General features: G+C 37.1%; 2 protein-coding genes and 1 long non-coding RNA gene across 5 annotated transcripts; 2 read left to right on the top strand and 1 right to left on the bottom strand.

Annotated features, from left to right (window-relative positions):
• Positions 1-23,758: 23,758 nt before the first annotated feature.
• On the top strand, positions 23,759-24,949 carry LOC130591939 (uncharacterized). The gene is made up of 2 exons (XR_008969898.1): positions 23,759-23,980; positions 24,594-24,949. It is a non-coding gene; the product is annotated as an uncharacterized LOC130591939 (long non-coding RNA).
• A 4,383-nt stretch (positions 24,950-29,332) lies between these two features.
• Positions 29,333-44,167, top strand: LOC104896638 (origin of replication complex subunit 4). 3 transcript variants are annotated; one of them, XM_048646454.2, is made up of 16 exons: positions 29,333-29,570; positions 29,690-29,780; positions 29,870-29,926; positions 31,064-31,147; positions 38,876-38,926; positions 39,017-39,060; positions 39,187-39,250; positions 39,420-39,506; positions 40,594-40,685; positions 40,777-40,858; positions 41,553-41,638; positions 41,906-42,015; positions 43,090-43,182; positions 43,253-43,317; positions 43,399-43,542; positions 43,680-44,167. In XM_048646454.2, exons 1-16 carry the CDS (start codon positions 29,464-29,466, stop codon positions 43,722-43,724), a joined length of 1,302 nt encoding a protein of 433 aa, XP_048502411.1. In that variant the 5' UTR covers positions 29,333-29,463; the 3' UTR covers positions 43,725-44,167. The 3 variants fall into 3 exon arrangements, with proteins under 3 accessions (XP_048502411.1, XP_048502412.1, XP_010681707.1); XM_048646455.2 differs by having other exon boundaries at positions 41,556-41,638; XM_010683405.4 differs by having other exon boundaries at positions 31,100-31,147.
• Positions 44,168-50,028: 5,861 nt separating this feature from the next.
• Positions 50,029-51,732, bottom strand: LOC104896670 (uncharacterized). The gene is made up of 3 exons (XM_048646932.1): positions 51,190-51,732; positions 50,297-50,702; positions 50,029-50,213 (listed from the first exon to the last, which is right to left on the bottom strand). Exons 1-3 carry the CDS (start codon positions 51,730-51,732, stop codon positions 50,029-50,031), a joined length of 1,134 nt encoding a protein of 377 aa, XP_048502889.1.
• Positions 51,733-57,459: the final 5,727 nt, after the last annotated feature.

A 57,459-nucleotide genomic window follows, 5' to 3' on the forward strand; every position in this document is an offset into this window, starting at 1 on the left:
GGTATAATTTTGTTAGAATGTTATTGTACTTTGCTTTGGATGTGGAATAATTACTTGGTTTTGTACATAAACTTCAAATTGATTTTGGTGTTGGCTTTTCCATTTGTTTATTGTTGTTTGGAGTAGGTTGATAGTTGGAAATTAGGTTGTGTTCAATGGAGACAGCCACATTACGGTTTCATGTTGGGCTCAATGAAAAATGGGTTAGTGTATTTAGGGGGGGAGGGCAAAACATTTGAGGTAGATCCAGATGAACTTTGTTGGTGGTGAATTGAGGAATTCGCCAAACAGTGTGGGAGTTATAGGAAAATTTGTAAAGTGTACAATTTACTTCAATGGGAGACTTTGGAGGAAGTAAAAGAGTTTATGATGATAATGAGGTCAAGGAGATGACTGGAGTAATGTTGGTTAAAAAGAGATTTATTAACATGTATGTGGTTCATGGGCTTGATGAGCCTAATGTGTTACACGAAGCAATTGCGTATAACACACCAATTCATGAAGTGAGTGTCGGTGTACCAATTCCTGAAGTGAGTTCATAAAGGAGGGTAAAGAAGTTAACTCTAAAGAGAGTACCTAAGAAAGTTGAAGGGGGCAGAGAAAAGGTATAGAAAGAAGTTATATTTATAGAAAAATCCTTAGATTTTCCTGAGCATAGTGGGGGGGAAAATGTCTTGCTCTATCAAAAATTATGCCGTGTCAGCAGACGTGGGCCCCCCAAAAGATGACTTCAATACAACACTTACCCTAAAAGAACCTTCCTTTACCAACACTGATAACACATCTAACAACCCATCATCCCCTTTATAGAACATCATTCCCGAGGTTCCCTCATCCATCTCTTTCACAAACCAACATCACTGATCAACCTCCATCTCCTTCACAGACAAACAACACTAATCCACCCCCATTTCCTTCATAGAACAACAAGAGTGATCCACCTGCACAGCGCTAGGTGTAAAAATGTGCCTGAAGGTTATGAATGGGAAGATCCTAGACTAGAAAGTCCACTAGGATGCAAAGAATTGATTGGTGGCGATGACAGTGAAGAAAAGAATACTGAATTCAGATTATGAAGAAGAACCTAGCAGTGATTATGAGGGTGGGTTTGTTGGAGATATGGAAGGTGAGAATGATGGTGAAGCTGATGGTGAATATGAGGATGGAGAGCAGTTAGAGAATGAGGGTGAATTTGATGAGCAAGAGGACATATTTGTAGGTGAGTTTTTGGGGGTTTGAAGGAGATATTGAAGACATTGATGATGAGTGTATAGTAGCTTACAATATGGTAAGGTAGAGTTATGAAAATATATTTAAACTTGCACAAGAACTTCAAAAAGATGCAGCTAAAGGCAGACTATTAGGGGTTCAACAGAGATAGGGAGGTGTATCTACTGCACAAGGTGGGGACCAACAAAGAGATGTGGTATCTGAATATGAAGATTCAGAGAATGACCTATACACTCCACCTGAAAGTGGTGAGGATGATACACCAATTACTAAGAAAGCTAGGAAGATAATGTATGTGGATTCATGCTTCTTGAAGACATTCCTAGGTGGGCTACTTCTCTCAGTAGTGGAGAGAGATAGTAATGATCAAATGTACCCCATTGTCTGGGTTGTGGTAAAAGGAGAGAATAACAGTTCATGGGAGTGGTTCTTCAAGCTTCCGCAGTCATGTTTGACACTTATTAGAGATAGATCAGACTACTCAGTAGTATCAGATGAACATCAGTTAACTTTATTTGCATAACTACCACATTTAGTCAATTTTTCAACATGTTTTGATTTAGATGCATTTATCTAATGTTAATTGTAGGCAATTTTGAATGTTGTTGCTAATGTCATGCCATAAGTTAAACATAGGCACTATGCAAGGCACGTTTATTCTCATTGGAATAAAGATTACAAAGGGGGTGAATTTATTAAATTGCTTTGGAACATAACATTCTCTTATAATATGGCAGATTTCAATGAGAACTTACCTGAATTAGAGAACGTTAGTGAGGCAACAACTTTAGGATTTAAGAGTTATAGCCTTAAGGTGTTTTGTAGGATCTACCAAAAACCTGACACTAAGTCTGATTCAATCACAAATAACATAGCTGAGACCTTTAATGGTTACATCATAAATGCTAGAACAAAACACTTAATTCACATGCTTGAATATATTAGAGCCCAGTTAATGCAAAGGCTAGTTCAAAAGAGGATTGAAATGGAGAAATGCACAATTGTTCTGTGTACAAGGATACAAAAAATTTAAAAAAAAAAAAGAGAAGGAAAAAGCTGTAAGTTGTGATGTACTTCCTTCATACACAACCTTGTTCCAGATCAATCACAACTTGGATAGCTCGATTATTTATTTGGAGAATAAGTCATGCACCTATAGAAAATGGAATATGACTGGAATACCCTGCTGTCATGCCATCTCTGCCATTTTCTTTACTCACATGCATGCTGAGGACTTTGTGGATGCTTTCTATTAAAAGGAAACATGGGCAAAGGCATATGCAGGTTCAATTCCACCTCTAGAAGGTGAGAGGCATTGGCCCAGGGTTGACTTAAACCCACCTCCTATCAAAATTGGGCCTGGTAGGCCAAGAAAGAATAGGATCAAAGCCCCCCGTGAGGATCTTAAAAAACCAGGGACTTTGTCAAGGCAGGGTATAGAGATGACCTGCAGTACTTGTGGAAGAAAGGGGCACAATAAGAGAAGGTGCCCTAATAAAGACTTAGGTACAGTTCAACGCCTCCCCCGAAAAAACATAAGGGAAGACTTAGGGCCATATGGACAACAACCAGGGTCAAGTACCCCCATTGAAGTTACACATCACACCTCTACAGCTGAACCAACCAGATTGGGTAGAGGAAGGAGGGTGATTAGAAGAGGAAGGGGTTCAAGATGTGGCACAAGAGGAGGGGCTATCACTTCAAGGGGCAAAGGTGGGACAAGAGGAGGGGTTAGCACTTCAAGGGGCAGAGGTGACACAAGAGGAGAGGCTAGCACTTCAGGTGGCAAAGGTGACAGAAGAGGAGGAGGGACTAGTACATCTAGGGGTAGAAGTGGCACAAGGGGGAGACGTGGTGGCAGATCTTCAAGTGCAAGGTTAAGAATATTCATTTCTTTTGTTATCCTCGTTTGATGTAATTACTTATAATGCTAATTTCTTCCTCACAGGAACCTCATGGCTTTGGATTATGTTCAATGGTAATGGAACTTCAATGACAAATGTAAGTTCATTTCTAACATGCTTAGTTTTAAGTTGTGTTGGTTTAATTATACTAATTGTGTAAAGTGATTCCAAATTCAGGTGTCTGGCACATCAGGAGGGCCAAGAGTACTTATTCAAAGCTCATTCATTGACACTAGTCACCAACAAGCAAGTCAAGCTTCAACCTCAACCTTCAATCTAACCCTCTAGTTCCTGAGTTAACTATTTTTTAGGACTAGTATGTAATGTCAGTTTACTTTTGTAAAACAATATTTGGGTCAACATTTCTATCATGGCATGTAATGCAAACATATGTGATTTGCTTCAAATTTTAAGTTATGACAATTGCAATCAGATTTGGGCAAAAACACATATTATTACCAATCATGCAAAATAGCAAATTCTCATGAAAATACACCTTAGAAGATAAGTTAATAATGAGCCATATCCAACATACTAATAACTAACCTACACCTTTGTACTAGTTACTTTAATATGTAACCAATGATGTCTAGTAAAATCCAAGATACAACCATTGCCATCGAAATATTCTTATCATTCCCACCTATTCTAGCCATTTTCAACTGCTGCAACTCCACTTTCATGGCCTCTTTTTGTAGCTTTAGTTTCTTCAACTCTTCCCCTAACATCTGCTTCTCAAATTCTAGCTTAGTAATAATTATGTTGTTTTCAAGAAGCTTGAAATGCAAATCTTCAATCTCACTGGAGTGATTATTAGTATTCATAAATTTGGACTCTCACATGAAAAACCGACAATCATCCTCCTACATTAATGCATGAAATGAAATTAACCAAAATAATTACACCACCAAATTTACCCAAAAAATAAAATTAAAGGAACCCTAAAATTACAGCACCAAATTTAACCAAACAAATTTAAACTTATTGGCCAAAAAGAGCAACAGAGGAATTTCTTCCGAGCATTAGAGCCTTTCTTGCATGTTCCAACAACTGCCTCAACTTCATGGCGACATTTCATCTTCGTCTTTGGGTTGGGAATTCCTGAACTTCTCCCTGAATTGTTTGAAGATAAAACTGAAATTGCATCACCACCCGTAACGAATTTTTTGGAGAAAATTTTCAAGGACATAGTAAAAAGGAGAAGAAGGAGATTAAGAAGAGTTGAAGAAAATTAGGGAGAAGAAGGAGATTTCAGTTAATTATAACAAGCAAAAAAAGCCACGTGCATCACATAATTGAGTTAACTTGCAAATGTAGGTCACCAACAAGTGAAGGTCCATTTTAAGAAGATAAGACAAACTGTGGGGGATTTTATTGAGTTAACTCAAAAGTACGAATATTTTAAGAAGACCGCCCAAAAAAGGTGGGATTATTCCCATCAATTTTTCCAAAAACAAAAGATTTTTTTTTTTTTTGAAATATCCAAAAAAAAAAAATCAAATTCCAAGTTTGACTAGCTTGCTCTCAATAAAATCAACTTTATTATGTAAACAAAATAAACAAAAAAAAAAAAAAATCTTGTTTATAGTTGGCTATATAAAGAATTTTCATTACATGTTGTTCAATATGAGGGTAGGGTGATGGTTCGCATTTCTTGAAGTTTACTATCTTTTCTTTTGGTGCATGAAATTAACTATCTTTAATTACCTAATATTAACCAAGTTGAGATCATATATACTTTCTCTATTTCTTTTTAAATGTCATAAATGAAATTTTTCTCTATTCACACTTATCATTTTGACTAAGATTTGTGATTTGTACATGATGAAAAACATAATTAAATGGGATCTTGATAGATTTGTCGCATGACGTACTTTCATAATATATAATTTTTATAATTTTTACGCATATGTAATTATAGATATAAGATATTTGTGGTTACAGTGATGCATCGTGATGCGTAAAAGTGCATTTGTTGCATTTAGAAATAAACGGAGGAACTATATGTCCCTTTGATGCCTCATCTTAGGTCCCAATTTCCTCTCAAAATTAATTATCTTAAATAATTAATAAAAGAGGGTAGAGTGTCAAGATAGGAATAACTTGGGAGTTAGGATGAGACACCAAGTGAGATTGAGGATCTGTACTAGTTTTACCCTCCTCAACCCTATTGTAGAACATTATTTTCTCTCCTCAACCAACACTTATAAGTTTTTTCTTTTCAATAATCTCAAATACGTAACAAAATATAACATTTATTATTACCATATTATCCCTTTATTAAATTGTACTCCCTCCGTTTCCTAAAGATCTTCCCACTTACTGTTCCTACAGATACCAAGGAAAATCAAGTTGTGTGGGGCATGGTGTGAGTAAAGTAGGAGAGAGAAAGGGGTTAAGATAAATAAACAACTAAAAAGGGGTTAAAGTAGGAGAGAGAAAGGGATTAAAATTGAATTAATAATGTAATGGTGGACCATATGATAGTGACATGAGAGGGTAAATAGGGAAATTTGTTTTTCCAAATAAGGAATAAAGCAAAAGAGGGAAGAACTTTTGGAAACACCCTTAAACGAAAAGAGGGAAGATCTTTAGGAAACGGAGGGAGTAGTTCGAAAATCTTTTCCTTTATATAATTTGTTATTAGGAAAATGTTATCTCTAATTAGGTATACTATTAACTCAGTAGTCATTCATAATTAATTAATTATAATAATCATATTTTAAATTTAAACTTTACTAATTGCATGTATACTGAAATTCAACCAAGCTCAACACTATTACATATTCTGTTCTATAAGAAATTAGCTACACTTAAATCTTCTTTCTTCAATTTTGAGCATGGAACTTTCCTAAAGCAAACACTATATAACAAGAATATATACAAGAACACATACATGATGCAAAACAATTTATGTTCGTCATCATCAGACTCTTAAAGTCTATTAAATTGCATCTCTTTTCATTTTCATGTGTTTAACCAAACATACAGTAATAGTTTTCATATATCAAAAAGAAACTTTTATAAGTAGGTAACTGTTATATATCCAAATATCATAATATGAATACAGGAGACAGTTTTGAAATTCTTTCATATTTTTTGATAAGATGAAATCCACCAATCCATTTTGTCTGTTTTACATCTAAAGTTGAACACTTCTGTGAGACAAAAGCACAAATGACATTGACCAAAAATTTCAAACATCACAGTGGGAAAATTTGTCAAAATAGGGTGGGTCACGAAATGCTTTGGATTCCATGTAAGGGTTTCAATTGTCAAAATCCACTGCTATTATGTAGGATAAAGATCATTTCAAGACACAAAAACATGAAAAGTTTATGTACAAAAGGAAAATTGGTCTTTTAACACTTATTAAAAGGGGTATTAAGCAATTGTCATGTATACTATTCTAGTCTTTATAAATAATTGTCTTGTTAACTTGAATGAAAAATTCACTACACCCAACTTACTCAACTCATATGATATGAGTCTCTCCACTAATTTTATATCTCTCATTCTTTCTCTTTGTATATATATAATGCGAGGTCCTCCACTAACGTGATACCTCTCTTAGTAAGTTAACTTTTTATTCTTACTTCTACACTATCCATTCAAAAACTTACACTATCTTAATAATATATGTGTCTAATCCTAAAAGGACAATAAATTAAGAACTCGGGGAGTAATTACATTATGAGAAAAATCTATTAAAAAAAAAATTGTACAAGTAAATATTATGAGATAAGAATCAAGGTTGGCCTATTTGGTTGGAGGCCCTCTTTCCAACCCATTGACAAAAGTTCGATTCTTGCTATTTATAAAACGAGATTCCAAAATCCCCCACTTATTTAAAACACTAGCTTTTTCTGCACGTTATGCGTGCGGTGACATTTTAGGCATAATTATTACTCGGTATTAAAAGAAATGAAAAATAAAAGTATGAAAGTATGTATCGACGTTCACCTTCATTTGGTGAGTAAGAAGTATTTAAATACTTACAAATAGTATCTAAAAATATTTTTAAAGTAACTATAAGTGATAAAATTGCATATTCAAGTAATGAGAAAACTGAGTTTTTTTGGAGTTTGTATTTGTGACGAATTTTGTATACAAGTTGTCTTTGTAATGAGAATGCCATATTTTTTTATTGTCTGTGATATTAATTTTTGGTAAGTTCTTGTTTACTATTTTTTTTAGTTGATTGGATCTAAATTTAATTTGATTGAATTTTTTTTATTGGCAAGTTTATGTGATTGACAATTATATGAGTTGATTGGGTTTAATAGAGATTTGGTTGATTTTTTTTTGGTAAGTTTATGTGTGTAATGGATTTATATTGTGAAGGGGTGAATATGTAAATTCAAAGGGGGACACCATTGCTCCCCCTTGGCTTATATAATAGAGATTTCATCTTACCTTGAAAAAAATTAAAAATAAGTAAACATTAGGATATTCTCTTTTGCACTATGCTACTACCTCCGTTTTCTAAAGATCTTCCTTGTTACTGTTACTAAAGATACCAATGAGAATTAATTTGTGTGGGATGTGGGGTGGGTAAAGTAGGAGAGAGAAAGGGGTTAAGATAAATAAACAAATAAAAAGATGTTAAAGTAGGAGAGAGAAAGGGAGTAAAATTGAATTAATAATGTAATGGTGGACCATATGATAGGGGCATGAAAGGGTAAAAAGGGGAAAAAATTCCAAATAAGGAATAAAGTAAAAGAGGGAAGATATTTTGGAAACGCACTTAAACGGAAAGAGGGAATATCTTTAGGAAACGGATGTAGTATGACGCAACATCCATGCTACAAACATACTCCTTTTATAAATGAAAAGGGATAGTTAGCAAACTGGTCGCAAGTATGAAAAACTCTATTGTGTCCTTAATATCTACCATGGTTAATAATTAATACAAATACCCTTACACTTCATCCATTTTTTTTAAAATTCACCATATATATTGAATATTATATTGGTTAGATTTTAACTTTAACCATTTTTAGCTATTAAATATAAAGGTAAACATTATTATTTTAATTATTAATAAGTTACTCTCGATGTATACATTTAAGTAGTTTTAATAATATATAGTTAAATATATTAATTGTCAAACTTGTGTATTCACAAAAGTGTGTTAGGTCAATATAATACATTTATTAAGAAGTAGATGAAGAATACTTTTTAAAGAGAAAAGCTATCTAGACCCACACATAATATTGAAAAGAGGGAGAGAGAAAAGGATATACTTACACGCGTAGTCAATTTTCTCAGTAATTTTTTAGGGTTCATAAATAGGGTTACTTTACAACATCCTTGTAGGAGAGTTTGAAAAATTCATAAGATAGTAGGCGAGGGCCAGTGAACTCAGAAATTATTGATAAAGCCACACATACTCGAATTCCTTGGCAATTTCGCAAAAATCATGAAGGAGGGAAGGGGCTAATAAAGAATCAAGATAAGTCAATAACGTCAAAATTATAGTTATTAAAGTAAGGAGTGTTCTTATATCTAGAGGCGTGTGGAATTGTGGATGAGTACATATTATAGGCGTGTAAAAATCATGTAACCTACATGATAATAAAGGTGGATTCATTAGTTTCGTTTCTTTGGGTGTTAGTGGGGTTTATCCTTACTCGAATTGAAGATTGATTTGTTGATAAGATTTTGTGCGGAATTGCACTGATAGTCATTACTTCGCGTACAATCGGTTGAATTAATTCTAGTTCTACATCATAACTACATCAGATCGTTAGACCTCCTCGTAAAAGGCTGCATCAAACAACCATATGAAAAAGGGTATTTAGACGGGTTATTTCTGATCAACGTGGTTTTGGCATATTAGAATTAAGTTTCTTTCAATTTGATCTGTAGTTTTCAATTTCTAACTTCATATTGATGAATGATTTTCACTTAAAAGAAAGAGTTGCCAATCCATTTTTGGAAAACTAATAAACTAATAAAAACAAGATATGAGTCCGGGATGAGTATTCTTACTTAATTCAATGAAATACTTAATTTTGAATTAATATATAGACTTAATTTGTTTAAGCGCAAGAAAAAGACAATACTAAATCCATTTTTAAACACACAATATCTAATTTGGATAAGCATTAAGATTATTGGAGCCTAATAGGAAGTTCATTAATTTTATTGTATAGGCTTGATTTAACTATTTGCATGTTTGATCATGCAATTAATCTACAATAATTTAAGTAAATAAAAGTTTGCAAAATTATTTGAGCATGGAAATAAAAAATGGACAACTATACTTAGATTATACAAGTGTATTGCACTTTTAGATCTACACATCATGAAAAGTAAACAATTAGTACAAAAGGAAAAAAAAAATTGCAATTGAAAAAAAAATTCATCAAATGTTATACTCTTCTCGCCTAGGTCTTCAGTTAGGGACTTTTAAAGAATCAATTGCTTAGGCTTGAAAATGTGAGGTGAAGACACAATTCGGTAGAGCTTCGTTTCTTCAAAAGTGTTTGTGAAATAGTGCTTGTAAGATAGTATGTTTCAAAGAGTTTCTTTGGTATATTTTTAGAGTGTGAAACCATGTTGAAAACCGATAAAATGAGGCTATTTATAGAGAAGCATGAAATCAGGAATTCGAGTAATGGTGCAGCCGAGAAATGAGCAGCGCGCAAGCCTATGAGTTAGCACAATAATTTTTTTAGCGCTTTGCTGATATTAGGATCTGTCTTCGGTTGCACAGTGCATAAATGCTCGCTCTTGACTTGAAGTCCCTCTTTTTACACAGCCGAATTTTCATTTTATCCTTTAATAAATGTTTTACTTTATCTTTTAATATGTATAAATCATTGGAATATAAGATTAATCCATAAAATATTATCTATGAAATTAATTTCATAAAAGATTTATTTGAAAATAAATTAAAATTCAATCAATCATTGAGAATAATAATTGGGCTTATGAAATTGATTTTCTTTTCAAATGGGTTTAAGACACATTTTTGGGCCCAAAATGGTGTGACGAGATGTTTAGTTGCTCTTATTTAGTCCGCACCAATTAGGACAATGGTATGTTTCATAATCAAGTAATAAAATGGAGAGAAAAATTTATGTGTATTGCAGATATGGTTTTAATTCCCAAATTTCGCAATGTACTACAAAAATGTGAGATGAAAAACAAAATTAAGTTTCGTAAATATTTGCTCTATCTCTTTTGTGCGATTTTCTTTTTATGGGTAAATATAAAAGTAATAATTTTCACCCAAAATAGTTGCAACACTATTAAAAACTTTTTATCAAGGTTGTACAACATTTTTACTCCTAAAAATATTTATAGAACTACACTGTCTTAGTTGCTTGTCTAAGTAACTTAATAATTTAGATATGGTTGAGAAGTGAAGCTCCTATCCTTACTGAGTACCACACTTAGAATCCCATGCTAGCCTTTGAACCCTTAACCTTGGGAAACAAAGATGAGTTACTTCTAACTCAACACTGTGGTGATAATAGTATTACATATGACAATATTAATATATAAGATTTGAATTATTTTTCCACATATAAATAAATATGGTTGTTATTTTCGCTCAAATTAATCGTGTCTCCGAATTTAGTATCCAATACCTATACATACCATCATTCTAATTGGTTCGGTGCGAAGGAGAGCAATCCAAAGAGTTAAACCCAAAATTGTTTTAATTGAGGATGCAAAGTCTATTTATTAATTGTATATATTTTTAAACCCATTTTCAAAGAGCCTAATTAATTAATTGTAATTTTAATTAAATATTTTCTAAACTAAAGGATATTATGAAAACCAGATCCTATCTTTTAGATAAAAGATTTTTGGTTTTAAATAATACTTAATAAAGCAAAAAAAAAATTAATAACTAACAAACCCGGCCAAATCCGCGGTTGTGGGACGCGCACACCAACAGTGCTCACGCGCTACATCGAGACAATCTTCAAAATCCAAAACTGCTCAGCAGGCTGCGTCTACGCACTGACCATGTGCGCAACACATTGTTGTTGCGTGCCACCCAACCCAAATGTAATAAAAAAGGATGCTTATCATAATGCAATTCATCATGAATGTATGTATCAAGTTACCCAGTTCATATTCGAGAGACGTGATCCAAATCAATTGGCAGATGCTTTAGGAAAGGATTGTAGGAAGAATCTGTTACATGTGAAAGAAATTGACTTTATACCCTTTCCCCCTAGATTCTGTGGACAATTTATAGACAATAAATGTATAAGGCTATTTGTAGCCAAAACTAATTTACTTATGCAATCATTTTCACCAAACAAAAAATAATTTTTTTTTTAGTGAGAAGCAAAGGAAAGTTAGTCCAACTTGCATCATTCAAAAGAGCCGTTAGGACCTAGGGTTTCTCTCTTCCTCCATTGCCAAGCTTGAAGTTACGTATGGTGTAAGCTACCGATTTCTTGCTTGTTATGGGTCGAAAGAAGAAGCAACAAACGCCTAATCCTCCTAAAACTCGTCAAGCACAGTTGTTGGCATCAAAGCATGAAACTTTGAAAGGAAGTAATGAGAGGGTACAATAACCCCAGTGGTTTCTGCTAGACATGAGTCATCGGAAGTAAATAGTGTGTAAGCAATCATGAAATCAACATTTGAGCATGATAAAATAGCTCAAAGACAGGCGTCAATGGTGCAAAGAGTTAATATGGCTAGTTGACCTGGAACTATGGAAGTTATTGCTAATACTGTCGAAAACAAGGGTGTTGGGAGTGAACCTCCTGTAGAAGATATGGTCATACCCACTGAAGTTTCCCTGAACATGTAGCTGCTAAGGAAACTCCAGATGTGCCTACTAAATCCTGGGCCACATTTATTGACAGCAGAGAAGCGTCTCACTGCTAAAGGTATGTCGCTTAAGTTTGTAACTCCATCTATTAAGAATGGTAAATCTGTGGCTCAAATAGATGAGAAGGAAGTTGCACAGCTATCTGAAATCTGGGCAAATGTTGTTGTGTTGTATGTTGTGGGTCAAAGACCTACCCCTGTGGCCATTATCAGGTTTATTGCACTTGAATGGAACAATGTAAGCAAGCCTAACGTATTCCTACATGAAGATGGTTATGTCTTGGTCAAATTTGACAATATGGAAGATAGGATTGAAATCCTTTATGCAGGGCCCTACAATTTGAACAACAGACCAATGATTGTCAAAGCCTGGACCCCTAATTTCAACTTTCATGAAGAAATCATGAGAGTGGTACCTCTCTGGGTACGCTTTCCTAATTTACCACTTAATTGCTGGGGGCCTAAAACTCTCAGTAGGATAAGTAGTATGATAGGAGTACCTTTATTTGCAGATGAGTGCACCACCAAGCAGATGAGGGTATCTTTTGCCAGGGTTCTCATTGAGGTAGATGTGACTGAAGAAGTTCCTAAACTGGTGTATATTGAAGATGCAAATGGTCACACTATTGAACAGAAGGTATCCTATGACTGGATTCCACCCTTCTGTCATAAGTGCCAAACTGCTGGTCATGATTGTGCCAGGAAGAAACACCCACCTAGGGCTAGAATTGAAGCTAAGATTACTCAAAAGTGGGTTGCTAAAGGCCCAGTTCAGGTGGTTGAAGAAGATAAAAGAGAGCAAGAAAATGAAGTAGCACCAGATGCTTCCTTACAGGGGATAGTAGAGAAAGTGGGAATGCTTGCTAATACTACTCCAACTGTGACTCCAGCACAAACTCCAACTCCAGTTGTGTCACCAGCAGTAACTCCATCTGCAACTGTGCCATCAGTTGAAGTCTGAGTAGGAGAAGTAGTCTGGAGCATAGTACCTTCCAAGGGATCTAAATAGAAACAAGTTACCCATGGAGGACCAGGTGTTGTTGTTCACACAGTTGATGAAGGGGGGGCAAGCTCCTTCCATATCCCTACATGATTATTAGTAGTTGGAATGTGAGGGGATTGAATAATCCCTCTTCTATAGTAGAAGTGAAGAAGTATCTAGGTAATAATAAAATTCACTTTATTGGTGTACTTGAAACTAAAGTTAAAAGTAGTAATAAAGATAGAATTAGGAAGAAGGTGGGAGGAAATTGGAGGTGGGAAGATAACTCCACTGATTCTCCTCGAGGAAGAATTTGGATAGGGTGAAATCCTACACTGGTTACCTTCCAAATTGCTCACACACAAGAGCAATGGATCCATGGCTTGCTCACTGATAAGCAAACAGTCGATAGTATGCAAGTTACAGTTGTCTATGGGCTTCATACAATTGAAACAAGAAAGAGTTTATGGGTTGATCTTCTTAGAATGGATAACTCTATGCAGGGAGAATGGTGTGTTCTTGGTGATTTTAATGCACTGCTTGACTATAATGATCGATGCCTGTCACTACATATGAAATACAAGATTTTGCAGCTTGTATTGAGAATAGTGATCTTTCTGAACTTCGAAGTTGTGGTCATTACTACTCTTGGACTAATAAGAGTCAAGGGGATAATAGAATACTTAGCATAACTGATAGATGTGTTATCAATTCTCATTGGCTGAATAAATACTCTGGTGCAATTGTTGATTATCAGAACTCAGGTATGTTTGATCATAGCCCTCTGATGATAGACTTCTCTACTAGTCACTCCTCGGGAGGGAGACCCTTTAAATTCTTTAACTTCATGGCCAGCCATGAACATTTTGATCAAATTATCAATGAGTGCTGGGGCACATTTGAGAATAGATAGTGGATGAAGCAGATTTGGCATAAGCTTAAAGCTATGAAGGGTAAGTTAAAGCAGTTGCACAAGAAAGATTTTGCTAACCTTGATCAAAGAATCACTAAAATGAGAGATCAATTAGACAACATTCAAACAGCCCTTCAAAATAATGTTGCTGACAATGCTCTACAATCACAAGAGCAGGAGTGCATTCAGATGTTAAAGAAATTCTTGGTTATTGAAGAAAGTGCTTATAAACAGAAATCTAGAATCCAATGGATGCAACTAGGAGATGGGAACAATCATTATTTCTTCCACGCCATGAAAGAGAGATATGCTAGGAATAGCATTGATATTTTGTATGATGCTCAAGGTAACAAGCTCACTTTGAACTCATCTATTCAAGCAGAAGTGCTTAGCTTCTATAAAAGTCTACTAGGGTCAGCAGCAAGTACACTACCCGGAGTTGATATTCCAACAGTTAGAGCTGGTAAACAGGTTAGTATGGAAGACTCTCATGCTCTTATAGCTCCTGTTACAACTCTTGAAATTGACCATGCTCTCAACTGTATTGATGATGTCAAGGCTCCTGGTATTGATGGTTTTAATAGTTATTTTTTCAAGAAAATATGGCACACTATTAAACTACAAATATATATGGTTATTTGGGATTTCTTTGAAAATGGAATTATGCCTAAGGAGATCAATGATACTGTGGTTACACTTATTCCTAAAGTTCCTAATCCCACCTATGTGAAAGAACTAAGGCCTATTGCTTGTTGTACTGTTATCTATAAGATAATTGCTAAAATTATCACACTCAGATTATAGAAGGTTATGGGTGATGTAGTTGATCTTGCTCAAGCTGGTTTTATCCCTAATAGGTCCATATATGATAATATACTCTTGGCAACTGAACTCATCAAAGTATATACTATGAAGCATGTTAGCCCAAGGTGTATGGTCAAAATTGACCTAAAGAAGGCTTATGATTCTGTTGAATGGCCATTTTTGCAAGTAATGCTCTCTGAAATTGGGTTTCCGCAGCAATTTATTAACTGGATCATGATGTGTGTCACATCTGTTGATTACACCATTCTTATAAATGGAGTTCCTAGTCCTCCTTTCTCTGCAAAGAAGGGTCTAAGACAAGGAGACCCTATGTCTCCTTTCTTGTTTGCACTCTGTATGGAGTATTTATCCAGGTGTCTAGATTTATTGAAGCACAACCCAGATTTTAACTTTCACCCTAGATGTGAAAGGCTTGGCATCACTCATCTAATGTTTGCTGATGATTTACTCCTCTTTGCAAGAGCTGATCAAAGCTCAATTACGCTTCTTATGCAAGCATTCAACAAGTTCTCTGCTGCCTCAGGACTTGCTGCTAACCTTGATAAGAGCAATGTGTACTTTGCTGGTATCCAGGATGATGAAATTAATACTCTTCAGGAGCTGCTCCAAATGCCAATTGGGAGCTTCCCCTTTAGATATTTAGGAGTTCCACTTCACTCCAGGAAGCTGTTTTATACTGAATGTAAACCTCTCATTGCAAAAGTTGTTGCTAGGGTCAAACATGGACAGCTAGAAAGCTCTCATATGCTTGTAGAACTCAGCTGATCAGATCAGTTCTACAAGGTATCCAAGCTTACTGGTGCCAGATATTCCTACTACCAAAGAAAGTGCTAAGAGAAATTCAAACTACTCTCAGAAGCTTTCTATGGACAGGTATGGATACCACTTCCAGAAAATCTCCTATTTCATGGGATTACATGTGTAATAAGAAGGTATGTGGTGGGTTGAATTTTAAAGAAATCATTACCTGGAACAAAGCTGCCATTGCAAAGCACTTCTAGGCCCTTGCTCTAAAACAGGATAGACTATGGATTAAATGGCTCCATGTCTATTATATCAAGCAAGCTGATATCTGGACAGTTGCTATTCCTAACAGATTATCTTGGGCTATAAAGAAAATTCTTGAAGCAAGGCATCTTCTTATGATATAACTACTTGCAATCAATTTGTGCATCACAGCAAATTTTCTATTAGCAAATTTTCCTCGATAGCTAGGTTGTCAGTGTAATGTAGGGGAGTAGTGAAGATATATCCCTTGGTCCGAGCACTAGTGGTGAAGAGGGGGGAGTCCCAGACCCAGGCCAATGATATTGCGCACTTCTATGTACGGGGGCCCTTCATGTAGCTCATGATTGATAACCTTCGTTTTCTCGAGGGCTCATACTGGATTCGTTATCCCTATGCTTTGTGCATCCCAGAGTTCGACGAGACTGTTTGTACCCCCCCCCCCGACAGGTTGTATAGCCCTTTATAAGGCGTATCTCGAGTTGGGCCTAAGGTTACGTATCCATCCTTTCATCGTTCAAGTCCTCAATGCTTATAACCTTGCCCTTTCCCAATTGATGCCCAACAGTGCTGGTTCAATGGTGGGTTTCCTTGTGATATGCGAGATGATGGATGTGAAACCATCTTTAACCCTTGGCGAAACCCGATGAAACTGGTAGTGATGTCTGCTACGTCTAATGGGGAGAGGTGGTATAGCTTCCAAGTCCGTTTCCAGTAGAAGGTTGTGGGAACCATGCCCTCGAACCCACAATTCTTCCGTACTAAGTTTGTGTATGTGTAATCGAGCGGAACAATGGGATTTTTCAGTTGTCCCTTGCCTCGAAGGGCCGAACATGGCTCTAAATAGGTCAGTACCTCGAATGTCGGAGGACGAGGCCAGGGAGGCCATATCTGCCAGACTATCACCTCGATAGTTAATGGTGATCGAAAGAAATTCCCGCAACATTGGAACCCCAATGCTGAGGACCTGAGCTCTCTGCAATGGAATTGAGTCCTGCTTTTCCCAAGGGTAGGGCCTCTATTATTAGGTGTATAACTGTTTGCTTATGTTTCCATATCTTAATTCTTGTCTTTTATGCAATCATCGCCTGTCGAGAACTTGGTGAAGCCATGCAGAATCGACTAACAGCTAACCGGCAGGTACAAAAGCAGATTCGTCAGAAGATGGCGAGAGGGGAAACTCGAGTTTCTCAACCTCCTAAGGTAGTGCCTGCTTCTCGAGGTATTTTGTTGTTACAACTTTTTCTTGTGGACTAAACCTCTTTCTTACAAGACCCTTCGAAGAACCGACCTTCTCATCCCAAAACCTCGGCTATTCTGGCTCCCTAATTAGTGGAGGATAGGGGAGGAGGGTCACTATAGATCCCCTCTCCTGAATGGGCGCGGAATCTTATGAAGATCGGAAGCTGCAAGAGGCGTCTTCACATATAGAAGAGGAGACCTCAAGCAGGAAGAAGCGGAAGATGGATGAACCTGAGCCGGCCTCGAAACCCTTCATGGAACTTTTAGGGATGAAGAGGGATGGCCGCTTCGATCTTGCCATCAAACGGATTCTCACTCGTGCGGATATCGATGTCTGTCATGATCTTAGCGAGGAACTGGAGGTCGAGGGTCTTCACGCTTCTTGGGTCGAGGTAAATTTCTGATTTATCATGTTGCGTAATGACTTTGCATTCTGTTGTTTTAACTTTGTATCTTGTTGTGTAGTGCTCGATAAGAATGTCGGTCATGAGCCACCGTCACACCGTCGGCTTCAGGAAGCTTCGAGAGGAGCTTGCTGCCCAGAAGGAGTCGACCCTTAATTATGGGATCGAGCTCGAGAGTGCTAGAAAGGATCTTGAGACAAAGAAGAAGGGCTTCGCTGAGAAAGTGGCAGCCCTAAAAGAAGAAAGTTCTTAATGTCCAGAGTCAAAGCGACTCGATCAAGAGACAATTCGACTCTTCCAAGGGGGAGGTCTCTACAGCTCGAGAGCAGATAATCCTTAATTGGCAGAAATCCAAGGTTGGTAAGGATTACGCAGCCGACATGGGGCTCGAGGGTGCGGAGGTTTCGACAAGGGACACTTTATCGAAGATTCGAACTGCCATCTCATAGGTGTCTCCTTCAACTGACTGGGACTTGGTCATGGCTGAGTATGACTCCATAAGTGAGGCGGAACTGGCCGATGCTCCCCTAGAGTCTGATGCCCCTCCCCAAAGGAATGATAATGAGAGTGAGTTGGGGGTTCAAGATGAGAGGGAGGAGGCCGAGGACCAGCCATCTAATGACAAGCTTCAAGTCGACAAGGAGGATGTCAAGGCTGACAACGACCAAGATGTCGAGAGCTCTAGCTCTGTCTCTTCTAGCACTAGGGATTCTTCAAATAACTCGAGCAGCTCCAAATAGTGTAGCTCCTTTGTACTTAGGTGCTTCCGTTTTTAGTTTGTTACATCTACTTAGATTCACCAGTTCACACTGGCCTTAGGATGTACTCGTCTTTATCATGAAATGAAGACTTTTTTTGCTACGTCTTCTCTGTGTATATTTTCGTGTTCGAGCTAAGTTGTCCGTTGAGAGAGGTACCTGATACATGTTCCTTATTGGTTGATTTTTGACATCGGATGGTCGTCGACTTCTGACTTGGGGGGTCCTAGCCGGGAGCCCCTTAAGTGTTAGGCCGCGCGTGTAGTGTGACATCATGGATTCCTTAATCGCGTCGTAGGATAAGGCCCACAGTGGGTGATCATTGCTGCCTCGGGAATTGCGGCCCTATTGTCTTATTAGTACGGCGGTCGGTATTCCACAAAATTCTTAACTCATAATTCTCTCCTCTCTCTCCCCCATTTTTTAACCTCGAGAGTTAGATATCTTCCTAATTTTACATCTCGAGAGTTCGATATCTTCCTACTTTTACATCTCGAGAGCCAACATCTTAATCTCTAATCACCCCCGAAGCACTTTGATCGGCGAAGCATCGCCAGCTGGTGAAGTCCAACTAGAGTTCAGCTCCCATGTCGTCTAGGGGGGCCGGTTGCTTCGATGGTCGAATTTGCTGATTATCCCTCGACGAAGGACGTTGATCCCTCGTCGGATGTTAGGGCCATGCCTTCTGTGACTCCTGCTGCCCTAAAGCAGGAGCTCCCTGTGGTTAATGTCGATGACCATTCGTTGACACTCCCTCCGTCTGAGCGGCAGCAGCCCTCTAAGTGGTCGAAGATGGACCCTCCTCGGACCACCGCCCCTTTTTTCACCCTTTTGAGGACATAATTAGCTAAGAGGTTCGACAGGGACTCCGGCTTCCTGATGACTAATGCTGATGAAGTGGCTTACCTTGCCACGAGGGGTCAAGAGCTCGGGGCCTTCAAGGCCAGTTTGGTCGAGGTAAGATATCTTTGATATTTGTCTCGTAACTTATGCTTAAAATGCTTCTTGTTTTAATCGGGTTCCTTTTCTTTTCAGCTGTCGATCAGGGTGTCGGCTATGGCTAGGCGGTTGATGATCCGAAGATCGAAATATCCTTCGATGAGAGAAGCGCCCTTACCAATAGGATCCAACTCGCTGAGCTCAAAGTGTCCGGGCCTGAGGGGACCATTAAGAAGGACTAGAAGTCCTTTAAAGAGAAGATTGCTAAGTACGAGGACACTATTAAGGTCCTCACGAAGCAGAGAGACTCCGCCAGCAGGCAGCGGCTGGCAACCAAAGAATATAAGGCAGCAATTGCCAAGACGGAGAAAGCCGATTAGCGGGCCATAAAGGTCATTGCCTAGGCCACCACGTGTCGAGCCCTCATCATCGACAATTGGAAGGCCTCGAGTGAAGGGAGGATATTTCTCGAGGATGCCTCTTTGCAGGCTTCCGAGGTCGGTCATGCTGAGGTTCTTTAAAAGGTGCGGGCTGTGCTTGAGAGGGTATCTCCTGACCTTTCTTGGAAGGAGGTAGAAGATGGGATTGAGGCGATTTCTCAAAGTGGAGGTCACTACGCCTCGAGAGGAGGATGTGGAGTCCCCTAAGGTCGAGGACCATGCTCCTGTTGCTGGTGACCTCGAGAGCTGATGCTCTCGCACCCATGATACCGCCTCCCTTCTTCTTCCCCAGGGTGTTGATGTCATCACCCCACTTTTTTTCGGTGTTCATCGTCCTTCTTCCCTCCAATCAGGGTTAATGAAGGCTCCCTTGATGGCTTTTCTGTTATCCAGGTATAATTTCTCTTTTCAGACTTATATCTTAGCTAGAGTTTATCTCTCTTTCGATTAATGAAATAAGATTTGTTTATTTCGACACACTTATATTTTGTTTCACTAAGTTTATGCCTTTCAAACTATCTTATTCATGCTAGTCAAACCCGACAAGAAGTGCGAGATGTAATACTTCGATAAATGCGTTAACATTTGCTAGAAACCAGCTTTACAAAATTTGTCTTAAAACCACGCCATATGACATTTATACATGTATACCCCTGGTTTCAATGGTAGAAACTTAAACATAAAACTTGCGGAGGTTGTCATCATTCCATGGTCGAGGTAATTCACAGCCTTCTTGGTCTTCGAGGCAGTGCTTGGTCGAACGACCTTGGTGACTTTGTAGGGCCCCTCCCAGCTGACTTGTAGCTTACCAAGGCGAGGTTCTCTGCCTGTTGCTTTGACCTTCCTTAGGACCTAATCGCTAACTTGTATCGGTCGATGCTTGATCAGTCGATTGAAGATCGTGTGAGCTTAAGCTTATAGGAGATTAAACTTCCTTAGGACGTCACGAGCATCTCGAGTGCCGTTCCTAAGGGATCGCTCGTTAATACTATGTCGTGCGTCCCCTCGACTGGGAGGAGCACGAATCGGTACCTAGGGAGCTCGGGCGGAGTTCTGAGGGACTCGAGCTGAGACTTGGGGGGGTTGGTTGTTGGGGGGAATATTGCGTCCATTCTGTCCTGGGACTATTTGTAACACCCTCCAAATTTAAATAAGTGAAAAATCCAATAAGTATAGTTTTAAGAAAATCCTTTATTCAAACTTGGAGGATATTACCGCCCATTTACTCTCTACGAGTAAATGAAAGGCAAAAAAAGATAAGTTAACCCAAAAGTCTTAAAAAAAATAGAAATATCATTACAACCAAAGTTAATAAAATTCTTAAATAGAACTCCAAATAAGAAAAACTAAATAAAGTCGTCTAGGTGAAATAACTAAGCCTCCTCACACGAGATCCCGTCACCAAGTCCAACCTGCAAGTAATAGAAAGAAGACAACAAGGGAGACAACTCCCAAAAATCAGAAAAACTGAGTAATTCGACTCCATCCCGTAAAAATAATAATTTTAAAAATAAATTTTTGATTTTAGAAATATAATAAAGTGCTCCACAATTCAACACTAATGTTTGGATTTTCAACGTTTGTAGTACTAACTCCAAATACAGGTCATATATCATAACGTTTAGGCACACCACTTAAAATAATAATTTTAAAATTAAGAGAGGGAAATGTGAACGCCAGTAGGCCGGGACTAATCCCTATTAACCGCCTACTTCAACAAGAGGTCGTCTCCCCAATATATCCATGGCCAAAATCATAGAGTCCCTAGTGTGCACACCCCTTCTACTTGGATCACAACAAATAGAAGGAAGACAACAGTTCGTATCGTATTTATTAATCAACCTATAGATAGTTATACCATCGTATAGGGCAACCTGTTCAACACCCTTTCGGGCTTCATTACCCTCCTTAGTTTTTATTTAAAGGTCACAATAAACATAAATTCTCAAGTTGATAACCATACAATTCCATATGTTTTGTTAACATAAACATACTCTAGTGATAAAGGTTTGCCACAAGAATATTCACATACTAATACTTTAGTTCAAAAGAACACCTGATTATAACGTATTTATACTCTTACCAAGTTATAATAACATACTCCAGTTCATAGTATTATGAGAATCCAACTTTTATAATAGTGATTACTAACTCAGAAATTCATAATATTAGTCTATAAAATATTTGTTACATACATAATCACTTAATCATATAATCACACAGATAGCCGTCTTGCAACGGGAACTAGAGTACGATGAACATCGAAATTACCTCGAGTAGCGCAGATACGAAAAATAAAGTCACCCCTAGAAAGCTCCTTCTACAAAATCTCCGTCTACAATAGTAAGTGAAGGAACTAAATTAGTCACCTATGTAATAATCGAATCTATTAAGTTTATGAATTGAAGGTGGATGAAATAATAAAGTTTTCACAAGATTTGATTGTCAAAAGTAGAAAAAAAAAAGAAAATCTTTGTTTAAAAATTAGAGAATGAAGATAAAGAAAAGATAAAATAAATAATGAGAGAAAGTAAGAAGTTGCATTAAACAACTTTACCGATTCAAGGAATCAGTTAGTAAGAAAAGACAAAAAGTAAAACCAAAGAAAATAAAAGGAAAAGAAACAAAAAGTAACTAAAGAAAATAAAAGGAAAAGAAACATAAGTAAACTAAAGAAGATTTAATCAGTAAAAAAAAATTTGTACGAATGAAAACAAAAAGGCAGGACCAAAACCAGAGGAGAGAGAAAGAAGAAAGAAGAAAGAAGAAAGAAGAAAGAAGGAAGAAGATGAAGATGAAGAAAGAAGGGCCGGCCATCCGCGGCGGTACACGACCCGTTCCCCCCTCTCTGTTTTTTTTTTTTCTTCTTCTTCTTCTCTGATCTTGTTTAACAGAAAAAGGGTTTCTCACCTACTGAATTTTTGAAGCGAAAATTGTGTTTGAATGAGGTGTAGGAGTCCGGTATTTATAGTCTTAGAAGAGGGAGAGAGGAATAATTCAAGAAGGAAGGAAAGATTTGATTGAAACAAAGAAGGAAGGTTAGAGTTGATTTTTTTCGAAATTTTTGGGTGGTAATTGATTGAGAATCAATTTGACAGATTGCTTGGTAAACTGACAAAATTCTGGAATTTTCGTGAGATTTCCTTCAAAACAGAATTTATTTATTTTATTTTTTTCGAATTTCAGATTTCCAAATAATTCAAGTATTTTAGGTAATAAAGGATTTTCGAATTTTTTTAAAATAAAATCATGAATTTTGTAGTTTGGAGAAAAATAATTATTTAGGAGTTTAAGAATTTTGGGATATTACACTATTCGAGGGACAGGAGGTCTGTTGGACGTCCCCTCACCTTCGTTCTGGAGGTTATATATGAGGGTCCTGAGACTCCACTCGAGATTGTCGCTAAGGCGCTCCGCTAACTGCTGGAGATCTTGCTAGGTGACAAGGTTGGGGCTCGGCTGCTCATACCTGGGGGCTTCGACTCGAGGTAGGACTATCCTCTCTCGAGGTTGCCCAGGATTGACAATGCTGGCTGCTTCTCAAGGAACGACCTCCTTTAGAGTGTACGGATGTAGTTTTGAGAGTATGGGGGACCTGCGAGGGTCCCTTGCCGTTTTGTCGGCTATCTCAGGGGGGGAGGTCCTCTTCGAGGGGGTGAGTTTGGGGGTTACTGGCCCTGACAAGTCCTTTTAGTGTTAGCTATAGCTTTTAGTTCGACTTCCCCATAGATGGCGCCAACCTGTTTCGGGTAGAATACTTAGGGTAAGTCAAGATTTGGATTGATGACCGTTGGAGGCGGCCAGATGCTCGAAGGGTGACGCGAGACCTGCAAAAGCAAGAGTTAGACTACCCGGGGGTGTTTCTAGAATCGTCCCTCCGACGCTCAAGTCACTTGTGGCACTTAACAATTTAGTATTAAGTAGTTGGTCTAAAATTTCTTACCCTCATAAATGTAAAACTGTTCCATATTTATAGGTGTTGGGATGTGTGAGAAATGTCTAATCTGGCCGGGGCACTTGGGTTGGGCCTTGCTCCTTGACCTGGGCGGCCCTTTTGAACATAGGAGGGCTTTCTGGTAATTTCGTCAAGGATTGTGGGCCTAGTGAAATATTTGGGCCCAAATAATATTTGTGATTATAATCTAGTACTTGATGTTAATCGTGCGTATGTTGCTCATTTGGGACGGAAATTGTAACACTAGTAAAGTACTAATTCGTGAAGTCGGCGAATTCTTTGTTTCTCGAGAACGCTCTAGAGAGAGAATAGGAAGAGAGAGAAGCTCTCAAGATGGGGTTTACAAACCCCCGACCACCGGAACCACCCAACCTGCCATCCCTCCTCTGCTCTTCTCTAGTCTTCATCCACCCATGGCTCCCAACGTTAAGGCATCCATCGGCACCGCTGTTTTTCGCACAACTCAAGTGGAGAAGATGATGTTCTACCTTCCCCAGCCACCTACCCAGAAAAGATGCCATAGCCGACACCTTCGAATTACCCACCACCGACGAAGGGATTGGTTTTCAATCCAGGTAAGTATTCTATCTCCTTTACTAATTTCATTAATCTTGAGTAAGTATAATTTTGCAACAATCTCACTGAATTACAAAGAAATCAGGCCTAAATTCCAATTGCTCTCTGTTATGATAAATTCCTTTTGGGGGTTGTCTTTTTTCAATATATCTGGCAGTGTATATGATCGTTACTCATGGATTTCGCCTCACTATATCAGCCACCTATGGTGGTTTTGTCAAAATTATTTATTGACCACGTATTTGTATGGAATTCAATTTGACAATGTTGTACTACTTGTATTTGAGACCTGCTATACTAAATGCTGCTGCATTCTTTGCAATTGTATATATCGGATCACCTCACAAGAATTAGTGACTTATAAACCTTTTGTTAGAATTGTATGTCATGAACTCCACAATAAATATATTTTACATTGGTCGAAATGTATTTTCTTAGAGTGGGTTACTGTAATGAAAAAACATGATCGGTTCTTCTATCTGGAAATATTACAAATTAAGCCCTGTGATCTCTTTATCCTAGTGTTTATCTACACCTGCGATGCTACAACATCATTTCTATGTACACCGCTCGGTCGGTGAAAGTACTGAAGGCTATGGTTACATGGTACAGGAGCTTGGTTTATCTTTCAATGAGTCAGATCATCTCTCGCGAAGACACTTCAATTTGGGTGTGCGTTTGGATAAATATATTGCCATGGTTAAGCAATATAACACTTATTGCAATGATATATACTATTAGATTATCGCCCTATGAGTATGTGACCAGTGATTGGTTAATTTTTGTCTTGCAATTACTGAGATGTATACTTCATTTCATGCCATGCCATAGTATAAAGATTGCTCCCTCTTTGCAAATATATAAGCATGGTTGTAATTATATTAATTGCCACAAATCTGTAAATCAATACCACTTTGCTACTATTGTGCCCGACTTTTGGGACTGGCATATAGCCTTGCCCAGCATCATTCGATGCCTGCCTAGACACTTGGTGTCTCTGAAATATTATATGCTCAATCACTATGAAAACTACGGTTGGAGGCAATACAAAGTATTTAGATGGATCATACATTATCACACTATACAACTGATAAATGACTTCCAAATGCACCATAAGTTTATTATCAATCTCTCATGTATTTGCCATGATGCTGACACCAGGCGTACGGCCTCTGTCGACAATCGAATAATAAGTTAACTATATGACAACCATGAAAATTCTTAGTTGGAATATTCAAGGTGCTAAAAAACAAAATGCATTTAGTGAGATACTTTTTCTCACTCGAAAATACAAACCGGATATTGTAATCATACTTGAAACCATGAGCTCAAAAGTAAATCGGCAAAAAATGATTACCACCCTGGGCTTTGATGATATACTCATTATAGATCGCGTGGACATAGTGGTGGAATATGGGTACTATGGAAAAACGACACTTATTCTATAACGCCGCAAACACCATCGTCCCGTTTGGCTCACTTTATAGTTCAAGAAAAATGCTCGTCTTTTGCTTTTTGGTTACTGGTATATATGCTCCTGCTCAAAACATGGATAAAGCTGCATTTTGGACAGACGTAACTGAATTTTTCTCTAGTATTCACCTTCCATGGTGCCTTATTGGAGATTTTAATGAACTCTTGCAAATTAGTGACAAAAGAGGGGGGATTCGTGCTACATTCACGTTGTCAAATTCTTTCAGACTTCATGTTCTCTTGTCAGGCACAAGATGTATGCAGCCATTCAAATGTCTTTTCTTGGAGAAAAAAACATAATGACCAATAATATATGAAAAACTTGATCGTTGTTTAGTCTCTCCCCAATGGGCATCAAAATATCAAAACTCATTTCTCCATTATGATGCTTACACTTGCTCTGATCATGCACCTATAATATTAACTACAAATCAAGAAAGACAATATAAGCCAGCACGATTTCGATTTCAGAATGCATGGACGAATGATCCCAATACAAGAAAAATTATTTGCAAATATTGGTACCAACAACATTCACGTTCGCATTTCTATAATATCACCAGAAAACTTCATTTTATAAAACAAGAATTGAAACTATGGGCAAGGAAAAATTTTGGACATGTACAACAAAAACTGGATCAGAATCATAATAGATTAGTAAATGTCCAACAACAATTAATCCAGTTTCCTAGCAATCCTCATATCGAACAGCACTTTGGACGATTAGTTCGTCAACGAGAACGACTTCTAACATTCACCCAAAAATTTTGGGGGAAGTATTCTCGAAAACAATGGTTGACAAAAGGAGATCGCAACTCTGCATTTTTTCACTCCAAGATTACTGCTAAATTCAAACGTCAACGCATTTTGTGTATTAAAAATCATTTGAATCAATGGGTTGATTCCCCGACTGAAATACAATATGCTTTTTTATCAGAATTTCAAGAACGTTTTAAATCTGCCCACCGATGTCAGCGGCATGTAACCACGCCTTGCATCTCCCTGTAGTCTCCGATACAGATAATTCACATTTAGTAGCTTCTATTTCAGACAAAGAAATTAGAGACGCTATCTTTAGCATTGATCCCTCAAAATCCCCAGGATCAGATGGTTATGGGTCTAAATTCTTCCAACAATATTGGGATATTGTGGGTCCTGACATTCGCAAAGCCATACATGATTTTTTCAATCACGGTCACCTTTTGCGTAGTGTTAATCATACATTAATCACTTTGATACCGAAAACAGCTAATCCTGAAAAGCCAAATCAATTCAGACCTATCAGCTTATGTACCACATTATATAAAATTATCTCAAAAATCTTGGTAGAACGCCTTCGGCCAATTCTGGTTAAAATTATTAGCCCATTTCAAAATGCCTTTACTCCTGGAAGGCTTATACATGATAATGTACTTATTGTTCAAGGGATCCTGAATATCTTTAACAAATCAAAAAGTAGAAAGGGATGGTTTGCCCTGAAATTAGTATGGAAAAAGCATATGACCGTATCGAATGGGATTTTTTAGCCCATGCTCTTAAAAGTTATGGTTTTCACCAACAATGGATCAAATGGATCATGCAATGCATCTCGACTGTTTCCTACTCATCGTCATCAATCAAGACACAACTTCTGTCTTTCACCCCTCTCAAGGCCTTCGCCAGGGTGAGCCTTTATCACCTTATCTTTTCATTTTATGTATGGATGTCCTTTGTCGACAACTGGATTTCGCAGCACAAAACTCAAAATCAGGAATTGGAATCAAACTTGCTCCACATGCTCAGATAATTCCAGGGCTATTCTTTGCTGATGACGGCTTATTATTTTGTAAAGCTAACCTAGATTCTGCTAACCGCCTCAAAAATATTCTAGACTTTTTTTGCATCAATTCAGGGCAGTTAGTGAATTTTCATAAATCATCAATCATGTTTTCTAAACAAATCCCGAATTCTAGACGAAGATCAATTGCTGCAATTTTCAATATGACCCAAAGGATTTTTTGGGAAGGTATTTGGGCGTTATATTCTCCAATTATAAGCCAATGCCTAACGATTTCCACCACTTAATCCAAAAAGTAGACAACAAAATTAACTCTTGGCACAATCATTATCTCTCGAAAGCTGGAAAATCAGTACTTATTCAGAGTCATCTAGAATCTTCCCCAGCCTATCTTATGGCAACGACACAGCTACCCAAGAAAATATGCTCTACAATAAGATAATATCAACCGAAAGTTTTTCTGGCGCTCTTCAACGAACGCTTCAGGACTATCCCTTATTGCATGGTCAAAAATTTGTCGTCCAAAAAAATATGGTGGTTTAAATTTTCGAAAAACTGCCCAAGTAAATGAAGCATACTTAGCTAAAATGGGATGGCGAATCCTTTCTGACCAACACTCGCTCTGGCCAAATCTTATGCGTCAAAAATATCTTAAGAATACTTCTTTCTTTGAATATAAAGCCAAGTCAAAAGACTCTCATATTTGGAAATCAATTCTCCGATCTACAGAGCTATTAAGGAAAGGAATACGTTGGAAAATTGGAACTGGAACAAATGTTTATTTTTGGAGTGATAACTGGTGTGCTAATCAAAGCATTATTGAAATGCTTAATCTTCAAGTCATGTCTATTGCTAATCTGGAACTTACTGTCAGTAATGTTATTCTTCCATCTAGGCAATGGAATGTTTCTATCCTTAATGAATTAGTTCCACCGAATATTACCCACCTAATTTTGGGGATTCCTATCCCTAACTATCCCACCACTGATGTGCCTTGTTGGGGGCTTACAACCTCTGGAGAATCTGGCTCGCTCATGGAATTACTCCTCAGAATATTCCTTGGTCTTTTAACTGGATATGGAAAATTAATATAGCCCCAAAAATACAAATTTTTCTATGGCAATGTTTACAAAATGGTCTGCCGTTAAAATTCAATTTAGCTAACCGTCAAATCAATAATGACGCTCTTTGCCCTCTTTGTAAAACTAATAATGAGACACTTGACCATTTATTTTTCACATGCCCTCTAATCAGTCAATATTGGAAATCAAATTATCTACGACCGAAAATCCGGTATATCATGCCTCAAGAGCTTGAACAATGCCTAACGAGTCTCCGATCCTATCCTCAGGCCTTACAATTGTTCTGCTACAGTTTGTGGAGTATTTGGAAGGAACGCAACTCAATTATCTTTGAGGAAAATGTGCTTAATTTAAATCGAATTTATTATAGAGCCTGGCATTTGTATTTGGAATGGACTACGCGAAATACGATGGATTTTTCCTTCACTATCTCTTCACTTCCTCCTTGCAGGTCCCCTACTTACATCACAGTTAGCTGGCAGCCTCCACCTCCCAATTACTTCAAGCTAAACTTTGATGGCTCAGTCATTGACTCTTCAGCCGCTGCCGGTGTTGCCATTCGCAACTCCGCTGGTCTTCTTGTGGCAGCTCAAGTTTATCGATTTGGCCAAACCTCAGCTCTCGTTGCTGAAGCCTGGGGATTAAGAAATGGATTGATACTTGCCATTCAGCAGCATATACAAGATCTATATATTGAAGGAGATAATCAAGTAGTTATAAGAGTATTGCAAGGGCATTACAATTGCCCCTGGACTATCCAAACCCTAATTGATGACATCCGGCATTTGCTTCGACAGTTTAGATTCTACACCATCAAGCATATTTTCCGGGAAGCTAATCGGGTAGCAGATCTTCTATCAAAAAAAGGTCACAATATTTCTGCTGCTTCGCTAGATGTGGATGTTTCTACGGAACCTTTGTTAAATAAATTAGTTCTTCTTGATTCGTTAGGAATCTCCCTTGAGAGAAGGGTGGCCTAACTTTCTTTATGTACCAAAAAAAAAAAAAAAAAAAAATTCGTGAAGTCGGCAACAGTGCAACACTCGGTCTCCTTCCCTCTACGGTGTCCCTCCACTCAGCTCTCATTTCCCGCCATTGTTAAGGTTTAAGACTTCAACACAACATCTCAATTCTCAAAGTGAAAAAGAAAATGGAAGAGACTCCCGCAGAAGAAGCCCTAATTCTACTGAGAAGCAGACTTTGTGACCCCCATGCTGTTTTCTCTCTCCTCTCCGCCTCTTCCGATAGCAACTACAGGTATAGAGTATATGTGCACTCATCTTGTTGAATCATCACAAAGATTTATTTTGATTTCTGCACTTTTACAGAAGCTTCTTTAATTTGAATATGTTGCGAATTTTTTTTGCATTTTGCAGTAAATTGAAGTTTATAATATCGAGCTCAATCGCCGAGGCTTGCAATAATTCTGTCTTGCTTCTTGGTCCTCGTGGTTGTGGGAAAACCGCGGTGTGTTTGCTGTTCCTTTCAATTGGTTTTGATTTATCGCGGACTTACCTAATTTCATGCTGCTTTGTTTTTTTTTTTTTGGGCATTAGGTTTTGCAGCTGGTTCTTAATAATCTTTTGGCAGAATATCCTGATATGATATCCGTGGTAATGCTCAATTCCTATATTACAATTCAAATATTAATGTTGTACTACTCTAAATAATTTGAATGACTGAGGATATTAACTCTTTTATTCGAAGTTAAATAGCTTATCTATCATAAAAGTATTAATTATAATAGAGGTGATGAATTAAAATTTTGCTATTTATTATTGATCAAAATTAGTAATTGAACTGTTTTTATCTTCACGTCATATTGTAGACCGTTAAAAGATTGTTGTTGTGTATGGATTTTTTTTTCAGTATTTAGTGTTATACTCCTAGTCTGTATCTTTATTTATAAATGCTTGATATTTGTATATTTTGAAATTGCATAATGAATCGAATTAAAGAAAAATGAATGCTTGATATTTGTATACTTTGAAATTGAATAATGAATCGAATTAAAAAAAATGAGAAATTTAATAAGTACTACCTCTATTGTTTTTTGTTCTTCCCACTTTCCTTTTTGGGAGTGTATTTTTTCGTTCTTCCCACTTTAGCTGTAAGTCAAGGGCTAAGTTGAACTAGGTTGTATTTGATATTGTTTTGGTGAAACATGGCATCCAAGTTTTATAATTCATGGTTTTAAATTTCTGATGCTGCTATCGAGATTAGAGGGCTTATGTTGCAATCTGCTTAAGCTTAAAAACCGTTATAATGCATTTGCAATACGGAGATGCAGCCAAGCATGCTTAAGCATGCTGCCAACATGAATAAGAACTTCTTACTTAAGTGGTTGACATCTAAAGAAGTTGGATTTGTCTGTATGTCTGCGTGAATTGGCAACCAGAGTGCCATATCAATCCTGTCCACCTTATATAATACTCCGTTGTCATCTCTTTCTGTATGTGGGATCAATCTGTGAGTTTTTTTTTGAATTTTCTGGTTTATCTTCCGAGCCCTTGGCTACTATTGTAAGTTGAACAATCAGTTGGATCTAAGTACGAATAGAGACCTTTGGGCTTGTTTTTCCGACAACATGCACTAATTCCAAGGTTCACCTTAGGCATTAGGATATCCCCTCTTGCAAGAGGAGTCCTTGGCTTTTGATGTTAATATGGATTCGAAAGGCTTTAATTAAAGGTCTGGGTCCTCGTTAATATAATTCTTATGGTTTCTTTTTCCTTTTGGGTTGAATATAGTGCTGGGCTGAAGTGTCAGCTTCTAATCTTTTGCAGATTAGATTAAATGGGCTTCTGCACAGTGACGATAACTGCGCTTTAAAGGTATATAAAGTCTCTGCCCCTAACCACAAGCTGAAGTTTTATACTTGACATGGCTGTTCTTGTGTATTTTCTTTTATTAATAAATATTATTTTGAGCTGCATATCTATCATGTTCTTGTTCTCAATGTTTGTGAATACCAGTGTGTGAGTGTTTTAGATTGAACTGGATTCGGCAATTTGTTGTCTGTCTTTAGGTTGTTGGGAAGGAGGGGAGTGGGATTCTAGTCACTCATTCATTATAGGGGCGCAGATTCATGCACTTTAATGTTACACGTAGTTTCCCACTATCTATTGTAGGAAGTTGTGTAATATATATTTATATGCATCTGCATAGTAGCCAAAATAAGATAATTTTAAGTATCTGACGTTTAAATGCTTGGAGCTAAGACAATCTAGATGCTGTAAAACCTTTATGACTCAAAAGTTATTTAATTTTAGTGACTCTGCAATGGCATTGCTCACTTTCGGATATGTTCTAGCCTTGTAGTCTTACTAGCTATGAAAAGTAAGCTTGCAGCAGCGGAACATGCTTTGGCAAGCCGTTTTCGAGAAACCAAAAAGCAACAACTTAAGATTTCTTGCTGTCAGATAATCCTTTACAAAGTCCAAGCAGGTATTGAGCTCCATAAACTCACTAACTTAGTATGCCAGCTCTTCATTCTCCCTAAGATAATTTCCACCACATTAGTTTACGTCACAATAATTTTACTAGTGTCAAGAAGCTCCTGAATCCTGAGCAATGCCTACTTTCTGCTTGCAGAGAAAGGAACTAATCTATCCTACTTTCTGCTTCTGAACCAATGTTCCCCTTGCTTTGCTTATTTTTTGAACCTCTCAAAATGTTAGTATGTTGATGCATTTTAACTGAATCCAATAGCTTACTATCCAACTTTGATACAGATTGTCCTCATAAGGTTCCTCTCTGAAATTTTGGAATTATTGGCAATTGCAATGAAGCATATGTTTGTATAGGCTGGATAGATATCTGCCATCAAATCAGCATACTAAAGGATGAGATGAGTTTCTAGATTGTTCTATGGTGGAGTGGAAATACAACTGTTAGAGTGTTAGGTGATTGAATTCTGCCACCAAGGTTCCAGTCTGCTAGATCAAAGCTCATTTGCCAAGTCTGTCCATTAAATTGTTAAAACTTCAATACAAGTAATAGAAAGCTAAAGTGGTGAGCAAGAGGAAGGTTGGAATTTGACAGATGCTGACGTCCAATATCCAAGAACTTTTTTCATTGAAGGTTCTTCTCTGAATATGGAAGATTTTGGAAGTATGGATTTGACGGCAAACGTTCCAAGATATAGTGAAAGATGTTTGAGGATTGTTGAGGAAAAAGTAGGAAGTTTGATTAGCCGCAAAAAATTTAGAGTTCAGTGGGAGAGAGAGAGAGAGATAGGGATTTGGACAAGATGATAGGCTGCTCATTCCCTGTTGTTAGATAATGAAGGAGACTTTTTTCGTGATTATCATCTCCGTTTGAAGAGTCATTCATATACATGTGACTCTCTTATTCTTGCCTAAGCCTTGATTACCCATGTCTATGTGGACTCTATATTGTAAACATTTTGGTCCAAAACCAAATTGGGACTGTTTAGGGATATCCTGGAGTTTCTGTATATTTATCATTAGTTGTTATTAATTGAAACCTTGAAAAAATTATTTAGACAATTGGCTATCAGACAATGCCGACTTCTGAATTTTATGGCAATGCTCTCAATTTTCTATTTATTTGGTGAAAATGCACCTCAATTGGCATGGAGTATATTGTTTCTATAGTTATTAGAATGTCATGCAAATTATTTTTTTGATGGCTAAAATGCTCAGTTTTGTATACACATTATTGTATTAAGGAGCCTTTTGGTTCGAGGGTTTCAGTTTTTCAGGAAAAGGAAAGGGAAATGTTCCTCTTGTTTCCCTTTGATGTGTTTGGTTCTGCATTTTTTTGTTTCCTTTCCCCACTTTTCTTTTATGGAGTTACCCCAAAATCCTTTTTTTTTCGATTCCCTCACCCCTAGATTTGAAATCCCTCATATTCAGTTTCAACTCTTATCCCCTCCAAGTGCCAAAGTCACCATTGCTCAACCGACCACTACCACTGGCAACATCCACTTGCCATTTTGACCCACTAACCCCCACTACCCACCATTACTCGTGCCACTGCTACTCCTGTTACCACTATCATTACACCCGCTGGCATCCCCTAGGGAGGAAACATCCCATCACTACCATTTGTCAAATTGCCACTGACATAGACCATCGCCCATCACCACCAACCAACATTCATCGGACTATATAATCTAAAAGTTTCAAAGTTTTGAGACCACCATGTACATTTAAGTGTTAGGTGGTTGAATTTGAACCCCAGACTCTAAAACCAGCATATGCGAGATGCTATTAAGGACTAATTTACTGTAGAATTAATGGACCAAGATGGAGATGCTAGCAATAGAATTGACAGTGAAGGTGAGGAGGGTGTCGTTGAAGCTTGACAGTGAAGGTGAGGAGAGGTGTCGTTGAAGCTTGATTGTGAAGATGAGAAATGTGGAGATGGGCAATAATGGTGCAAAGTTTCATTTTTTTTTCTTTTCTGGTGAAGCTGCACATGGAGATCAACGATGATTGTGAAAATGGTTTAAATAGAGGGTGGTGGGCAGAGAGGGGAACTTTGTGGTCTGGAGAGAGAGAGTGTCATATCTTGGGTAAAAAAAGTAGTGAACCAAACACATGGTTTAAAAGTTCCCTTTTTTTTTTTTTCCGTTCTTCCTATTTCCCTTTCTTAATTCCTTTCACTTTCCTATGTCTGAACCAAACAGCCCTTAAAAAGTATGAAGCTGAAAGCACAATAAATGTTACTCCTGCTATGGATATTGATCACAATTAAAACATGGTTTAAGGAACATTGTTAGATTCTTGATACCTACCTAAAGTATACGTCTCTTGTCCTCAGAAATTGGGTTAACAGTCTGACTAACTTTCCATGTTACAAGGTCACCCGTCACTCCTGTAAGATAGCATTTTGACTTTTGATATAGCACTTGTAGCTGAAATTACTCTAATTTGTTGATCAAGGCAAGTCATAGAGTGTGAATGCCTATCATTTCAGAAAATGAGCTGTCCTGCCAAGGTTACAGAGACTATGAAGTCATTTTCCAAACTAATATGTGCTTGTACACACTTTAATATACTTTGTCTGTTCGGGAAGTTAGGTCTATGTTGGTCTGCTAAAACAAGTTATACTTGTATCTATAGCCTAACTTGTATCTATATCCTAACATTAGAAGTAGAAGTGGTGGTCACCTAAAGATTAAGAGCTTCTTTTATTGCATTCTTTAGTAGTAAGCCTTGCAGCATCGAATCTGTCAGTCTCAGTGTTACCTAATTCCCTAATCCCCCCGCGAATCGCGAATTGAGAAAAACGAATTATGGTCCGTTTTGGTTCATTTTTGGCTCGTTTTGGGCGAATTGGCGAATTCAAAAGGCGAATTAGATAGCGAATTAGGTAACACTCAGTCTTTTCCATGAGATATCTGAACTGTTTGTTCTCCCATTATGCAATAAACTCTTTACTCCTCCTAGCTGGTTGTCTGTGCTTCTGTGTTACAGAGCAGTAGAAACAAATGTTTTCTTGGGGGTTTATCCATTGACTTTACAGCATCATGCTTGAACTTGTTTATCGCAGAAGTGTTTCCTTAAACTGGTATCAAGAGGTGAAATCAATTGATTTCTTGCTGGTTTATCATTGACTTTACAGTATCATGCTTGAACTTGTTCCTCGCAACAGCATTTTCCTTAAACTTGTATCAAGAGGTGTAAACAAATGTCAGGAATTGTGGAGGAGTAACAGAGGATATCTTGGTTCATGTTTATCAACTAGAGCAAGCATTTGTGTCCTTTGATTTACCTTTTTAATCTCATTTGGGTCCTCTAGCCTATGTGCCCTCAGCAGCTAGCTACTTCATGGCTTATGCTTAAGAATTGAAGACAATTAACATTAGCAAAATAATGTAAGTTGACGCACTATATGATTAAACCTTTAATCAAAATAATGTGTGGACGAACATAGTCATGATTTATAATAAGCCCTTCTTTCCGACTCTAAGGATTTATGTTCTAGATCCCAACTATGGCTAGTCTTCCCAAAATAAGATTATTCTAGAATAATGTATAATATATAGTCCTGTAAGTTCTTTTTCCCCTCAAAGAGAAAAAGATAACTTACAAGACTAGAAAAATATTCTGTAATAGTCTTTTGTATAGGAGAAATTTGACAAATCTTCAAGTGAGAGTTGACTTGGTTAATTGAGTTGCTTGGAATAACCGAGTGAATGCAATTGCTGGAATGTAAGAAGAAATTGGGAAAGGGATAAACCATTCATGGTGATTAAGACATTCGAATGAGCTTCTAAGGAAGATGAAAGCTTTTCATTGTTTTTGCCTTTATTGTGAAGAATTATGAAATATTCCAAAGCTTATCCCGAACTGCACTTAATGCCGCGCTACATTTGATCGTGCACCGCAGTGCTTTCCTTTTATATTTGACTAGTATTTTTTCCTCTTTTTATTCTTATCTCTTAGTAATGGTAATGATGATTTGAAGCTTCATAAAGAGACCATTTACTTTCAGTTTTACACTAATTATAATTATCACTTAGATTTGTTTGTTATAGTGAGATGTGGAAGCGTTCAACACCAAATTTATCATTTTCATTGTAATTGTTGTGTCAATAATCATGTACATTGTACTATGAGAGTAGTAGTGCCTAGTCAAGAGTGGGGAAATAATTATCTCACCAGACCAATATGTTGCGTAGCGTAGCCATGTTGAGTGGTGACTTGCTAAACCGGTTGTTATAGGTGACTAAATTATTTTGGGAAGACACCCCCTAAAACAAAGATTTCTCTAGAATAATGTATAATTGAGATATTATGGGAAATTTTTCCATATTTGGGATTATTCTTATGAATTTATCTAACTCTAAAGAGATAACAGAAGTAATGACATGACAGACTTCTTTTAAAGAGGAGAATGGAGAGGGGGAAGCAAATATTAATTTATCAAATCTAGATCTCCCCAAAAAATAATGCTTTGGAGGGGAATGATTCAAATTCCCTCCATTCCATTAAAAGGGACAAGCCTTGCCACTAGCAGTATCCCTGACTCTGCCAGTATGAAACTAGAGAAGAAAAACTAGAGCAAATATGGGGCACATCTTCTAGCATGAAGTGCACATGAGATCATCCAGAGGAACAAGCATGAATGGCCTCTATGACGCAAATGGTATCATACATGAGTTCAACCTTTTGGAAACCCAAGGCTTGGAGCAAGCATCATGCCAAACTGAGTAGCCATTACCTCTGTAAAACTAGTCTTCTAAGCAGTTCTGTTACTGCCACCACAATTATAGAAACTAACTCGTCTCTTATCACCACCCTCAACCTTACACCCAAACCATCCATATTAGAAGCGTCTGACTTTCATTCGCTACCCACCCAACTCAGGACTTGCACCATCTAGTCCTTGATGGAACACCCAGCGCCCAAGGACACCTTAAAGACTGCAGCAGCATATAAAGTTGGTAGTTGCGCATCAATGATCAAACAGTGAATGCCCTCCACTCCTTGCTCTAAGTTGCCCCATGGCTCATAAAATAAAACCAAATTTCTGAAAGCCCAAGCCACCCAACATTTTGAAGTACAATTAAGCAGCTCTTCCTTGGTAATATTTGACAACATTCAGAAGAGAAAGGGAAGACTCTGTTAGAGCAGAGCTCATGGGCATCCCAAAAGGTGAGCAGTCCCAGACTTGCTTCATCTCTTGACGTTTGAACACACAGTGAATGATCGATTCCCATTCTTCTCCACACAGCATACAGAACCTAGTGTGAGCTGCATGTATCGCGTATAGTATACCCATTATGGCCAAGGAACCAGTACATACTCTCCAAAGAAAATGGCATACTTTCGTGGGGACCTCCGACGCTCCACAGTCCATACAGCCTTTTAAGCCCCACTACTCTCACTACCAACTTGCTTAGCCCAGCCCAAGTTCGTCCTAGACGCCTCATCCAATAGCCCGACTTTGTAAATCCATAGCCAACCACTAGCAGCGGAGGTCATTGGTCTCTCAAGAGCCCAAAGGGTTGATTGGAGTAATTGTGTCTCCTCTGAGCTAAAATGCTCGTGGTCAATGAACTCAAAAAGACCAATATCTCGAGAACTATTGATGTTCGGACTAGGTACCACCATGGATGACTCCCCTGACAACCAACTATCGTTTCAAACGTTTATGCATTCACCATTTCCCACTCTCCACCTCAACCCTTCAAGAAGCAAATACTTTGCTCCCCAAATGCTCGTCCACCCATAAGTTAGGTCATAACCTCTAGCCGCATCAATGACATTGCCATCTTTAAAATAATTTGCTTCAAGTACCTGACAGATCAAAGATGATCAGTCACAAATCAATCTCGATCCCTATTGATGGCGAGGGCTTTATAAAAGATTTTTCTATCATGGGGTCCAATTGCTCCCAATGACTCTGGCAGACAACTTCACCAGCTTACCTAGTGAATTTGCGCTTTGATCCCTTTCCTCCCCACCAAAAACGAGCCAACATAGAGTGTATTTGTTCAAAACGCCATCATGTTTTTGAAGTTGTCTCATTTGTGTCAGAATGAAATAATCAACCACCATGATTAAAACCTCTTTTCGAGGAAGAGCAAGCAAAGTTTCTGTCCAGCCTTGCACCTTCATCCATATGCGCTCCTTGACACATGCAAAGACCTTTGTCGATGTACCACATGTGCCATGACTCATGGTAGGATGGAGCAAGACAATTATGACATGAACAAGGATTTTTTCTCGAGAAAAGGTCATGTGGTAATAAGAGGTGAAATTGGCAAGCGAAAGCGGTGTGGGACCTCCTAATATCAACTCGATTAGTGGGGATGTGCTCGCAGATTGAATAGCAATGGAATCCTTCATTCAGCTAGGAGGGGGTACAAGAATCGGTGGTCATAGATGTATTAGTATGTCTTACGTAAGACTGTCTTAAAATAAGGGGATGTGCTCGCAGATTGAATGGAAATGAAATCTTCATGCAGCTAGGAGAGGGTACAGTGGTCATAGATGTATTAGTAAGTCTTATGTAAAACTGTCTTACAATAAAGTTATTGTAAGATAATTCTTTTTGCACTTCAAGGATTACTTTGTCAGTTAAGGGGTCACATTTTATGTTAAATGGGTTGCTTTTAAACAGGGGGTCACTTTTTACTTTACAAGAGTCACTTATTAGGGCAAAAAGCTATCCTCAACTTACCATAAATAATTGTAAGACAATCTTATATGAGATGTTGTATAGATGTATTAGTTAGACGTCGTGCCTAAACTATTGATTTAATGTAGTGCAAAATCTGGGATCCAGTTGATGATATTCTTGTGTGTCTGCGTGCATTTGTTTGATGGAGAAAACACTAATATATGCTGATGGTTGTAACTTTTGGTTGAAACTTGGAAGTTAAAATGTTATTTAAAGCTATTTTGATGATTTCTACGTTTACTTAAATTTATGCTCCAATTGCTTCTGCTTCTCTGACTTTCACATTTTTGTCTTCTTTTGATGACATTCATTTCAGAATTTATACCTTCTTGATCTTCTATGTTTGTCTCTACTTCGAATGTCTCCTTGTTATGATATTGACATAGCTGTTAACTTTTTAGGAAATCGCTAGGCAATTATGTGCGGAGCATCAGTTGCTGTTCTCGAAAATGGTAATTTGTATACAATTTTACTATTTGCTTCTGCTTTGAGTTTGAGTTGAGAATTCAAACCGATTATTCAGGAGATCTACTTGTGCTCAGGCATCTTTTGATGACAACACTCAATTTGTAATCGGTATGTTACGGTGAGTGCCCAACATCTATAAGAGGTCATTTCATTTTAGTTGCCAAAATATCAACAAATTACTAATGGTTGATGTTTTCTTTAGAATAAATATTTATATTCTACAACCTTTCGTGCTTTCTTTCAGTGAGTGTGGTTTGGCGCATAAGACAATTGTTTTTATTCTGGACGAATTTGATCTATTTGCTCAGGTATGCAATTGTCTTCTTTTTCCAACCTTTTTGCTGCAATTGTGTTGTGTGGCATACTCTCTATAATTCCTTTTGTTTGAGGACTAGAGTTTAGTTTACTTATTTGCTGTGGACTTTCAAGAGATTCATTTTGCACCTTTTTTAATCTTCTTATTTTCACACTTCGCAGGGTAAACAACGGTTACTTTATAGCTTGTTAGATGCAATGCAATCTGTGACATCACAAGCTGTTGTAATCGGCATAAGTTGTAAGCTGGTATGCTCCTTTGATTTTTATTTTTTCTCTCATGATTATATTGAGTAGGACGAAAGTGTTAAAATGGTTTCCGAAGTGGAATTTTGTATTGACTCTCTATACGACTATACCTACTTTTTCCAAGGAGGATCCAAATCCTACTCGGATCCATAGGGTCCTAAATGTGAGGGTCCAGATCCGTAAAAATTGGACTTGGATCCACGGATCCGGGTAGGGTCCATTACCCACTGCCATCTCTAGTAGGGTATTAGATTAGGGGTGAGTGTTAGAGAGGGTTAGGGTTTAGGGAGTTAATTATGGTTAGATTGTGTAATTAGGGGTTAATAACTAAGAGAGGGTTAGGATTTAGGGAGTTAATTAGGGTTAGAGGATATAATTCGGGGTTAATAACTAATGGAGTTAATGTATGTTAGTCATTAAGGGCATGTTGTGAATTTTTTGAAAAGTGGAGGGTATATGGTGAATTTGGAGAGTTGCAAGGATATATGGTGCAAAAAAAATTTGTCAGGGGTATATGGTGAAAAAACCGTTAAATAAAATAAATGCCATAGGCCCGTGAATAAATTTATTTCTCTGAGGGTATGTGCATATGCTATACTTTAAGGTATAGACTTTTTCAAAATTAAAAGTTTGAAAAGTTTTGGGAAAAGTTACTGATTGAGAATAAAATCTCCATATAATTAGAGTTATATCGCTCTAAAAAATTTTGAATTAAAAAAAAAATTGTTTTTCTTGAATTTTTTTTTTTCAAATATTTTGTTTTTGGAGTTATATCACTTTTTCATTAGAGTTACATCACTTATTCATAAGAGCTATAGCGTGTAAAATTCATTCTTATTTCTCATATAAGTATGCATTCTCATATGAACTCACTTCTATATATATATATATATATATATATATATATATTCCAATATTTAAAGAAAACAAATGTAGGGGACATAGGAACAAAGGACTTCTCATGAAATTATTTTTGACCGAAGGTCTATCTCATCTGGAAAGAGGGTGAACATAAAAAGGAAAGTTCCTTATTTTATCAGTCTGATGATGCCCTAAAGCAGCAATTTATGTCCAATTCTACATGCAGGATGCTGACCAGCTCTTGGAGAAGAGGGTTAGGTCCCGTTTGTCACACAGAAAGCTTTTGTTTTGCCCTCCGTCAATTGATGAAATGGATAGGTAATTTTAGCAAAGTTCAGAAATGTGATTGCTTCTGCAGTCGTGCTCCATGATGTCCTGAAGTATAATTTGTTGATGTGGCTGTACACAGGTTGTTGGAATGTGTATTATCCTTGCCAGAAAATTCAAGCCTACCCCAGAGTTATGTTGTTGAATATAACAATGAGCTTCGTGTATCCTTCATCTCATGTGATACATTTTTTCCCTTTGCACTGCACATTATTGGAACTTTAGTTGTGCATAGATTGTTACGTTGTTGAACCTAGTGATTCTCATTTCTATATGCTCCCTCTCTGCTCTTTTAAGCTTCGAAGCTATAAGGAACAATTTAATGATGCCAGCTAGTGACAAATTACCCTTGGGGCCTGGAATTAAAGCTACTAACTCGAAATATAATTTGTGAAAGTTTGATCTCCTTGTGTGGCCCTTTTTCAAAACATATGGATCCACTTGCTACTTTCAATTTAACTTTGTCAAACATATAGAATTATGTTTAATATTGTATGAAGAATTGTATCTATTTTTCTGATTTTGTACTTCCAAAGTTGCAGAACAAACATTTTGGTGATTGTTCTTGCTTGACATTGTGTAGAAGTAGCCTCAGTGTGATGCACTTCTCGAAGACAAAATAGTAACATTTTGGTATGCTAGAGACTTTGGGAAGGATGGGGAGAATAATCTTCCGTATTCATCTATATGTGAATGATATCCAATATATTTCTATAGCAAATTATGCCTCTTAGTGAACATCGATTCCACGACATGTCAAGCTTTAGATCTGGGAAAATCTGTCTTATTTGAAACCTTACTTGATGTTCGTATTCCAGATATGTCTATTTCTGCGTTCTCTTCCTTGATATTGTGTAGAAGATATTGGCAGATAAGAAATTCAAGGACACTATGACCACATTGTTGAGTTCAGATTCAACAGTTGATCAGATTTTGAGATTTTTGTAAGCCTTTTTTTTCTTCATGAAACAAATATATGTAGCTGCTATAATTTGTAATTCCGACTCAATTTATCAACTCTTTGGTTAGCAGATGTTGGCTAAGGTGAGATGATAAAGTCTTTTGGGGTGTTCCCTAAGACTTGCAATCAAAAACTGTCTGCAACATTGCCTTTTATAGCTCATTATGACTTCTTCCCCTTATTCAAGCAAAAATTAAAATAAGAATTATAAAGGTTTTTGGATCATGTCAAAAATCTACTATGCTTTCAGGTTTTTATCTGTTTCCACTATGGACATGAAGAGGGGCATTCTGTCAGTTGAGAACTTTAACATGGCTGTGGTGAAGTTAAATAGACAGCCAAAGCTTGAATTTCTAAAAGGTGAAAAAACTCTATTAGGCCTCGATCTTTTTCATTTAATTGTTTTTGGATATTTCTTGTGTTCAATAATCTTATATTCCAATTTTTGGATATTTCTTGTCTTCATTAATCTTCCATTTCAATCTGATAGTAATTGGTCCACAAACTCTGTTTGTTTTGTCATCTCTCCCTCCCTCTTTTGTCCACTATATTATTTTTTTCCAGTTAAAAGCATCCTTTGTAAAATTGTATAGTCTAGCCAACCTTTATCATGAAGCCAGAAAATATCTTATGCTATCGCTTTATTGTTCTTTACTTCTTCATATTGTAGGAATGGAAATAAGGCTGATTAAACACTTAGTATTCTGGCTTCTGTCAAAATTGTTGTTTCTTAAATTTAAAAGTGGAAGGAAGGGGACTATCGAGCTAGCAAGTTTTAGGAGACGAAAAGGGGTGTGGTAGTGGAGGGAAGGTGGGTGAACTGAGCGATGTATGTGGCTGAAGACCTTTTCCTTTTCCAATTCCTTTCTTGAAGATAGCTATACTTTTTGCAGAGTGGCATTTTAAAGATTTGCAGATGTGAACTCTACAGGAAGGGGGATAGATAAGGAGTTTGTGTCGCAGTTGTTTATCTTTGGACTGAAGACTTATGTTTGCTGAAATTAAGCTCTCTCTCTCTCTCTCTCTCTCTCGCTGTACCGCCTGTAACCGTAAGTTATTTATACAAGCGGTAAATTTTTCTGTGCTGTAGATAAATAGCAATATTAGAAGCTAAGGTCCCCAAGATTGCAAGTCTGTTCTATACAGAAACTTGTGGCTTTCCACAGCTGCGCAGGGTGCAGACAATGGACTAGTTTTAGGACAAATGTCTTTTGAATTGTGTACATATGCTAAAACAAATTCAGAGCCCCTGATTCCTTCTTTTGTCCACCACATCCCCACCCCCACCACCACCCCTCCCCCCCTCACCCCTCCCCCCCCCCCCCCCCCCCTCCCCCTCCCCCTCCCCACACCCCACACCCCGTCCCCATTACCCACTTTTTCTCCTAGATAACTTGTGGAATTTAACTTGCACACTTTGTTTTGTTCCAACAGATTGCTCTGTCTTAGAACTTTATATACTGGTCTGCATGAAAAGGCTTGAGGTTAAAGAGCAAAATTCATACAACTTCAACTCTGTCATGAAAGGTTCGCGTTGAAGATATATACAGATCATTTAACTTTCAAATTTCAATTTACTTACTTTAGTCTCTGGCAGAATACAAAGCCATACATGATTCCTTCCAGACTCCTGATTATTATGCACGGAAAGTCTGTTTAAGGGTGAGTAGATTTTTTGACTTTTGTCAACACTGCTTGTATAAACAATCTTAATCTGATTGTCTATTGGTAAAATATTTACAGGCTTTTCAGCATCTTATCCAATGTGAGTTGATCTGCTTTATGGATAATCGGGGTTACAATCAATCCATTGAATATCGTCCGGTGAAGATACTAATCTCATCATATGAGCTCCATCAGGGACTGAAGTTAAATCAAAAATGTCCAGTAAGTCAAAATGGTTTCATATATCTCTACTTCTGAATTAATTTCTGGATTAGTAATGGTTAGAATACATATCTTTTCTAGTCACATAAGCTTTGAAGTTTCATGATGTCCTGTTTTTGGTTTCTGCTTATGTGCAGAGCATTCTTCAAAAATTGATGGATCAGACTGGTAAAAAAAGTTAAAGGACAGATTGTTGCAAAGCAGCTTGAGATATGACCTTGTGCTTGGGATGGCAATTTGGGTCAATGGATCGGGTTCGGTTTGATTTCAAGTTGCGTTGAAAGAATGTCAAATTAGTTTAAAACATAAAATTACCATAAAATATGAATGTTGGGTCAAATTGGGTTGAGTTCGGGTTCAGTTGAGGTTTCTCTCAGTAACTTTGCGTCGGGTTCGGTTTAGGTTATCATGTCGGGTCAAGGATTGATAGCTCTACCTTGTGTACATTGCGTTGGGCGAGGACGAGTTGACAACATTTGTCATTGAAGTTTAGGTTAAATCCTTTTCCATGTTGATCTATGAAATAATCAAGTATTTCAGTGGAAAGTTATGTTGGGTTTTGCAAGTTGTACATAATCTCTTTTTTTATTTTTCTTATTTTATTCCATGTAATATCTTGAAGTTTGATGGTGTTCTGGTCTTCTCTTTCTCACTTCCATAATCTCTATATCCTACCATTGATCTATAGTTTTTGGTCGACCATGTATGCTCGTTCATTACAATGGTATTAGAGCGGGTATGGTCCCCGATGGCCAAGGTATTGTTGAACCTCATGCTACGAAGTTGATGAATAGTGCAATGCCTAGCAAACTGTTTTCAGAGCAGTTTGAAGTGAAAATGCAGGAGATTACAAAGAAGTTGTATAAGGACATTGAAGCAATTGTAGGCAAGGCGTTGGCTTCACTCAGATATGATGTATCTTTGCTTTGAGAAGAGTTCAAGGCGGAAGAAGAAATTGAAATCAATGACCAGATTAAGTCAGCGGCCACCATTTTATAAACTTCAGGTTAGGAAATAATTTGACATTTTCAGTTAATCTTGCCCACATCTACGCCTGAGAAAAAGAAGCGGTTGTGGTCACCGACGAGTAAGACATCGAATCCAAAGAAAAAAGGGTTCACTTGTCTTAGTGGAAAAATTTGTAATGTCAAAATTGGAAAATCCACTTGGGTGGACGAAAACATCCAGTGAGTGAACTTAAAAGAGGAAGGAGTTTAGTAAAGGGAGATTCTGGTGGTGGATTCGCCGATGGAGGATCAATTAATTTCGATGAAAATGGGAGTGAAGAATATAAACTAAGGAGGGACAATTTTTTTAAAAGGTGGTGATGATGGTAGTGATTCTAGCGGTGGTCCCGAGCTCGTCGCTGCTAAAGTAGGTGAGGTGTGCTACGATGGTCTAGGTTTCTTTTGACATTGGAAGTTCCGTCACAAGAGGGGGTAGTATAGCACACGATTATTCAGAAGTAGGTAGCTCTTATGGTAGCTTTACTGGTGTTGCTCGTGACTTCTTTGATTTTGGAAAAATCGGAACTGAAGGCGGCTTCACTGGTTATAGATGTAATGGTGGATCTGAAATCCTTGTCAACAAGACTCGTGGAAGGTTGTTCGAGCGTGATGGTGCTCGAGGCAGCAGGCCCGGTAGAGGACCCAATGATTTCATGGGTGGTCTAGGTAAAATTCTTGTTGGATCTAGCAGTGGTCCAGTTAAAGCAAAAACTGGCGATATTTGCCGGCAGAAGAAACGTGCACCAGATGTTTTTAGGAGTTGTGGAATACTGGAGAAGCTTACAATTAGGAGAAATCTAGAAGAGGGAAGTAAGGGTGTTTGTGTCAAAGTCGTAAAAGATGACAACATAATTATCCAAGGTATGTGCCTTATTCCAATTCGTTTGAAACCTAGCTCTTCCTTTATGAATCTAGCATGGTTTGGAGTTGGGCCCAACCGATTATAGCCCCCCTATCTTTCAACTCAAGATGCCATCTTTTTGAGATGCTTTTTTAATGTTAAGTCCACTTCTCTAGTATCAATTTTAAACCCCACTCCTTTTTTATTTTCTTCATCAGTCTTTTACAACAAACCCCCTTAGTTTCTTTAGTCCAAAATGAGAAAATTGTCAAATTTGACCAACTTAATTCTAAACCCAAAGATCCCACCCAATTCTTCGACCCCTATCTTTCAGCACTAAAAACCTATAACTCCACCACTCTCAAAACCTACTTTTTCTAATCAGATCTGAGAACCCGTCTATCCCACTTTCTTTTCTCTTTACTTCAACATGTGGAGTGATACGATTCTAGGACTATAGTTGCTTATTTAGTCATAAACCTCAAGGCTTTTAGCCGAATTCTTCACCCACGTTTCCTTACCTAACAACTCACTATTCCACCCAACCACTTGTTTACTAATCTCATCAAAGCCTTCCCACCAAATTTTCTTTCCATTCCTCTATTCCCTACAATTCTCACACTTCCCTTCCCAATTTAACTTCTATCCAATTCTCTCATAGTCACACACTTTCCCCTTCTAAGTTGTTGAATTCTTCGGCCATGGGCAAGTCACTTAAGTTGTTGAAATCTACACTAGGCATAGAGGAGCTCAAATGACAACTCACAATTTTCTGAAGACGGTAGTAAGCATTGCTGCCAACGTCAAGAATTGATTGCAAATTTCTATATATCCACCTTGAAAATAAGGTTAATGTTTGGGCGACATGTATTGTAGTAGATTGGCCTCGGGGAGAAAGGGCACTTGTGGTAATGTAATTTAGTTTATTATTAGTTAGCTTGAGGAATAAGGAACTAAGTTAGTTAGAGGAAAGAGTAAGGCAAAATCTTCTTTAATAACGGAGAGTAGGGAGGAAAACATGTTGAATATTTGTGAAAAGTTCTCATTTAGTTTATTTGGGATTAATTGGGAGAGTGTCATTTCTCAAGAAAAAGTGGCTAGGTTGTAAACGGTGATTTAATTATATATTTAATCATATCCTTTGCTCTTCCTTAATCATCTTTCTCGCTTCTATAATCTCTATATTATACTATTAATCTACGATTTATGGTCTACCATGTATGTTAGTTCATCACAAATTGCCAGCTTCATTGATCTAAAATCTCTTTGGACCACTATATTGAGTTGTATTCTTGCATATTTTGACAGCATTTTTCATTGGCTTCTATTAGTTACCGCCTTAAAATTTTCAAAGCAATGCTTGTCTTGAAAATCCTTGTGGTTCTTTGAGTTGCTATGGTAGATGGGGAATGCGGTCTGTTTGACATCGTCATCCCACTAATCACTATTACATATATTCTTTATCAACAACCTTCATTCTTATCTCTATAGCAAATTAGACTCCCATTCATTGAACTAATTCTGGCCAACATCTCTATAACACTTGACATGTCCAAACATATTAGTAACTCTACTCCCAATGTATCCTTGTTTTTTTTTTGTTTCATGTCGATAGATTTGTCTTGACTAACATGTAGCCACGACTTTACGAGGGCCTTTTCTTCAACATGTGATCAAAATTGTCTCACCACTTTCCCTACTTTTGGGTCTTCATGTTTCTCATAATTTTCCTTGTTTTTTTTTCTCCATAGTTATCATCATCATCACTTTCTGATGCAACACGAGATCTCAGTGAAGTATCCAAGTTTGAAAGTGAATGTTCATCTTGTGACGATTAAAAATGTTGGGACATAAAAACAATATTGCGTCATCTTGGAAAAATTGGAAATTCTCGTTTAAAGCTACTATGAGATGTAAAAACATCTTGAGAGTTTAAAATTTCATACTTACTGCTTTAAACGTGGAGGAAATTGAGAAAATGCGCCATAATTTGAGTAACTAATATTTTATTGGCGATATTATTGGGTAAATTCATTCACTAGTGGAAAAAACCTTATATGTCACTTAGTATTTGGTGCGGTTTTTATAAAACCGCATCCGAAAATCAACAAAAAAAAAATGAGAAGGAAATTTGGCAAACAAAATCTGATGCGGTCCTCAAAAAAACCGCATCAGATTTTAAATCTGATGCGGTTTTTGAAAAATTTGATGTTGTTGTTAGCACCACATCAGATTTTTTATTTTTAAACTCCAGCCTAATTCACCCAAGCCCAGTCTGTTTCCCTTATAATCCCAAACCCTAAACGCCTCCACTCTCTCATCAGCGCATACCCCCTAACCCTAAAACGCCTCTCCACTCACATCTCCACTCTCTAACCCTAACACCCCTCTCTCTCTCTCTCCCGTGCACTCAGCGCCTCTCCACTCTCTAACCCTAAAACGCCTCCCTCTCTCTCTCTCTCATCAGCGCCTACCCCCCTCTCCTTTCCCCCTCTCATCATAAAAAATCGTCAATTGCTTTGAATCAAATGTTGAATGATTCTTTTTTAGATATCAAAATCGAAATCGACTGTCTCATCAAATGCATCAAAAATTCGTTAATTTGATCTCCGTCGCTCGTCTCCATCGCTCGTCCCTCGTCACCACTGTCGCTCGTCAACATCGTCGTTTTCATCATCAACATCTCATCAAAAATTCGACATCAACAATTTCCAGATATAAGTTTATTTTTTTCGTTTTGTTATTTTCAGTTTTAGTTTTATTTTACTTCTATTTTCGGTTTTTTTAGTTTTATTATATAATTTCGTTTTTTTACATATTTTATTACTGGATTATGTTTTTTTTTTTGTTGATAGTTTATTTGGTAAATAAGTTGTATAATGTATTTGTTTATATTATTGTATAATGAATTTCTGGGTTTGATAATATTTTGGTTACTTGCTGGATTTTGTGTTAGAAATACGTAATGCATACAAAGCACTGTTTGCTTTGTATGAAGTATTTTTTTTAATAATTAAAGGTGACTTTTTGATGCGGTCATGTTAAGAACCGCATCAGTTTTTTTTTAGCCGCTGCGGGTCCATCTGATGCGGACCAAAACCGCATCTGTAAGTGCGATTTTGACCGCATCAGATGGACTTTTTTCCACTAGTGAGTGGACAAACCCATTATTTTATTTTTTTGGCAATTCAAAGTTATTATTGAAAACGAAAAAAATATTGGTGTTTACTTACGACCTAATCACAGGCTAACACAAAAGAACAAACAACTCCTAACAACAAGCTAAGGAGCAACAACACAACAAGCAAGGAAACAACCTATCACATAACTACTGCACTAAAACATTCCTTTCTGCCTCATTACAATTGCAAGCTATTTGAAACAGAACTTGCTTGATCAAGATATGAAGAGCACAACAGGTATTAGAGAAAATTATAATATTTCTCTGACTCCAAATCACATGGAGGGCTTCAGAAAACATCATAACATCGAGTTTTTGCTGCACACTTTCTCATGAGTTTTGATGCACACCAATCTACATTTTATGTCAAAAGACCCTGCATATCTGCAAATACTAATATATTGCAGCAAACCTATCCATACTTCAGCTGAGTATCTACATTCAAAGAAAAGATGCTGAACAGACTCATTGCAATTAGCACAAAGACTGCATTGAAGATTATAAACAATATTCCATCTACTAATTCTATCAGTTGTAGACAAATGATTTTGGACATCTATTCCTTCCATTCCCTTCCAATTTCAATTTCTCCAATTCCATTAATGCCTACCCTTTCCGATTTCACCCACCCCGGCTCTCTACTAGGTCAACTAATCTAGGGTTCTAATATTGAGATTGGCGCACAGAAGCAGAGAAACTAGGGTTTGCATTCTTCGCCACGAATTGTGTCCTCAGAAACGACCGATTAATCTTCCTGAGCCTCCTGAGTTCTCCGGCAGATCTTCACGCTGCTTGGTCGTCTCCTACATACTGTATATCTTCGTCTTTGCTAATTTCTTTTTTCGTTACAAACTTGAATGTGACACCATAATTTAGTGATTGGCAGTTGTATATCTATTCCTTGGGCTTCACTTTATATGTTTATTTGAGAACGTGAAGACCCAACCGTAGGATTAACTTGTGCTCTAGATATCTGATTAATTGAACTGTTGATGATACTTTAATAGGTTTATAGTTATAAACATCATGAATCATTATCCTAGGCCCTTTTAGTTTCATTTTGGTAGTTTATTAGTTAGAACCTTTCATTGCCTTATTTTTGATCTTATTCATTTTTTCCAAACACTAGAAGCTAGTTTTGAAACGACCATCTCTCTGTGTATTCGACCCTACTTGCCCTACTATATTTTTGTTAGAAGTTTTGCAGGAATTATTTTTGACAGGTGTACGACAGCCTATCAGGGACGAAGTCAGACTTGATTACGGAGCAGGGCCAAATCTAATAAAAATACCCATAAAACTTAAGTAAAAAAATAACCAAAATAAGAGAAAAGTCAGTTAACCTCATATCAAGTTTGCAAGTTCCTAATAAAAAGAGGATTGAAATGTTTTCAAATCCTTACAAAAAAATGTCAAGTACTAGAGTTAAATTCGCTCATCACAAATTTTAAGTAAAGTCATAATAGTGCTCGACACTCTTTCATGTCTCGAAATCCATCAACAATAGCATCCACTAACAACTTTTTAGCTATTTCTCTTTCAATGTAGATGACCAAACAATTCTCAAGGAACTCATCATCCATCTTGTTTCGAAATCTAGTTTTAACAATTCTCAAGACTGAAAATGCACGCTCAGTAGTAGCTGTTGACATGGGTAAGGTCAAGATTAGTTTTATCAATCCATAAATAAGTGGGTAATTATCTGACTTCCTTGTCTCCACCAACCAATGACACAAATGAGAAATGTCAGATAACTTTTGCATACTAGAATGCTTAAGATCTCAACCTCAAAATGAAGTAATTGAACTCTCAAGTCTTCCTTCTCACATTCCGTAAAATCTTTAGGACAGAACTTGTGGACAAGTTTGCAAGTATTGTCAGCTTGAAATCCTTTTCTCCATTCTCTCGGATCAAGAGCACAACTAGGAATGAGAAACTCCACATATTTCTCAATGAACCTGTTATTTAATTCTTGTAACTGAAAGTCGATTGTAGCATTAAAGATATCAACTCGATAGTGATGCTCAACTGAAACATTATCTCTATGATGCCTAGCACGACCGCGTCTCCCAAAATAACAAGCACTCAAATCAAGGATATCAATCAACTGACTTTCACAAAATGATTTTACCTTGATAATAAAATATCAAACATAAAAGTTCAATTAGAAGAGATAAGAAAGACAAATGACATCATATATGAAATAATATAAATTAACGTATATATAGCACTTCATCACGGTTTGAATAATATTTCCTTTGCAAGAAGTGTTTCCCCCCCATTATATCTTAATTTTTGAATAAGATCCTTTGTGGTAGAGACAAGGTGCATTGTATTTAATATGTTTTGAGTCTTGCGTTGCAGAGCTTGGCAAAGAGAATCAGTAATCTCCATAATTTCTTTCATGAGGTGTAAGAAAATTAGAAATTCAAAAGAAGTCAAAGCCTCAAGAGATGAATAAGCTTCCCCTCGTTGAGAAGGGCTACTACCCTCATCTACCATTCTACTAATAACAACACATGTTGGCTTGAACATCTTTATCAAGCTTTTAATGGATTTCAAATGAGAACTCCAACGTGTTTCTCCAGGTCGATGTAAATTGCAAATCTGATTCAGACCAATAACAGTTTCAAGCTCATCATTGTCAAATAAAGAAGAAATTTTAGTGCAAAAGTAGCTCTGAGTTCATCACTACGCTTACAGGATCCCAAAACAAATGTGACTGTAGAATTCAACATAGAGAAGAATTGATAAACAGGGATTACTTCTTTAGATGCAGCAACTAATGTTAATTGTAAACGATGGGCGAAACAACGAATGTAGTAAGCATACAGGCATTGATTAGAAATTAGAGCTTGCAACCCATTCCACTCCCCTCTCATGTTACTTGCTCCGTCATAGTCTTGGCCTCGTATGTTTCGAATATTAAGACCATAGTGAGAGAGAACTGAACACATTTCATCTTTTAAAGTCATCGATGAAGTGTTAGGAACATGAATTAGGCTGAAAAATCGCTCCCTTACAAAGCCATCATTGTCAACATATCTCAAAACAATGGCCATTTGCTTCTTCCTTGACATGTCACTACATTCATCAACAATGATGCAATATTTTGCATCGTTTAATTCTTTGCGAATTACCCACTTGACCCTATCTGCCATAACTAGAGATGGTAGTGGGTAATGGACCCTACTTGAATCCGTGGATCCAGATCCATTTTTGACGAATCTAGATCCTCAAATTCTGGACCCTATGGATCCGGGTAGGCACCCAGCTACACCTTCCCTTGTTTCTTCTCTCCTGTCGCTACTTCCTTCACTCTTTTTTTTTTATTTGTTTCTTCCTATTAAGTTTTTCTAATCTTTTAACAATTAATGTCCTTTGTTTGTTTTCCTTCTTTTTTCAATGGTTGTTTTAATTTCCTTCAATTGGCTACACCATGGTTCAAGTTAGTCTTTAAGAAGCATTGCTATATAATATTTGACGTTTTTTTCCGACTCTATCTCATTCAATGGGAAAGTAAGCCTCCTTATTCTCTATTATTCATGCTTTTGATGTTACTTTTGATTATATTTGCTTGGATTTTTGTTTGTGTTGTTATACTTGTTGAATTCTCATGACTACTATAATTTGATGGTCAGTTGTTGGGTGGAGAGCAGTAAGTGGAAGGCGTGGTTGGGTGCCTGGGTAGATGAGCCGGCGGGATTGGCAGGAATTCAACAAGCTGAGGCGCTGGCGAGGGTGGCCGGGTGCGCTAGTGGTCCGGCGGGATCCGGTGATAGGTTGTAGTGGTTCTGATGGTATGCCGAAGGTGTAGGGCGCAACGACGGGGTGGTGAGGGTGGTGGGTTGTACGACAGCACTACGAATTCTCTCGCTTTATTCTTCATTTTATATATATATATATAAATACCCAGCAATAGTGTATGACATACTCATGAGCTTCAAATCTCAAGGCTAGCTTCGTCACATCCTCAAAATAATTGTATGTTGTGACCTCTACTCTCTTAGCAGTCCCCCGGTTCAATCCCTTGATGTATATAGCTATTTTCAAGGCCTCCTCCTCGAAGCCACACACAAGGCATAACTTATCTAAGTGCATAATATACTCATGTACACTAGGGGTATCTTGGCTCAAAGTTATGAGTTTTAGGCATTGTTTTTGCTCAAAATCACTCGGTAAAAACTTCTTCTTCAACTTCATCCAATTAGTAAGCTTCTTCTTGCCCTTCCTGTAACACCCCGATAATTCTCTCTTTTTAGAAATACCTTTATAATATAAACTTAGAGAATTACCCAAGTATTATCACCCGTGGTAATAACGTATTGACTTATTCAGAATTTTGCACAGAAAATATATAACTAAACTTTAACCTTTTATTATAAATACATAAATAAACAAGTCTTATTCAAACAAACTCAATAAATTATGTTCCTACTAATGCAGAAAAATAAATTATACTAGTTATACATTCTCTCCATTCCAGATTCTCAATGATGCACATCTGCGAACCTATAATGTCAATGTTATACTGAATCTGCTCACCAAAATGGATCATCACAGGATCAATAAGGCAAAGTCATGATCACAAACACAAACAAAGCACCTATCAGCAAAGCTGAACTACTACATACTAAAACATAAGCATTCCTAACATGATACTACATAAATAACATGCAGCGATAAATAATAATATAATCATATAATAATCTGCAGACAACTTTCACTGAACTAAACTCTAAACATCTTTTTATTACTTTAACGGAATAATTACTTGGACCCGAGCTGTCTTATCTACTAATGCCTTCACCTACGAGACGAAATACGAAAGCCACCCCGTATTCCAAAATGACCTACGATATAGATGAACCTTTTTACTAAAATAGGAATGGTGATCAATCCACCCCCAGTAAAGCCATGGCACGCTCACCATGAACCCCAACTCTTAATGTCCAACTCTAGACGTGCACCAGTCTAACGTCTATAACTATCCTTGTTACACTTTACGTTATTTACATGTTATCACTTGTTATGACACACATACAAGCAATCACAGACATATAAATCAATCATTTACAACTGAACTTCTTTTATCTTAGGATTAAATAAGTGATCACAACTTACAATCAAAAACTACTTTCTTTTAATCTCAAACTTCCTCTTTTGTTGAACCTAGCCAACAATAATCTTACCTTTAAAAAAGCATAACTTATCAACTTACCAAATAAGGCACACAGTCCTCATAAGATAGTGAAAATAATACTTGTAACGGAATACATGAATAACATGATTCAATCTCTATAACATATATTAATTCCTCATGCGAATTAATAAATAAACATGATTGCATCAAATATTCCATACAAACATACAATCTAGTACTCATAATAAATCTCAAATCACATGCTTGCTCATAGGCATAAAACATGTAAAACTCAATCATACTAGAAATCACGTATGAACTTAATAAGTTCCTATACATGATACTAAAATTCTTTCTCCTTAAATCATGATACTTATCACATAGCACACAGAGATGTATGTACCTTGTGTAAACTAGTCGGCAGACCACTTTTAATTCATTAAAAGTCTCCTACAGAGTATTCTCCGCCTAGAAATCAATATAAACTAAAATCAATACTCTTAAATAAAAATACAGAAACTCTAAAATATTAAAATCTCCTTTAAATATATTTAAAAGTTGATTTTACTATCAAAACTTCAATAAATTTTAATTCCTAGCATAGTATTACTACCATACTAGTAATTAAAATCCTTAAAACTCCATAAATAAAATCCTTTCTGAAATTCCAGCAACTTCTAAAATCATAAACCCTCTTTAAACATGTATAAACATGATTAAAACCATAATCTAAACCAATCTCATAGTATATAACATGCTACTATGGTTTTCTAGTGATTAAAACCCTAAAAATCCATGCTTTAATGATTAAAACTTCAATCTACCAATAATAAACAAATCTGAATTTTTATTCTTATAATATATGATATATGTGAATCAAGATTATTTATTATAACAGTAAATTAAAACCAATAATCATGATTAACATTAAAAGAAAGCAAAAAAAAATAATCTTTAATGGAATCTTGAGGAAGAAGAAAAGATTTTAACCAACAAGAAGAAGAACAAAGAAGGCGCCAAGAGTAAGGAACCACACAGCAGCAGCGGCGCACCGAACTTGGTGATTTTGAAGGCTTTGTGACGTTTCTTGTTGAAGAAGAACTGTTACTTGAAGAAGAAGAAAAGATTTGAGAGGAGAAAAATCGAATACGGTGAGGAGCGAGAGAAGAATGGGTTGGCCGAAAACTTTGAGAGAGAGGGGAGAGAAAATATTCTTTGTGTGGGTAAAAATAACTGGGTATTAGGATATTTATAAAGAGACTTCCTTTTGGATTTAGGAAAAAAGAGATTGGGCTCAACTAAAATTGATGATGAAATAGGAGAAACAAATTAGAACTTTTATCATCAACATGGCTCCCTTTTCCTTATCCATTTAGGATTTTGGGTTCCTCAAGTAAATTAGACTTCTTTTTTAATATAAATTAGTAATTAAAACTTTTATCAAAGCATGCTTAATTAAAATATTTTTAACTTTCTTAAATCCTTAAAATAATTTCATTTGACTTTTAAAATAATCAACCTTTTTAAATAGGCAAATCATTTTAAAACTAAATTATATAAATATATAAATGTATAAATACTAAATATATATTTATAAAATCCTTTAAAATTATGGGGGATTACACTTCCTAGCACACTTAGGGCCTGTTTGGCACTAGCGTTTGAGGTAGCGGTTAGCGGTTGGACAAGATTGAAACGCTACTTAAGAAAATTATGAGTGTTTGGTAAGGTAGTGGTTGTAGTAGCGGGTAGCAATTGGAGTAGATTATGAGTAGCGGTTGTGGAACGTTACTACAAGTAACGTTTGAGATTTAGAGGTACCGGTCTAGCAAATAAACCCTATATATATATTAGCACAAGGTAGAATTATTAACTAATTTTTTATATCTTTTACAATTCCAACAGCTACTTCTGCCAAACACTTCTAATTAAACAACTAATTTAATCGCTGACCGCTGACAGCTACTAGTAGACAGCTAGCCACTACCCCCAACAGCTACCGCTACTACAACCGCTAACAGCTACTAGAACCGCTAGTTTTGCCAAACATGCCCTTAGCCTTCAAACTCTCCATCCATATCGCAGCACACTTTGTGAGTCGTATTGAAGCAATCTTGAACCGCTTCTAATCATTAAGTCTCTTATAGTTACATACATTCTCCAATCGCGGAATTCACTCCAATAAGTCCTTAGGGCTAGATTCTAGATTCACCAGTATAATCATCTAGCTTCAAGCCGCAGTCATCATTGTAAGTAGGTTTGCTAGCCCTACCTCCATGCTCTTCTTCCTCATCATCTGAATGCACCCCGATGTAATCATCACTCTAGGGATTAAGTTTCTTGGTTAAAAACCGAAGCTATGTCATCCATCCTATATTTAGTCTCCAATATCCCTATATGTTGTTAGTAGTTTCATTATGTTGCAATGGAGAATCAAAGTGCAACTTAGTGAGTTATTGCATGGCTTTTGTCAACTTCTATATCTTTGCCTCCATGATCACCACTTCTTGAAGTCAATAAGAGCCTCCGCCAGTGGCCCATATGGCCATATGTGGATGTGAGTAGTGCTTATTAACTTATTTGCCCAACAGTTCAGTTATTCAGTATACAATAATCAGTAATTAGTGTCTCACTGATCCCATTCTTAAAATTAATTTTTTTAAATAAAAATTATTATTAAAAATAAATTAATATTAAAAACTTATCGGTTTTTTTCGGTAAACCGTTTATCCAACATTTGTAACCGTAACTGAACCGTTTAACCGCTAATTTTTTACCGAACCGTTACGAACAAATTTTACTTGTTCGGTTACCTCCCATTTAGTCCGATTTTTTGGTTTTTCGGGACGGTTTTTCGGTTTCGGTTTTTACGAACAGCCCTATCCGCCACACCCTACTCACATAAAGATTGAATATTTGAAAAGAAAGATTGAATCTTGATGAGTTCTCTCTCTCCTCACCCTCCTGGAAAATCTGATACCATTTGATATGATTACTTATCCAATAAAGCTTAATAATCAAGTTTGCACGCCAATCTTGAACTTTTTGAATTCAAGATCCAATCTCACTCAAACAAGAAAAAAGAAGAAGATATGTTTGAGCTTAAAGATCACTCCTCAACTTCAAACAAGAATCTAAACTCTCTAAAACTACTCATGGATACAAGATACTTAACACCAAACACTAAACAATCCTGAATAGCATTCAACAATCGAATAAAGTTTAAGCAGCAAACATAGACAATAATCCATTATTTTTGTGAATAACAAACTCTAGCTAACTTCTCTTTAAACATGAAAAAGCTTTATATATGACATTACAAGAATTCTAATGAAACTAGAATTAAAAATAGACAAGATAACAAGAAGAAATAAAGGAAAGCATGCCAACTACACTTAGGAACAACACTCCTATACTTTGGCGGCAAGCCTACTGACACTAACGCCTACCTTTCTCCTTGCTAATCAAGAGTCCTAATGGTGCTTAAAGTATGAAAAGCCTCTTTGAGTAAAAGCGCACAAGCAAAAGAGTACTAAAACAAATAAAACACTACTAGTACATAAGATTCCTAATAGGACCTTTTCACTCGTCTTCATCCATAAGCCAAGCACAAAGCCATCAAAGCTCGATTCCTTACCATGAACTGGACCCATATGTTTCATAACCAATGAAATGGACTCTTCAATGACAAGTGTCTTTTGTATCCGCATCAGTTTCACAATTCATGCACCATTTCTACATAGTA

The sequence above is a fragment of the Beta vulgaris genome, chromosome 6 (genome assembly GCF_026745355.1).
Source record: "Beta vulgaris subsp. vulgaris cultivar EL10 chromosome 6, EL10.2, whole genome shotgun sequence".
Lineage (NCBI taxonomy): Eukaryota > Viridiplantae > Streptophyta > Magnoliopsida > Caryophyllales > Amaranthaceae > Beta > Beta vulgaris.

Coding starts and splice junctions, on each gene's coding strand:
- LOC104896638 (XM_048646454.2), top strand. CDS start 29,464: ATGGAAGAGACTCCCGCAGAAGAAGCCCTAATTCTACTGAGAAGCAGA. Junction 39,507..40,593: donor TCGGCATAAGTTGTAAGCTG/GTATGCTCCTTT, acceptor TTCTACATGCAG/GATGCTGACCAGCTCTTGGA. Junction 42,016..43,089: donor AAAGCTTGAATTTCTAAAAG/GTGAAAAAACTC, acceptor TTGTTCCAACAG/ATTGCTCTGTCTTAGAACTT.
- LOC104896670 (XM_048646932.1), bottom strand. CDS start 51,732: ATGGCAGATAGGGTCAAGTGGGTAATTCGCAAAGAATTAAACGATGCA. Junction 50,703..51,189: donor TGAGCTTGAAACTGTTATTG/GTCTGAATCAGA, acceptor TTTATTATCAAG/GTAAAATCATTTTGTGAAAG. Junction 50,214..50,296: donor ATTTCTCATTTGTGTCATTG/GTTGGTGGAGAC, acceptor CCATGTCAACAG/CTACTACTGAGCGTGCATTT.